Source organism: Aplidium turbinatum, chromosome 14, assembly GCF_918807975.1.
Source record: "Aplidium turbinatum chromosome 14, kaAplTurb1.1, whole genome shotgun sequence".
NCBI lineage: Eukaryota > Metazoa > Chordata > Ascidiacea > Aplousobranchia > Polyclinidae > Aplidium > Aplidium turbinatum.
Genome location: NC_137485.1, coordinates 20,668,389 through 20,740,477, shown reverse-complemented (window position 1 = coordinate 20,740,477; position 72,089 = coordinate 20,668,389). Strand labels below are relative to the sequence as shown.

At 38.1% G+C, this 72,089-nt stretch overlaps 1 protein-coding gene across 2 annotated transcripts; it reads left to right on the top strand.

The window, feature by feature from the left end:
• Positions 1-34,595: 34,595 nt before the first annotated feature.
• On the top strand, positions 34,596-59,954 carry LOC145783248 (uncharacterized). Of its 2 annotated transcripts, none has more exons than XM_082595067.1 (17): positions 34,596-34,762; positions 36,477-36,563; positions 37,091-37,183; positions 38,182-38,277; positions 39,576-39,692; positions 42,857-42,955; positions 44,142-44,258; positions 45,790-45,912; positions 46,705-46,821; positions 48,118-48,222; positions 49,007-49,078; positions 49,864-50,048; positions 52,175-52,283; positions 53,556-53,709; positions 55,121-55,258; positions 55,477-55,609; positions 59,497-59,954. In XM_082595067.1, the coding sequence occupies exons 1-17, from the start codon at positions 34,630-34,632 to the stop codon at positions 59,662-59,664; spliced, it is 2,046 nt and encodes a 681-aa protein (XP_082451193.1). In that variant the 5' UTR covers positions 34,596-34,629; the 3' UTR covers positions 59,665-59,954. The 2 variants fall into 2 exon arrangements, with proteins under 2 accessions (XP_082451193.1, XP_082451192.1); XM_082595066.1 differs by having other exon boundaries at positions 38,179-38,277.
• The last annotated feature ends 12,135 nt before the right edge of the window (positions 59,955-72,089 follow it).

Sequence of the window (72,089 nt, the reverse complement as noted above, 5' to 3'; positions counted from 1 at the left end):
TATATTTCTTTGAAATGATAGTTTTGAGCATCTAAATTGCCAAAGTGTAATCACTGAATCTCAATCATTGCAAAACTTCTAATATTACGTGAAAAAATAAAAATCTTTCTTAATACTAGTGTTGCCAGACGCTTTTCAGATTTCTAGCATCATTGACGAAAGCTAATCCATTTATTTGTGTAACAGTACCGCAAAAGTAGCTTAAAATCACATAAAATATACATAAAATTGTATTTATTAACTGCTACACAAACTATCAACTTATACGGTAGGCTACTAGCGATTTTGGTTACTAACAGATCAACCTCCAGTCAAATTTGAAGCTGCACGTTTGCATGGTCTGTGTATGGCCTGTATGATATTTTTGAAATTAAAGGCGAGTATTAAAGAATGCAGAAAATTCGTGAAGCATGAGTATATTCAAGGCTATAAAATAAGCTTCTATCTGCATTCTATTTGTACATTCTGGGATAGTTATTTTGTGTTGTGCGATTGGTTTTATTGCTACTTAATTGTCAAATGTCAACATTTTTGCGTGTCAAGACTCTCATAACCATTAATGGTTTATCGAAAACAATAAAAACTTTGACGCTTGTTTTATTGCTTGTTTGTTTAAGGAAAATAATTATGTAGAATGTTTTATTATTGTCAAGAAGCTTTTGAACAGATGTCGTAAATTTAACAACCAATGTAACAAAAAATTTTATAAACTCATTAACTGCCGAAAGTAGGAGGTTGGGACCATTTTCAATGAAGGGCCAAATAAAAAAAGTGAAGTTGTCATCGCCTTCAGCATATCATCAAATATCTTGGCATCACACATTGTCATAGCCAGAGTTTTATTCGTAATCTCAATAATAATGATCGATTTATCTTCCAATGTGAATTCACGCTGATATCGAACGAAAGAAGTCTTTTCTTAGTTTTCTTTTTCTTTCAAGTGTTCTAAAACTGATTGATACACCACAGACACATTCTTTCGCAGCTGAGTTGCATATTGATTCGTTCCCACTTACTGCTCTGAGTGGTAAGCTGAGAGCACACAAAAAGATGGCCCGCTGTTTGGGGCTTGGTAGCAAAAATAAAAGTAACTAGGCCTGTTGCAGCCGGTGTCCGACAAATTGTTCGTAAGCAATTGTTCGTAAAACGATTGTTCGTAAAATTAATTCTTCGTAAAACAATTCTTCCTAAAGCATTTTTTCGTGCATGCAGTTAAAATTTGATGCATGCGAAGAAATGCTTTACAAAGAATTGTTTTACGAATTTCATTTTAAGAAAAACAGTTTACGAACAATTGTTTTACGAACAATTGCTTACGAATAATTGCTTTACGAACAATTGCTTACGAACAATTTGCCTATAACCATGCTTAAGCAATGCCATAAACAACTCGAAAATGACCCATCCTATACTGAAATTAAGGTTCACCTCAAGTGTCACTTTTCCAGAAGCAAACGCCTCTTGTGCAAAGTGGAAAACGTTAAATTGACTCCGAACCTGTGTTGGCCGTGCCAAATCTCTAATGGTAAAGTGAGGCTACAACGGTTATAGGCAAATTGTTCGTTCTGGGGAAGAGACACTTGAGGTGAACCTTAATTTCAGTATAGGATGGGTCATTTTCGAGTTGTTTATGGCATTGCTTAAGCAATGCTTAAGCATTGCTTCTTTTTTGTTGATGTTAGTGGCTGAAGTTCTTTTCTTAGTGATACCACTACAGTGCCACTACCACAAATTGCTATACTTTCTCACCGAAACTTTTTCCCACTGTTGTTAAAGTTAATTTGTGTTCATCAAGTAGATGATTTCAACAGTGATTTCTGAGCTTCAGCAAAGTAAAGCAATCAAGTAGAAAAAATGATTCGTTTAGTTGAACTTTATAAAATAGTTAGATAAAATCGAGTGTGTCCTTCCAAATGTAACGAAAGTACACAAAAATTATCACAGATTCTTTACTATTGGTTTTCAGTGGTTGGCAGTAGCGGGCTACGTTTGTAGTAGTAGCCGTTGCTGCGCTACATTTTTGTTGGAGTATCGGTTGCAGTAGCAGAGCTTCTTTTCTCCAATGTAGCGGTAGCGGAAAAGCGCTACATTTCTTTCAGTTTGTTACAGACGGTTGTTCGCCTGGTCAAACGTCATGTAGAAACCGTTCGGGTCTACTGAATACTACGTCATGGAAATTCCTAAAACATGAGCCAAAATTGCACCATCGTCCGTAAGACTCGTGTCAGACCGGTTTAAACCTGTTTGGACATGTTGTTGTGTCGCGCTACTGCTGGCGTGCCTTTGAGTTATCACAAATTTTTCTGATTCATTCTTGAAGTTGTTTGTTGGAAGTCGGTCGCACATTTAACTGGTTTATTTGGTGCTTGCTAGCTGGACAAACTCTCCGTCTTTTATCCAAGTAATTTGTATTGTAGTGACAGTTTTGAGGTGTAGGCATTGCATCTCCATTTCGATAGCCTCGGGCTAATTTTACAGAAATACACTGTTTGAAAAGAAGTTCAAGTGTGTGTTTCTTCGGTCATTATATACAGACGAACGGATTCGGGAACTTTATGTTAAAATTTTCCCACGAAGAGATTATGGTTTACCGCTGTGACCATAAAAAATAAAAGACGAGTTCTTGTTAGCTGGTAGGCCAAGAAGCACTAGAAGCACATAAAGAAAAATAAAAGACGAGTTCTTGTCAGTTGGTAGGTCAAGAAGAAATTAAAGCAAGAAAAACAAACGACGATTTTTGTTAGCTGGTAGGCCAAGAAGCACTTGAAGGCATAAAAATAAACGACGTGTTTGTTGTCAGCTAGTGCAGAAGAACTAATTAGAAGTACAAGAAATAATAAAAGAAGATTTGTTGGTTGGTAGTCTACACTCTTACAGAAGCAAAGAAAAGTAAAGACATTTCTTCTCAGTTTGGTACAGAAGAAAAATAACTTTGACATTCATTGGCAAGAAAGAAGATTAAAAGACAATCCATCTGTGCTTGTAGATTCAAGTGGAAGAATCCAAGAAAGTTTGTGGACTTTAGGACTTCATGCTCGTACAGCTACGGTATCGTGCATTTAAATTCTTTTTTGTATTTTTACTGTCTTTGCAGTTAAGTTTTTTATAACTACTGTAATAATTTTGTGTGTTTGTGTAACTTCATTTTTTTTAATTGTTAAATTTAGCCCCAACATTTAATATGTCTACACTCGGTGGCGACAAGGACTCGACCGCCGTAGACTCGACTGAGTTTAAGCCTGATGATGTTCTTTGCGGTCGGGCAGGCCATTCTGGGGAGGGACCCATTAACGATGAGGCTAAGTCAGTTCGAGAGGCCCGGCATCTTAGACGGGATATTTTGACTCAAATTGGGAAACTTTCTGTGGCCCTAGGTTCTTTGAGTGATAAGCAGGAACTGTTAATTTTTAGATCTAACTTATCTACTTTAGAAGAGGAATTACGGCATTTCCATGCTCTTTTGACTAAAATCTTTAACTCTGCAATCTTGGCAGAACTTCGTGATAGGGTAGATCCCGAATTTAACTCTTTAAAACATAACTTCGAACAAAAAGAAAGTGAGTTCTCAGATAGGTTGGATGCTGACATACATCCTGAGGATAGCGCCTCAAACGTAAGCACTAGGATGTCTGAGAGCTCGTCACGGATAGTTACACAAATTAACCTACAGTTAAAACGGGAGGAGCTCCAGATACAAGCTGAGGCCGAAGCAAGAGCTGCTGAGGCCATCGCGAGAGCTGAGGCCATACGAGCTGAGGCTGCTGCGAGAGCTGCAGAGGCCGCCGCGAGAGCTGAGGCCGAAGCGAGAGCAGCTGAGGCCGCCGCGAAAGCCGAAGCGAGAGCTGCTGAGTTCGCACTCAAAGACGCTCAGTTGAGGGCTGAACAACGAAAAGAGGTAGTTTTAGCTGAATATCGATCAGAGGCGGGCTCCCGGCGTAGCTCTAAGAAGGGCTCTTCTAGGCATTCCAGAAATGAACATCAATCGCAGTTTAATTTACATAACCTTTTCCACACGCCCGTTCAACCTGTGAGTGGACCAGGGCAATCCACACGTTTTCCAGCTGTTTCAGGAGGTCTTGGGGCCGTGGCTAAGGGTCTTCCGAATGCTGTAGAGCCAAGGTCTGCGAATTACAACCGAACTCCTCCCCCAGAGCGTACAGGTCACGGGGCCGCCATTAGTAGTAATGCTTTGCCCCCTTTACAGTTTTCTGCGCCGCTAGGTTTTGATCGCCCAGCTACACGTAATTTGGGTGGTTGTGAGAGGCGTATCGCGTCTCCTGATTTTAACGTGTGTGAGGATCGTGATCGGGCTGTGCATGTGACTGAGCCCACTCAGCCCCTTAAGGGATATAGCTTGTCTTCTCCCGCTAAATCGAGTTCTCAACAGCAGGATTGCTTTTTTGAATACCAAAATAGTAGGACGTTTTTCGATAAGGCGGCCTTGATTGGTTACGATGGTAATAATATGCCATTTATCTTCTTTAAAAATCGTGTTACGGCCTTAATGGCAGCTTCGCCCTTTAAGGGGACTTGTTTGACTTTGTTACAAGCAGCTTGTGTTAGAACAGCTGCGCAAACGATTGCTAATTTGGTTTCTGACACCCCTGGCTTGTCAGAGGAAGACAGGATAGAAATGTCGTTAGCTCGCTTGTCCCAGCGTTTTGGGGTTCGTGGAGGTCTTTTTGCAGAACCAGAAATTAGAAAGTATCGCTATGGTAGCAAATTGACTTCGACCTCTTCCAGTGATCTGAAAGAGTTTAAAGATGAATTATCGCAGTGTTTGCTTTATGCGCAAGCTTATGGTCAGCGTGATAAATTAAAAGGACGTTTTGTTTTGGATTTGGCTAAGCGACTCCCGTTTGACGCTAAGCAGCGTTATCTTGACTTTTTAGGTGATCAGTATGGTGGCACTGATGAGCCTACTTTTCAGAGTTTGTTTGAATTTGTAGTACGGGAGGAAACGCGTAAGTCGACTGATTTTAGCATTATGCTAATGGGCGATTCTGGTGAGTCGCAGCAATTTAAAAAGTTTGGCAAAGGAAAATTGCCTTCATGTCCGGTTAGGCAGACGTCCGTAAAACCCCATGATGATGTGATGTCAGGGAGTTCGCAGTACTCGACTGTTGTTGGCGCACCGCGCGGTGGTGAAGCCAGACGTAAAAACCTACCGGCATGTATTTGTTGTTCGTCACGTGGTCAAGTTGAATATCATTTTTTGTCTAATTGTAAAGAATTTTTGCGCTTGACACCTAAAGATCGGAGAGATGTCATTGTGAAAGCTGGCAAATGCTTGAATTGTTTGCGCCAGCATATGGTTAGGGATTGCGTTCATGCAAATAACTGTCGTAAGTGTGGGCCTAACAACGATAGGAAACACTATTTTCTTCTGCATGATTTTTATGTGACGTCACGTGATTCTCTGGATTTGGTTGGGAAAGATGATGCTCGTGCCAGAGTTCCTGTGCGTAATGTTAAGATTGGAAATGTTAAAGCAGCCTTTAACCGCGTTACTGCTGCTCGTGTTTTGAATCCAATGACTGGCAAATCGAAGTTGGTGTATTGTCAGCATGATCCTGGTTCGCAGTTGACGTTTGTTTCGAGTGATTTGGTGTGTGAACTTGATCTTAAACCGTACGATAAAGCGTCGTTTAAAATGGATACCCTGGCTGGTCAGAAAGCTACTTGTGCTGACCTTGTCAAACTCAACATCCAGTCGTTAGAGACAGATGAACTGTTTTGTGATATAACCTCGGTGGTTAACCCAGCTTGGGCTGATGATGTTAAAACTTTACCGCATAAACAAGATTTAAATGGTTTCCGTCATTTTCATGACGTGAATATGTTTCATTTGAATGATTGTAGTACTGTAGATGTACTGATTGGCAACGACAACGCTTATTTGATGTGTGCAAAAAAAGAGCGTGTTGGTGAAAATCGTAGTGAACCACATGCTTTGCTCACTCCTCTCGGTTGGTTGGCTTGTGGTGGTAAGTCACCCTTAGATGAAAGCGCTGCTAAAGTGTGCAGAGTGCAGACGTCTTCAGAGTCGGATGTCATCTCTGGCTTTCAGCGTAAAATTGAGTCTCGTGATATGGAAATAGCAGACCTGAATAAAGTCATTCAGGATTTGACTTTGCAAAATGAAACCTGTGAATTGTCTCGCAATGATAATTTGGCTAGAGAACTTGTCGAACCGAATATTGAGTTGAAAGATGGTCGATTTGAGATACCTGTTCCGTTGAAGGAAAATATTGATCTACCTAACAATTTTGTGTTGGCGTCAGATAGAGCTGCTGCTTTAAGAAAGAAAGCTTTAAAACAACCTGAACTTCGTGATTTCCTTACTGACACCATGAAAGATCTTAAATCAAATGGCTATATTGAGCGTACTGGTGAAGCAGGAAATGTCAAGGGATTTGAATGGTATTTACCATACTTTGTTACGTCACAATTAAAAAAGCGCATTGTTTACGATGGCAAGTCTGAATTTCGAGGAACTTGTGTTAATGATGTAATGTTTTCGGGTCCTGACTTGTTAAACCCTCTGGTAGATGTCTTGGCTAGATTTCGGCTTGGTAGATTTGGTCTCATGGCTGATGTGACTAAATGCTTCTTTCAAATAAAGTTGCCTGAGTCGCAAAGGGATTTGTTTCGTATATTGTGGTTTGAAGATGATGACCTTGAAAATGGTAGGATGGTACCATTTCGTTTTTGTGTACACCCTTGGGGAATAAAGAGTAGCCCATATATCGCTTGCTTGGCTATAAAGAAAATGATCGAGCAGAATCCCAGCAGTGCTGGTGAATTGACTCTCTGCAATATTGCAAATAATATGTACATGGATGATTTTATATTTTCGGCTGATAGCTTAGAGGAAGCTCAGCAAATCACTCATGAATCAATTGCGTTGTTTGATAGCCATGGGTTTAAACTTGGTAAGTGGAGTGCTAACAAGGAGGCTATGATTGTCTTGTCAAATTTGGATAATGAGATGCTTTCACCTTTGATTCGTGACATTGACTTTCAGACTGAAAATATGACTTTGCCATCAGCGAAGACATTGGGTTGTGTGTGGCAAACCGAGTCTGACGAGATGCGTATCGCATGTTCCTTAAAGCCCTTAGCTAAACACACGCGCCGAAGTATGCTCAGTCAGCTTGGACAAAATTTTGATCCGCTAGGCTTTGGAGCGCCATTTTTTCTAAAAGCACGCCTTATACTTCAGCAATTGGCGATAGACAAGTTTGATTGGGACACCGAGGTCCCTGATAGCTTTGTTAAAGAGTGGGAGTTGTGGCTTCGCTCTTTGGACCTGCTTAAGGATTTTTCGTTACCGAGATGGTATTTTGCAAACTCTGGTGTGTGCAGTCCGGATGATATTGTTTCATATCAATTGCATGGGTTTAGTGATGCTTCGAATCAAGCTTTCTCTTCTGTTGTTTACTTACGTAGACTGGTTAACGGAGTTCCGAGTGTGTCTTTCGTTCTGGGTAAATCTACCATTGTTGTAAAAAATCAGTTTTCTTGGCCGATAGCTAGGAAAGAGCTTGTTGCCGCTTTGAATACAGCAAGACTCGTGAAGCAGGCCTACGAGGCATTGAAGATGCCCGACTGCCTTAAGTATTTTTGGTGTGATTCTCGTACTGTGTTGCAGTGGGTTAAAAACCCTGATTTACGTTTGAATAAGTTTATTACGCGTCGAGTTGAGCATATTTTATTGTTGTCTGGAGCCCAGGATTGGCGTTTTTGCCCTACCGATATGAACCCAGCTGATGTTGGCACAAGGCCAAATCTTATTACAAAGAAAGAATTTCGAGAGTTGTGGTTAAATGGTTCTAGTCTTCTCTACCAGTGTGAGGAAATTCCATCTGTAGAAAATGCCACTCCAGTACCTGTCCATAGCCTATATCTTCGTGACGAAGAGGAGTCGCTTGACGTTGGACAGGGTGGTCTTCACAGATTGATCGAGGCCGCACCTTCTTTGTATGTTATGAAAAAGAGAATCGCTTATTTGGTTGCTTTTGTTGAATTTTTGTGCTGTAAAACGAGAAAGCGTAGCTTTGTGAAGCCAAAACTGGATGCATCTTATCTTAACAGTGCTTCAGAGTTGGCTGTGAAGTTTGTTCAGAAGAGCGTGTATGGCGATGTGGTACATTTAATGACCAAACGATCGCCGGATGCCCTTGAGGAAGTGATAAAGCGAGGTAGTGTTGGCGCTTCGCAACGTGAGAAGGAACGGTTGAAAGAATTACGTTCACTTAAAAAGTACAGACCTTGTGTAGATGACGCTGGTGTAATCCGCATTGAAGGGCGCTTAAGTAATTCTCCCGAGATCTCTCTTGAAGCAAAGCATCCGATTGTTTTGCCTTCGAAGCACCCCTTCACTAGGCTTGTTGTACTGTCGCATCATAATGGAAATGCGCACTGTGGAGTACAGCACACTTTGTTGTCTACGCGACAGAAGTTTTGGATCGCTAATGGTAATGCCTCCGTGAAGAGGTATCTTAATGACTGTGGTGTATGCGCGATTGAGAAAGCTCGACCTATAAGGCAGCTCATGTCTGATTTACCTTTGTCTCGCACAACTGCGCATAGGAAACCCTTTTTTGATTGCGGCTTAGACTATCTTGGACCTTTAACTTTCGTTGAAGGTAGAAGTCACAAAAAAGCTTGGGGACTCTTGTTCACATGTATGGCATCTCGCGCTATTCATGTTGAGCTGGTTACGTCATTGTCGCTGAGTGATTTTTTACTTGCCTTTACAAGGTTTACAGATTTACGTGGGCAGGTTAATGCTATCTATTCCGACAATGGAAGTACCTTTCAGGCAGCATCTAAGAAGTTACCCGAGTTGATAGGATCAGCTGAATTTCACAACGCCCTGAGACAGAGAGAGATAAACTGGGAATTTATACCTCCGTATGCTCCGGCGCAAGGTGGCGCCTGGGAGGCAATGGTTAAACAATTTAAAATCGCATTTTTTCACATTTTGGACTCTTCAAGTCGTAAGCCCAATTTTATTGAACTGCTTACGTACACCAGTAGTGCCGTTCGGATCGTGAACGAACGCCCTTTGGTACCTTTGAGTGACGACCCTAGGGATTTTACTGTCATCACCCCTGCCTCACTTTTGACCCCATACTTAGACCCATACTGTGCTGTTGGGCAACCACATGATCGTGACCAATTAAGAAGGGATTATCGGTTCAATTTGTCACTTTCTCATCAGTTTTGGAGTAAATGGATCGAATTTTACTTGCCAGGTCTTCAGGGCCGGAAAAAATGGCTAAAAATGGCCGAGAATTTGGAGCCTGGTCAACTTGTAGTGGTAGGTTCTCTCCAGGACATTGGTAAACGTGGGAAGTATCAACTTGGGAGGGTGCATGAGGTAGTTCCACAAATTAGGAAAGGGAAGCCTGTGGTTCGTAGAGCTAAAGTTGCCGTCTGCAACTATGATGAGAGTACGGGGAAAGTGAAAGTAGACTGTGTGTTGAGGGATATTTCGTGCCTCGCCCCCGTAAAGAACACCTAAGTGTTAGGGTTTGAGCCTGGTTTTGTCTGCGGTGGCCGACACTTGTCTGAGCCCAGAACAGTCGGTTATTATCGCAACCATGGTATATAGCGTCATTTTTTGCGTGTACCTACTACCAATGGTACCAATTTCATGTATCGTCGTGTTTATTCTTATTGCTGTTCATTCTTTGCATGCCCTTTGTATTTGCGTATTAACTTAAACGTGAGTGATTCAAACAATTTGTGTATCATGTGTTTTTATTCATTGGCTCACAATTGTCGTCAATTCTTTTTTAGTTATGCCATGTCAGACTGTCATAACTAGGGGCCGCTATGTTACAGACGGTTGTTCGCCTGGTCAAACGTCATGTAGAAACCGTTCGGGTCTACTGAATATTACGTCATGGAAATTCCTAAAACATGAGCCAAAATTGCACCATCGTCCGTAAGACTCGTGTCAGACCGGTTTAAACCTGTTTGGACATGTTGTTGTGTCGCGCTACTGCTGGCGTGCCTTTGAGTTATCACAAATTTTTCTGATTCATTCTTGAAGTTGTTTGTTGGAAGTCGGTCGCACATTTAACTGGTTTATTTGGTGCTTGCTAGCTGGACAAACTCTCCGTCTTTTATCCAAGTAATTTGTATTGTAGTGACAGTTTTGAGGTGTAGGCATTGCATCTCCATTTCGATAGCCTCGGGCTAATTTTACAGAAATACACTGTTTGAAAAGAAGTTCAAGTGTGTGTTTCTTCGGTCATTATATACAGACGAACGGATTCGGGAACTTTATGTTAAAATTTTCCCACGAAGAGATTATGGTTTACCGCTGTGACCACAGTTGCACTCTCTCTACCCGCCACTTTTCACTTTAAAATGAATAAAATAACTCGATTGGCGATTTTTATTAAACAATGCATGAAAAAATCAAAGCAGTAATTATTCGACTATTGCGGGAAACATCAAGCCACGTTGATACCGACAAGAGTGACACAAACACCAGTTACTACTCCGATGATGAATGTTTTGGTGTGTTGGTGCCATCGCATGAAACGTTTGTACGGAAATAAACTTGAGGAGGTCTTTTTCAGGTAGAAGCAAGTCCTTGATCTTTCCTAGTGCCGATTTAAAACGTCTGTTCATTAAGTATAACACCATGCACCATTCCAGCCAGTGATGTGGTAGAGAGACTTTTCTTTATAGAAAAAGACGTGCTGAAGCCGAAGCGGGCAGGACTCAGCCACTCGTATTTTCAAAATAATGCTCGTGTTTGTGAAAGAGAGGTAACAATAACCTTGAACGTGTTTTCTATAACGACGTTAAAATGACAGTGTAAACGAATGATATCCTTTGTTTTCAAGGTAATTTTGACTTCACAAAGTGTTTGATGTGTCAGTTTAAGACAAATGTACCGATGGAAGTAGCAGTAGCGCGCGCACTTTAGCACGAGTAGCGGTAGCGGGCAACGCGCTACTTTTATCGATTGGTAGCGGCAGCGCGCACTACTTCAGCTCAAGTAGCGGTTAGCGGCGCCACTTCTAAAGTAGCAGATGCCCGCTTTTGTTGGTTTTATTTAGTTTAAATGGTAAAATTTTTGTCTGGGTATTGGTGCATTACAATTTGTAAAACAATACGAACATAATGGCGATACATTATGAAGTTATTCATGACTACAGACTTTTATAAGGCACAGAAACTTAAGTGCTTGGTACAGGGGTTCTTAAACTGTGGGGCGCACCCCTTAGGGAAGGGTGAAAAATTTCTTAAGAAGGCGTAGAAGGGAGACGGTTGATGAACTAACATCCCACTGTATTGCACAAGTCGTGACCAGAAATATTGGTAACACTTTATCTTGTGTCACGATTATTGACTAGTGATGTGACCTATAGTTTTGGTAGACTCTTTAACATAGGACAGTTTTCCGTGCGAATCAGCTGATTTCAGTCATGTGACTCAGCACGTGATATTCCGATCTTCTCCGATCTTCTCGATCCGATCTTCTCCAAAGATTTTTGATACAAAAAAAATTAAGTGAATGTATCGCCACAGCAGCGTGGCCTAATGGGTTAGGGTTAGGGCAAGGGAATAGCCATTTCGATTGCGTGGGTTCGATTCCCACCCTCTGCTAATGTTCGTTTTTCTTCTGAAACTGAACTGAGTGCAAGAAGGATCTTAAAGACTGCAATCAATTGAGTTTATTAGGTTACAATCATAATGGCGTGAGTCACATGACTGCAAACAGCTGATTCATGAGGAAACCTGTCCTACGTTAAAGTGCCTACCTATAGTTTTGGCTAGTTTCCAGGGTTTCCAGTGCCTATTCTTGCCGTTGTTCGGTAGTATATTGTTCAAAAACAATAGTACTGTTGTTTGCGACGTTATTTTTTGCCAATTCAAAACCTCGACTATGTAAGAAGGTTAGATTACTAAAAAAACTCATATATCAACCATGGTTTCAATTTTGGTTAACTTTTGAAAATATCAGTACAAAACTGAAAATGTGATGCAATGCCTTTCAACCATTTCTGGGCTAGTTACCATTGTTTGGCTCATAGTCTAATGGAGGAAAAGTGACCATCTACTCTGATTAATCAGTTAAACATGACTTATATCAGTCGAAACAGCTCTAGACTCAAAGGGTCCTTTTGACGCAATGCCTTCAATTTACCACTTCGCGTCAGAAACAGTGCCTCCCTCAGTCATTTGAACAGCAAATCGTTTGACTATTAAGAGGCACAGCCTAGTACAAAATATTGCATTGTTTCTTTCGTCCAAGTTGCACTTGTTGGATTGTAAAACAAACAACAATGTTTTTTTATAAATGTTGCAAATTTTAGGGTAAAATTAAAATCAGATATTAGTTCCTTAGGTTCATTATAAGCTAACTTGACCTTTTCGCACGCCACAAAATGTTGGATCCTTGTCCTCGTTTGGCCCACGGGCCACGAATTGCGCACGCCTGCCTAAAATATATGGATGGACTTATTATTGATTAGCAGGAGAAGAGTCGTGAATTTTTACAATATGTCGTAAACGTGCAGTAATAGTAGACTATATCAAACCGCAAATTGAACATTTTTTCTACTTGTTTTGTGTCAAACTGGTTTAAAAGTACAAAAGTAATTGTAGTCTTCAAATTTAATTGTTTGTTAAAGCTTTCATATAAAGTTGAGGCTTCCTTAACAAGTTCTGGATAAACACATTTAATAGTGTTGAATAATATAGACAAGATTATAAAAACGTTTTAATCTGAGCAATAAGTGATTGTTCATGAAAAACGCTCAACAAATCGTAAACGCTTAAAAACAGTAAATAAAACAACGCAAGAGTGGCAATAAAAGTACTCCTCTGTGGATTGCTGCTTACAACATGTTTGATTCTTGAAGGATACATCATCCATTGTGATTGTCCATCTAAAAGTGACTGAGCCACGCCAGTACGGCTATGATATGATCTGACACTACTCCACTCTGACAAGTGCCGGCATGGGGCATACTTACAGATGGCATGGCCCGAATCGCTGAATGCCCATGTCACACCTACTTTGAAGTGAATCAGCAATAACACACAAACACTATGTTGAAGGTCTCCGTGCTAAGATCAGCACGCAACAACCTTCTGAGGTGCCTGGCCCGAATGCTTTGAGGTGCGAGAATACTCCCACACCATGTATAAGTGTCCTTGCATTTGTTTACAAAACTTTCGAATATTCTTTCCCGCTAGATGCCGCAGCTTGCACACAAATAAAATTGACACTGCCCTCAACCGTGCGCGGACATTATGCCGAAGGACATTTTGCCGAATGGACAAATTGCCGAAAGGACTAATTGCCGAATGGACTAATTGCCGAAAGGATTAATTGCCGAATGGACTAATTGTCGTAAGGACTATTTTCCGAATGGACAAATTGCCAAAACAATTTGGAAAAAAATTACTTTGAAGTGACACAAAGTCTCGTTACTATGCAACCAGTGCCTTGGAAATAGAATTACTTTGCTACTATTGTTTGCCTAAAAATTACATTGAAGCGATACCAAGTCTCGTTACTATGCAAGCAGTGTCTTTCGACCAACGAGTCTCCATCACACACCCGCGATACGTCGACTGACAGTAAAGTTGATAAAGGAACAATCGCACAACGAACTAATCCAAGAGCAGTTATCAGCTGGCGTTCAATTGGCGCCACCAAATAAAAAATACAGATAGACTAAAACACATTGTGGAGAATATCAATACATATAACACTTGTGTCGGATACTTACGCGCTGTCGCACATAATTGTGGGTGAAATCTGCTTGTGAATGATATTTATGTGTTATTAGATTATGACAATACATAATATCCCTTTCAATCATGAATTATTTTTTTTCACTTTTTTTATTATTTTTTGTGTAATTCTGGGTAAATTGAGTACACTGAACATGATTAACCACATTTTGTATTCCAAAAATTTTTACTTTGGCAGAAATTGCTTGTATCATATATGATACAATATGACTACATGGGTGCAAAATGACAAAATTGTGTCTTACAACAAAACACAGGATATGTAAGAAGTGATAACATTTTAGCTTACATTTATAGCTTAGAAAGCTTACATTGCATTTACTACCAAACTGCAAGACATTATAACTTGTTTTTTTTGCATTTTGCAACCCCCCTGCAGGCAGCTCTCCCCCAAAATTTTACCAAGCATTGGCTAAAAAGCCTTTGGCTTACCCAAAAAAAGAAGCAAATAGCAGAAAATGATCCTAACAAACATGTTACATACACACATTAGATATACAATGAATGGAAGTGATGAAAACAGTTTCTATTTTAGCTCAAACATGCATTTTATGCAAAATTTTGATGTGCAACAAGTATCTTTCATTTTATTTTCCACAACCATAGAGTCATTCTGTATCATATTTGATACACATGTCAAAAAGTACCAATAATTTATGAGAATCTAGTCCAATACCTGCTAAATAACATGGTACGAAGTCTCTAATGCCCCCACTACAAATCGAAACATTTCAAGCTGTACAGATGGAAATACAGGGCTAAGTTGACATGCACATAGCCTAAGTCAACAACCTTGTACTTTGACCACCAGTAATTCTTGCCAAGCAGGAAATCACTCGTCACACTTGATTGAATTTCATTTCCACACTCATTCAGGCATGATACCAAGTTAGTTGACAAATAAAAAATAATAAGGGGCTGCAGAACAAGACTTTGAAAAATGTATCATATATGATACAAGATGAATGAAAGGGATATATAGTACTTTTGTATAACTTCTGCAATTTGTCCAATCGGCATTTAGTCCTTTCGGCAATTAGTCCTTTCGGCAAAATGTCTTTCGGCAAAATGGGTTTCGGCAAAATGTCTTTCGGCAAAATGGGTTTCGGCAAAATGTCCTGGTACCCCTTCAACACCACCATAAAGATGATCACCGATTGCCTGCTTCCAACCCCGACTAACTTTCTGCCAGCTCTACCTCAGAAGGAATGGGTGAAGCTCAATCGCTACTGGGGTGGGCTGTTTTAATTGTAACGTTCCAATGGGGCCTCGCCTACATGCTATCCTGTATATGTGGCTCAGACTTCCAGACCACACACAACATTATTGATCCATGTCCGATATACCGACCATCGGACCTTACAACACTCGATAAATGCACAATCCACTGGCTGCCTGACTACTCTGTTTAGATCAAACAACATGACCTATGGCGGTTTCAACCCAAGAAGAATTGTTACGTTAAAGTGAGCTCTTTTTGCATACTTTAAGTAAAACGTATGCTAGACAAAACTAACATTTTACCGCACTTTATTTGTGTGGTCATATTCATTATAGTTTTGCGTCGACAACTACCCAGAACTCTGAGATGAGGGAAACTTTTTCAAGCAATCAATTCCTGCATGATTTAGATTTTTTATCCACCACGTGTTCATTAACCTACTGATGTCGAATGCTGCATTTCGCCCAGATGGGCTCAGTCATCCGCCCCGATAGATCAGTTGGTTAGCGCGTGACTTCTGGAACAAAGAAACTTCAAGATCAAGCGGCGCTGGTTCGATTCTCGGGGTGTGCGTTTGAGCAACGCACGTTAAGGACTGCTCTCCATTCAGCGGCATCTAATGGATGGAATAGTTCCCCGGCAACAAGACTTCAACAATCGGAAACTTCACTCTGTCAATCTCGGTGACCGGGTCGCAACTTTCCAAAAGGTACCATTAAAAAATCCCCTTTGAGAAACAAAAGAAAAACGCACATCATAGTTAAATTAAGTCATCCATTTTTCATCGGCTGACTTGACGCAGAGGGATAGGGCGGTGATAGACTAGTCATTTCATTGACGTGGGTTTGATTCCCACTACTGCTATTGCTCTTTTTTCTTCTGTAATTACCAAACAAACTTCAAAGGGGATTTTTTAATGGTACCTTTTGGAAAGTTGCGACCGGGCCTGCGTCAGTGATTTAAAGCCTCTACAAGTATGCGAAACTGCCAGGATTAAGCTCTACAAGAAGCTTTCCCAGTCCGAGGATAAAGGTTCAATCAATCATTTATTGAGATAAAACGCAAGACTTCTATAAATTTACGATTTTTGGAGCAGTGCAAGTGACATCAAAGGCCACGTGCAAAAATTGTAAAATAGATATAGTCTGAGATTAATCGATTAGCTGAAAGAAAAAGTCACTAGTTTCAACAGTGAGCCATCAAAGTTTCCGATACGTGACATCGACACTTATCAGTGACATCAGACTAAATCGACTTTCGTAGCATTAAAATCCTTTTTTTATTATTTATTTGTATCAGACAAGAAGATTCATATTCAAATCACACAAAAAAAGAAAAATACAAAAACAAAAGACATAGGCTACTGTAGTATACACGCAGCTTCGGCACAAAAGTAATTGAAATAGAATTACCAGCTTATTTTGTTTAAACAGCCAACCAGTAAGATTTAACGTTAGCAAGCGATGGCCGATGACTGTTGATATCTTTGTGCCATGGCAGCTATCAAGGCTAAATAGCAACATGCATATTCTTATTGTAATGACGACAGTTAGTCCGCTCCGTTATCTCAGCGGTTACGCGCCGGCTCAAGATCACGCGGCGCTTGTTTGGCTCTCGAGGTGTGCGCTTGAGTAACGCATTTCAGGACTGCTCTCCATTCAGCGGCACCTAATGAATGGAATAATCATCCCGCAACAACACTTCAACAATCAGAAAACTTCACTCTGCAAATCTCGGTAACCGGCCCTGTGTCAAGAGCCTCAAGTATGCGAAACTACCAGGAATAAACCTATCAAGGCTTAAATTGTCAGTCCGAGGATAAAGATTCAAAACCGACCAACCACAGTAGTTCAATTTACGATAGTAGTCAGACCTCACCAGAGAGGCAACAATAAAGTTAGACGACTTTTCGCATCTTCCAACAAAAGAAAAAACATGTGTCTGTTGTAATTCATCAAATGTCATTATGTTACACAAGACTTGATGTTCACGCACACCATATTGTTTGAGTAAATTGTGAATAATATGAGTTATTGAAGTCGGCTGCATAGCCGAGTGGTGAGAGCCCTGGAACGGCAATCGAAAGGGCGCCGGTTCGACACCGCTCAAGAGCATGCGGCTGTGTCTCTGGCAGGACACTTGAAGGCACGCCTGAAAGTGGACACGAAGATTGCTTCCTTGCCTTCCCGTCCACTTAATCTAAATCTTCAACCACAGAGTGTAAGCCTGGATACGACAAACAAACAAAATAAAGTTATTGAAGGCAACACGCAAGCGATTGATTTCAACCTTTTGTAGCTTGTACTTTGAACCATCGAATATTCAAGAGGTTATGTCAAGAAATGGGAACGGAACATGAAGTTCTCCTCTATCATACAGGAGTTCGCTGGCTGTCAAAGGGACAAGTTTTGAAGCGCTTATTTGAACTTTGAATGGAAGTTTCTTTTTTTCTATGAGACAAAAATATTGAACTCTCAAAGCAGTTGAACAATGAAGAGTTTATTCAAGGGTTAGCTTGCTTGGCAGATGTTTTTACTCATATGAATGAGGTAAATCGTTCTATTCAATGCCCTGCCGATACAACTCTGGACGCTTCTGAAAAACTTAAAGCTTTTCAGGACAAGTTATCTCTGTGGAAAAGGAGATTGGAGACTAACAACTATATTCTAATTTCTCAACATTGAAAGAATTGATGCTTCAAAATTGAACTGCAGTTTGTAATACTCTACCATCTTCCCTGACAGACATATGCAGACATTTGGAAGCATTGCGAAACTCTTTCAGAGGTTACTGCTTAGCCGCAGAGGATATTAAAAATACAGCATGGATACGTTACCCTTTCCTCGTTGAACTGGAATCTATCAGTGATGAGGACCTTGCAAAAGATGAGTTTATTGAACTAAGGGCAATGGCATCAGAATGTCCTTCAATTCGAAAAGCATTGGCGATTTTAGGAGTTCGTTGACACAAGCATTGTAAAGAGAGCCATGGCTGCTTTAATCCCTTTTGCGACTACATATTTATGTGAGTCAGGATTTTCATCCTTGGTAACTATCAAAACAAAGAGTCGAAACCGGTTGGATGCAAAGGATGACATGCGTGTTGCCCTATCAAAGACGAAGCCACAATGTTCTTGTTGAAAACAAACAACAGCATCCTTCATATTAATGAAATTAAATCGAAGATATTAAAAAACAATCTGCATTCGCTATTTCTTAAATTTAATAAAACATAAATTTTGTTACCAATTCATTTTAATTTTATTGCGTTATGTCCAATTCATGCTGATCAAAACATTTTCTTGGACTAGGCCACAAAGGGGGTCCACGCTAACCATTTTTTTTTAAGGGGTCCGCGTTAAAAAAAAGTTTAAGAACCCCTGGGTTAGTGGCTGAAGTTCTTTTTTAAAGTGATACCACAACAGTGCCACTACCACAAATTGCTATACTTTCTCACCGAAACTTATTCCCACTGTTGTTAAAGTTAATTGGTGTTTATCAAGTAGATGATTTCAACAGTGATTTCTGAGCTTCAGCAAAGTAAAACAATCAAGTAGAAAAAATAATTCGTTTAGTTGAATTTTATAAAATAGTTAGATAAAATCGAGTGTGTCCTTCCAAATGTAACGAAAGTACACAAAAATTATCACAGATTCTTTACTATTGGTTTTCAGTGGTTGGCAGTAGCGGGCTACGTTTGTAGTAGTAGCCGTTGCTGCGCTACATTTTTGTTGGAGTATCGGTTGCAGTAGCAGAGCTTCTTTTCTCCAATGTAGCGGTAGCGGAAAAGCGCTACATTTCTTTCAGTTGCACTCTCTCTACCCGCCACTTTTCACTTTAAAACGAATAAAATAACTCGCTTGGAGATTTTTGTGAAACAATGCATGAAAAAAATCAAAGCAGTAATTATTCGACTATTGCGGGAAACATCAAGCCATGTTGATACCGACAAGAGTGACACAAACACCAGTTACTAATCCGATGATGATTTTTTTGGTGTGTTGGTGCCATCGGCTGACACATGGGTAGGCTACGGAAAGAAAATTGAGGAGGCCTTTTTCAGGTCGAAGCAAGTCCTTGATCTTTCCTAGTGCCGATTTAAAACGTCTGTCCATTAAGTATAACACCATGCACCATTCCACCCAATGCTGCGATGGAGAGACTTTTCTTCATAGAAAAATACATGCTGAAGCCGAAGCGGGCAGGACTCAGCCACTCGTATTTTCAAATGCTCGTGTTTGTGAAAGAGAGGTAACAATAACCTTGAACGTGTTTTCTATAACGACGTTAAAATGACAGTGTAAACGAATGATATCCTTTGTTTTCAAGGTAATTTTGACTTCACAAAGTGTTTGATGTGTCAGTTTAAGACAAATGTACCGATAGAAGTAGCAGTAGCGCGCGCACTTTAGCACGAGTAGCGGTAGCGGGCAACGCGCTACTTTTATCGATTGGTCGCGACAGCGTGCACTACTTTAGCTCGAGTAGCGGTAGCGGTTAGCGGCGCCACTTCTAAAGTAGCAGATGCCCGCCTTTGTTGGTTTTATTTAGCTTAAATGGTAAAATTTTTGTCTGGGTATTGGTGCATTACAATTTGTAAAACAATACGAACATTATGAAGTTATTCATGACTACAGACTTTTATAAGGCACAGAAACTTAAGTGCTTGAAACAGAGGTTCTTAAACTGTGGAGTGCACCCCTTAGGGAAGGGTGAAGAATTTTTAAAGAGGACGTGAAGGGAGAAGGGTGCTGAACTAACATCCCACTGTATTGCACCACAAGTCGTGACCAGAAATGTTGGTAACACTTTATCTTGTGTCACGATTATTGACTAGTGATGTGACTTAAAGTTTTGGCTAGTTTTGGTACGAAACTGAAAATTTGATGCAATGCCTTTCAACCATTTCAGGGCTAGTTACCATTGTTTGGCGCATAGTCTAATGGAGAAAAAGTGACTATCTACTCTGATTAATTAGTTAAAGATGACTTATAGGGGAAGGCGGGGCAAAACGGACATGCCAACTTTAAAATGCTCTATTTCAACAAATAAATCAGATCTCACAAATCTACCGCCTTGGTTGATTAGATGTATTACATAAGAACACCTGTTCACATATAAAACCTGACATCTTTGCTTTTCTTTGTTTATTTACAAAAAATGATTTTCATTATCATTGTCCGTTTTGCCCCAGGCCTCGGGCAAAGCGGATATAGTATGACCGTTTTGCCCCATATTACGTTTAGGTATTTAGTTTTCAAAATAAAGTGCTTCCCTTGTTGCTATGAATATGGTATATTGATGATACAAGATAATTTCAAGATGGTTTTGAAGCAGTTTTTTATATAATGTATTATGAAAATAGCAAGCTAATTGTCTGATGAATGCATTTGTCTGTTAACAGCTCTCACAAAATAACTCATTTCACAAAAAATTGATCTACAGAGAAATAAAATTAATTCAAGTTGCACTGCACAAGTAGCATGACATATCAATGTATTGATAGAAAATACAAGAAAAAACACAGCTGACTGGTATCAGTAGCTATGTCCTTTTTGCCCCAATTGTCCATTGACCGTTTTGCCTCAAACCGGTGACCATAAAAAATCCATAATTATAAGAAGAAGTAGAATTTTAGAAAAATAAGTTTTTGCTACATAGCAACACATTGTTCACTTATTTTCAATACTTAAAAAATAATTTAAATTTTCGAAAAGACACCGAAATACCACCACATCCCATTAGACTAGATTTTATAACAGTGAGCTACCAAAATTATTTCACTCTCCTTTCTTGTAAAGTGTGGAAGCAGTGTTTCCAATTTTTTGTGTGAAATCGTTATTTGCAATGTTTTTGGCCGTAGCATTTTTATAAAAAGAAAAATCCGTTTTATCCCGCTTTTCCCCAGCCGAAACAGCTCCAGATTCAAACGGTTCCTTTAAGGCAGGGGTCACCAAACTACGGCCCGCGAACTGATTTCATCCGGCTCGCCACGTGCTTCGGAAATAACAGCTGCACTGCAACTGTTAAGGAAAAAAGTTACCAAACTTTTTGCAAAGGACTGACGTTGCTTTTGAGCTACACGCAACCTGCTAATGACATTTCCATATTGTTTCTTCTTAAGACATCACAAACTTTGTTGTTCAAAACACCAATGTTTCATCAGTGCGATATCTCTGTTTAGGCAAATCATACCAGCCAGACTAGACATCAACATCACACGCAAAAGGATTTGGACAGTACCAGAACTAAATAATTAACTTTTTAGGTTGTGTTGTAGTATACTTACATGTTGGTGTTCTGTTTTTATCATTAGGCCACCACAAATGGGGACGATCTAGGCCAAATTTGGAAAGATGTAATGTTTTTTCAAGAGCACGATGCCCTGTAGTGTATCACAGCAGGGCATAACTTTTCCAGCAACCTTTTGATTTTCATCACAAACTTGCTATTCCACCACTGACTTTGTTATTTCTTGTGCTTAATTCAAGTCAACGGAGGTTCTAAATAGTTGTATATCTTTTCGCAATTTGCATCCGGCCCGCAGCTGTTAATCTCGCAACAATCCGGCCCCCAGAGAAAAAAGTTTGGTGACCCCTGCTTTACGGCAATGCCTCATATTCCACTTCTCGTCAGAAATAGTTTGTCTCGTCAGTCAGAATTAGTGTGTTACCCTGACTCCCTCAGTCCCTTAAACAGCAAATCGTTTGACTGATAAGAGGCATAGCCTAGTACCTTACAAAATATTGCATTGTTTCTTTCCTCCAAGTTGCACTTGTTGGATTGTAAAACAAACAACAATGTTTTTTTATAAATGTTGCAAATTTTAGGGTAAAATTAAAATCAGATATTAGTTCCTTAGGTTCTCTATAAGCTAACTTGTCCTTTTCGCACGTCACAAAATGTTGGATCCTAGTCCTCGTTTGGCCCACGGGCCACGAATTGCGTACGCCATGGCCACCTGGTGATGCGTTTTGCAGATTTTGATTACAGTTACTGCTAGTGCTTGGCTGACATTTTTTGAGATGTTTTTACTTTTTGCGGTCTCCAAATGATATAAAAGCTTTTTGTTGCCTTGGGGAAGCAGTAGCCAATGAGAAAAAGTAAGTTAAAAAACGCAAAATCAGACTGTTATTGAAAATTAACAGTCTGACTAAAATCTTCGAAATCGAATTTTCTTTGTTTTTCGACATGTGAGAATCTTAAAACCTATTGTGTCATCTTGGGAAAAGAATAAAGAAAGCGTAAAAATCTAATTTTTAGAAAAATTTATTTAAACGTTCGCCCAAAGTTAGAAAAACCTGGAAATTTCTGCAAAATGTTACAAATCAGGCCGTATCTTTAGGTGGCCATGCGTACGCCTACCTAAAATATATGGATGGACTTATTATTGATTAGCAGGAGAAGAGTCGTGAATTTTTACAATATGTTGTAAACGTGCAGTAATAGTAGGCTATATCAAACCGCAAATTGAACATTTTTTCTACTTGTTTTGTGTCAAACTGGTTTAAAAGTACAAAAGTAATAGTAGTCTTCAAATTTAATTGTTTGTTAAAGCTTTCATAAAAACACATTTAATAGTGTTGAATAATATAGACAAGATTATAAAAACGTTTTAATCTGAGCAATAAGTGATTGTTCATGAAAAACGCTCAACAAATCGTAAACGCTTAAAAACAGTAAATAAAACAACGCAAGAGTGGCAATAAAAGTACTCCTCTGTGGATTGCTGCTTACAACATGTTTGATTCTTGAAGGATACATCATCCATTGTGATTGTCCATCTAAAAGTGACTGAGTCACGCCAGTACGGCTATGATATGATCTGACACTACTCCACTCTGACAAGTGCCGGCATGGGGCATACTTACAGACGGCATGGCCCGAATCGCTGAATTCCCATGTCACACCTACTTTGAAGTGAATCAGCAATAACACACAAACACTATGTTGAAGCTCTCCGTGCTAAGATCAGCACGCAACAACCTTCTGAGATGCCTGGCCTGAATGCTCTGAGGTGCGAGAATACTCTCACACTATGTATAAGTGCCCTTGCATTTGTTTACAAAACTTTCGAATATTCTTTCCCGCTAAGTGCCGCAGCTTGCACACAAATAAAATCGACACTGCCCTCAACCGTGCGCGGACATTTTGCCGAAAGACATTTTGCCGAATGGACATTATGCCGAAGGACATTTTGCCGAATGGACAAATTGCCGAAAGGATTAATTGCCGAATGGACCAATTGCCGAAAGGACTATTTTCCGAATGGACAAGTTGCCAAAACAATTTGGAAAAAAATACTTTGAAGTGACACAAAGTCTCGTTACTATGCAAGCAGTGCCTTGGAAATAGAATTACTTTGCTACTATTGTTTGCCTAAAAATTACATTGAAGCAATACCAAGTCTCGTTACCATGCAAGCAGTGTCTTTCGACCAACGAGTCTCCATCACACACCCGCGATACGTCGATTGACAGTAAAGTTGATAAAGGAACAATCGCACAACGAACTAATCCAAGAGCAGTTATCAGCTGGCGTTCAATTGGCGCCACCAAATAAAAAATACAGATAGACTAAAACACATTGTGGAGAATATCAATACATATAACACTTGTGTCGGATACTTACGCGCTGTCGCACATAATTTGTGAGTGAAATCTGTTTGTGAATGATATTTATGTGTTATTAGATTATGACAATACATATAGTACATTTGTATAACTTCGGCAATTTGTCCAATCGGCATTTAGTCCTTTCGGCAATTAGTCCTTTCGGCAAAATGTCTTTCGGCAAAATGGGTTTCGGCAAAATGTCTTTCGGCAAAATGTCCTGGTACCCCTTCAACATCACCATAAAGATAATTACCGATTGCCTGCTTCCAACCCCGACTAACTTTCTGTCAGTTCTACCTCAGAAGGAATGGGTGAAGCTCTGGGGTGGGCTGTTTTAATTGTAACGTTCCGATGGGGCCTCGCCTACATGCTATCCTGTATATGTGGCTCAGACTTCTAGACCACACACAACATTATTGATCCATGTCCGATATACCGACCATCAGACCTTACAACACTCGATAAACGCACAATCCACTGGCTGCCTGACTACTCTGTTTAGATCAAACAACATGACCTATGGCGACATATCAGTGACATATCACTGTCGACATATCAAGCGACTTATCAGTGACATCAGACTAAATCGACTTTCGTAGCATTAAAATCCTTTTTTTATTATTTATTTGTATCAGACAAGAAGATTCATATTCAAATCACACAAAAAAAGAAAAATACAAAAACAAAAGACATAGGCTACAGTAGTATACACGCAGCTTCGGCACAAAAGTAATTGAAATAGAATTACCAGCTTATTTTGTTTAAACAGCCAACCAGTAAGATTTAACGTTAGCAAGCGATGGCCGATGACTGTTGATATCTTTGTGCCATGGCAGCTATCAAGGCTAAATAGCAACATGCATAGTCTTATTGTAATGACGACAGTTAGTCCGCCCCGTTATCTCAGTGGTTACGCGCCCGGCTTAAGATCACGCGGCGCTTGTTTGGCTCTCGAGGTGTGCGCTTGAGTAATGCATTTCAGGACTGCTCTCCATTCAGCGGCACCTAATAAATGGAATAATTATCCCGTAACAACACTTCAACAATCGGAAAACTTCACTCTGCAAATCTCGGTAACCGGCCCTGTGTCAAGAGCCTCAAGTATGCGAAACTACCAGGAATAACCTATCAAGGCTTTAATTGTCAGTCCGAGGATAAAGATTCAAAACCAACCAACCACAGTAGTTCAATTTACGATAGCAGTCAGACCTCACCAGGGAGGCAATAATAGAGTTAGACGACTTTTCGCATCTTCCAACAAAAGATCAGCAGTGGCCGACTGGTTAGGCGTACACCGATGCATCGCGTTCAGGTCCGCTTTCCCGCAATGCAGGATAAAGATATGAAAAAACAAACAAACAAAAAACATGTGTCTGTTGTAATTCATCAAATGTCATTATGTTACACAAGACTTGATGTTCATGCACACCATATTGTTTCAGTAAATTGTGAATAATGAAATAATTCTGAATATACTATGATGAGTTATTGAAGTCGGCTGCATAGCCGAGTGGTGAGAGCCCTGGAACGGCAATCGAAAGGGCGCCGGTTCGACATCGCTCAAGAGCATGCGGCTGTGTCTCTGGCAGGACACTTAAAGGCACGCCTGAAAGTGGACACGAAGATTGGCTTCCTTGCCTTCCCGTCCACTTAATCTAAATCTTCAACTACCGAGTGTAAGCCTGGATACGACAAACAAACAAAATAAAGTTATTGAAGGCAACACGCAAGCGATGCCTAACGTCTTCTATCGGGAACAGCTCGGCCTTGCCAAAGAAAACATATTATTGACCTTGCTTTGATGAGTCGGGGATAAAATCGTGGCTACTTACAGACGGCATGGCCCGAATAGCGGAATGCCCATGTCACACCATACTTGGAAATGAATCAGCAATTAACACACAAACATTATGTTGAAGCTCTCCATGCTAAATTATCAGCACGCAACAACTTTCTGAGATGCCTGGCCTGAATGCTCTGAGGTGCGAGAATACTCCCACACTATGTATAAGTGCCCTTGCATTTGTTTACAAAAATTTCGAATATGGTTTCCCGCTTGGTGCCGCAGCTTGCACACAAGTAAAATTGACACTGCCCTCAACATCACCATAAAGATGATCACCGGTTGCCTGCTTCCAACCCCGACTAACTTTCTGCCAGTACTACCTCGGATCGCTTAATCGCTACTGGGGTGGGCTGTTTTAATTGTAACGTTCCGATGGGGCCTCGCCTACATGCTGTCCTGTATATGTGGCGCAGACTTTCAGACCACACACAACATTATTGATCAATGTCCAAAATGTCATTACATCATTTACATTGTTTATCACGTTACTTGACGTTTAAAACCATTTTAATATTTGACATAAAGAGTTTGTTTAAAAATATAACTACTGCGAAAGCAGCCTGGTTTGGTTTTGAATCTTTATCCTCGGACTAACAAAGCCTTGAAAGGGTATTCCTGGTAGTTTCGCATACTTGTAGAGGCTCTTGACGCAGGTTACCGAGATTGGCAGAATGAAGTTTCCGATTGTTGAAGTGTTGTTGCCTAAGAATTATTCCATCCATTAGGTGTCGCTGAATGGAGAGCAGTCATGAAATGCGTTGCTCAAGCGCAAACCCGAGAGCCGAACCAGCGACGCGTGATCTTGAGCCGGGGGCGTAACCACTGAGTTAACGGTGCGGACTGAAAATTTGCCCCCTCCTAATAACTTTTGACCCCTAAAACTTAACACTTTTTCAACCTGTCACTGAACTCAGGCACCCACTAATGTAAACCATTGGATATTTGATGTAGGCTATCTGCATGTATGTGTAGACAGGCCCGGATTCAGGGGGGGGGGGGGGGGCAGAGAGTGCAGGGGCCCCGGGCCCTTAAAAGTTTCTGCAAAATGCTGTGCAGTGCTGGATTAATGCTACTGTAGACACGTAGAGGTGGTTTTTGCCCGGGGGCCCCCCGATCTAAAAGTGCCCGGGCCCCCCATCAGTTAAATCCGGCCCTGTATGTATGCACACCACTACACAAGCGGCTGCCCTTAAATATTGAAAAGTGCACGTATAGACATGACAAGAGCAGGGTTTTTTAAGGTTTGGTTTGGGTGACCGCTAAGTAGTTTTAAGAGACCGCAAGTGTTTCATTTAAATACTAAAAAATAGCCATCACTACGGTACATACAATTAACGCAACATAAAATGAATTATTCGACAAGGCACAGCTTAAATGATTGTGACAGCGACCAAACAGCCTGCCCAACACGCCGCCAAACAAGTTTGCTGCACAATTAAACAAAGTGTGCTTGTTGGCTTCTGCTTGTTATGTTTCCACACGTAAAAACTGATCATTATGCGCCATAAATCAGAAATAACATTGACGAGTATCGAAGGTGCACTTCTTTTGTGAATAACTCTTTGATTCAGCTGTTGGCTGTACCTCCACTTATTCTTTTTTCCGGACGTGAACTATTCATCGTATGCTATATTCGTATTATCGACAAGACATAGCGAGAAACAACCATTACTTTTCTACTGTAGTTGCAAGTCCAAATTTTGGAAAACCGCTGGAGAAACTTGGGTGACCGTTTCGGTACCCCAAAACACCATAAAAAACACTATACAAGAGTAGTAACATAATGTATTTAACCCTTGAGGACCCCTGGGAGATATGTGTCCTATGCACTCAGCCAATTACCCCGCAGTTAACTTTTAAAAAATTTCCACTGCTGATACCCTAACTTAATTATTATTGGATGTCTATCCCTCACATAAAAAATATTTTTTTAATTTTTTTGCGTAGTTGTTTTTCATATGACATGAAGTGTAAACAAACAAATTTTACCTGAATTTTGTTTTCGGAAAATTAATGGTCATCAAAGGGTTAATTTAAGTAGGCCTATCGTATAGAAAAAGAATCGGCAAATATTCCCTGTTAGGATTTCTTGTACAAATATATCCGACAGTTTCATAATTTGTGGCTCAAAAGTGTATTCTGCTGTATTAGATTTAATTAAATTGATGAAATAACATTGTGAGACTAAATGAGTGGTTTCAACCTTTTTAGGCTTAAAGCGCTCTGCAGAACACAAAAATATTTTGTGGCACCCGTGGCAGACTAACGATCTTTCACCTCTAATGCAGCAGGTTGTTGGAACTAATCTTAAAAGTTTTCACCAAAGACTTTAAAAATTGGTATTTATAGCTTTTCTGATTAACTTTTAGCTTTAACGCAGTGTGGAGAAAAGCACGCAAGTTTGCTTGTTGTGCGTGCCTTGGGAAAGGCAATTAAGAATAACACCTTCAGATATCAACACAATAATAGTAACTCTTAACTTTTAAATACAGAGAGACTGTTCAGTGTTCACCATGCATTGATTATAATATGACTTGTGTTCTTCTGGTGACCATACAGGTTACCACCTCAAGTTAAGAATGATACCCAGCTTTTATTTACGACGTTTCGTCAATCAGCACGACTAACTTTATCAAGAGGTCTGAAATAGGTAAACATTATCTGTTCAGCAGCAAATGGCACTACACAAAAGCATATTGACGAAAAAAATTTACAATTGTACTGCAGTGGACGAATCTTGAACTAGGCGAACGACAAATTGAGTCAAAATACATTTCACTTTTTCATAGAACATGACCACGGCCATGCGCCGGATTACGAGTTTATCGAGAAAAAATAAAATGCGTGACATCTTAATTAATAAAAAATCCGGTTTTAGTTGAGAGTCGACGTCACCGGTTGTGCTGGTCTGTGCCTGCACGTCCAACCAGATTGTTCTGCTTAAAATTTAAATTGCTGCCTTTAGCATCATAAACACTACGCGTTATCTTCAGGCTGAAAATTTTCCGAAATTGAAACGTAGCGGCATGTTCCATAAGTAGAACAAGACTTGTTCAATGCATACAGTATAATGTGGTTTGGTGTATAATGTGTACGTACATACCTCTCTTACGTGCTTTAAACTTGCACATTGTTGTGGCAAAATGACCTGCAATAAACAACTTGAAAAAAACCCTGATAAGTATGATATGAAAATGAATTGCTTGATTGTTTGCACCCGCCGTGATACCCACAATCCAGATGCCGCAACAGTAAAGCTAAAAATGTCACCAAAATACATACCGACCGGGGAATCAGAGTGGTATCCAAATTTTAAATTCTTACATTTACAAGGCCTGAATTTATTAAAAGCGCCTGCATCAACCTTTCATAATTTTTCTCTAAGCTGACAGTAAAAATATAAGTTGAGTATATTCTTAAAAGTTAGAAACTACAGTACCGCTAAGATTTCAGATTTTTGCATGTTCATGAAAGAATCACATATTGCTTTGTGTTGGTGTCTTTTGTATAAAGAAAAAGTCTGTTGGTTAATTTTGTAACATGATCTAACTTTTGCTTCACTTTCGTATCCAAACCTCTTAAAATGCTAATGCCGATCATAAATACATATTTGCTGCCGAGTAGTTTTGTGCAAAATGAAAATTTTCTTCAAAAGAAAATTCATCGCAAAAAAAATTAGTTTGAAATGAAGCAAAAAATTCAAAATAATCTCGAAATTGCCTGAGTAGTTGGTAAAAGCTTCCTACACGATTCTTTTACGTTTCAAGGTCCTAACAAGAATTTCGGTAAATAGATTTCAGTTCATGAATTTGTTCCATGTAAGCTTCCTCAGCAATTTTCTGACATGTTTATTTTCTGAACTTTCTAGCGACGTCGACAAGTCATTGTGGTAAAAGACGCTTGCAATCAATTTCGGGATTATTTTAATTAAGTGAAAAACTTTTAAATATATTTCTAAGAAAATCAGATCGGCTCAAAAACTAACGATATAACGCAACGAAAAGTTAACAAAATGATGACCTTTCTACTGAAACTGTTGCACTCATACATAAGCCGAGTCCAAATTTAATAAAATGTAAAAAATTACACAATTAAAAACAAGAATTGCAGGAAGCCCTTCAGTTGTTTTCTCTGTTGGGTTTTAAAATTGTTGATAACATTTGGATGAAGTGGACGACGCTTCTTTTTATGGTCAGCGCACAAACAAACTTTGGAACAACAACGAATTACCCCAAACTTGAGCTTGATTGCATAGATGAAAAATGTACAACATCCGCAGAACTCGCTTTAGTGTTACAAGCAGCAAACTCGTTACAATACACTACACGGCTACTATGTAGACTACTGTGTAGTGTGTACACGGCTACTATGTACGCTACTGTGTAGTGTGTACACGGCTACTATGTGGGCTACTGTGTAGTGTGTACACGGCTACTATGTAGGCTACCGGTACTGTGTAAGTGTGTAGTGTGTACACGGTTACTATGTAGGTTACTGTGTAGTGTGTACACGGCTACTATGTAGGCTCCTGTACTGTACATGACTGCAATACACTACAACAATTTAGCTACAATAAGATAAAAACAAACTTGTCATTCGGCATGTCCAAACAGACATGTCCGAATGGCACAAAATGTAATCACAGCTTAGCCGCATGTTCACTGGGTTTGTTCCCTTGTGTGCGCGTGATGTCAGCAATCGCGTTTCAAACATTGTATAAGTTTGCAGAAGCCTAGTGTATAACAATTTCTTTATGTCGCAAACAATGCTACTTGCTTTCGTAACTTTGAACAGCTGCTGTTTAGCACCGTTAAAAAGCTCAGCTTGATTTCTACGCTTTTTTAAATAGGGTACAGTAATTATCATATTTGTGAACTATTCTGTTTTGACAATCGATTAATCACGATAATTGTATCAGCTATTTTCATTTGCAAAGCAATAGTCGACAAAAATCGTTGATTTTCGCATTAATTTATCGTCTGCGAAATTTGAAGCAATATAAAAAATACTAGTTTAGTTACCGGAAACAGTCGTGGTTCTAGGACATTATGAGTTATTTATTGCTCGAAATTACATTTTAACATGTGCAGGAATTTTTTTAGAAATGCATTTTGTTGTTTGCTGCTCAAAATCCTGTCACGAACTCAAAATGTTTTGCGATGATCGTCACGTTTTCTAGATGATGGATTACATAATAATTGATTGCTCATAATCTAATTTTTTTTTCAGAAGTTTATGTCAATTTATTGTCTTATAATGCAATTATAATGACAAATTACGAAACTATAAGCAAAATAATGGCGTCGACTCTCTTCAAACATAAATGTAATTGAAGGTAATGTAATTAAATGTAATTGACTTTCATGCAATACCAATGTGGATTTTCATTTTTTCCGGTTCACAAAAAGCATCAAATGTCCACATTTGTTTTCATTGCACAGAAAGTGACATCACAAAAAATTAAAAAGAATCAAGTGCTTTGAACTTTTAACAAAAGGTCAGAATTTGTGATCGCATGTCGGCAATCCCTCATTTAGCAGGAAATTGCAGTGACTGCGATTAACATTTAATGGAAGTCCAGTTTTTCGCGCGGTCATTGCTACTTCCTCTATCAGTTCTCAAATATTGTAAATATAGAAACAAGATTAAAATGGTCGCAATTCTTACAAATGTTAAACATCTGAATATTTACTGTCACCCAAGAGCAGATTAACGCTGAGACTGACGGGTCTGCAGTCCCAGGCCCCACAGAAATACATGCTCACTGATAAAAGCTTACCAAGAGCAACTGACCTGATCCAAGCTAAGTAATAAAAACTATAAGGCTGGGAGCCCAGAAAATCTCGGCATTTTAACAAATTATTCTTTCTTCCTGATCCTCAGAAGCCGATTGTAGCAAGAATTGACAGCCATAAACACCGAGTTTGTTATCGTGAATGTTGCTTTGTTAGTTTATTGCATTTTTGATTAAGTTCATTCACCTCAATTAAGTTATTGTCCATCATCTGTCTATATAGTATTATAAAATTACTCTCTGAAAGTTAAATAAAGATAATATGCTACTGTATATTGGAGGCCTTTTATTGATTTTTTTATATATATTTTTTGTCTGTCAGGCATTCCAAGCCAAATGATAAACGAAGATCATATCAAAGACACAATGTCTACCACAGAAAACAAAGGCTTGAGCAAATTTTCTGGAATAGGTTTTGTGTAAGTTGCAGATATTCATGCACACGAACTGAGTCCATGACAAGACTATAAATAACATTGCGTTCAGAGCAATGAAGCTTATTTTTTTATAATAATAATAATGTTTGTTTTTATATAACATTGTATCCATCGCATATGCGTTGCCTCTCAGCGCTTTAAAAAGCAGACAGTGTCAGTGCAACCGAACAGAGAAGCAACCTAGTAGCATACATTGGTACCAGAATCCATTCCATTGCTGAGTTCTCACCAGAAATAAGATTCGGTACCGCTTAAAGTTTTTGGTAAACCGGACAGGGCATCAAAGCTATATCTATGATTGAGAGATGGACACTTCAACCTAGTGGTTTTCATTTTTTTTTCAAAAAAAAATGTGTAGCCTAATGGACCCTTGCGTTTTTTTCAATAACTTACGGTCCACCATAAAATTAAGGCAAATTGGCACAAAACGGTGCAAAATCATATATTTATTACATGTACTGAGATTGGTGCACCTGCTTGGGTGGTGCCAGTTCTTCTATGTTCTGTTCCTTTTTGCACAAAACAACCCTCATATCATGCATCACATCCAACCTGTTTCAAGCCTTTGTTTTGCGAATAGTGGAGAAAATGTTGTTTCACATTCGCAAGTTGTTGGAAATGGAATCGACACATTTAGTACCATCTTTGCAACGTCAGAATAAAACGCGTCATTTGAACCCAAACGTCACTGCAACACATCTCACAGAATATACGTTTTGCACCCCCATTATTCACCAAATCGATAAACTGGTCTTGAATTGAGTTGTCATCGGAAGACAGATTGCTAGGATTAGTTCTAAACGGGTTGTTGTTGAAACATTATTACTTTTGAAGATCCTGTAGGTTGGAAAAGTACAATACTGCAACGGCAAATTTCATCTTCAAGAATAAAAACGCAAATTCGAGCCGCTATTATGTCAAATGCAGAAAAGGCTGTCCACCGCTCAATCTGCCGTACTGAAAAGAACAAAACATGCGACTGTCTGGCGCAAGAGAAAGGATAGAATTGGCAAGCTTGGATATTGCAACAGCGTTGTTTCGAAGGTGCTTCGCAGACCCCAAACAGATCGCGGACTCCACTTCGAGAACCACTGCTCTAACCACTGAGGCACCGAGCCAGTTTCATATTGAATCAAATTTCTTTTTGATTGAAATCTCTGTTGCTTTTATTGATGCAAGCAATTGTTAGCTCAGTGAAGCCCATCATCAGCATCCCTTTTTACGCACTCAGATACCATTAACATACAGTTGTACTTTTCAAACGTTCATCTTCTTTATCAGACTTGACAGATCACATTGCAGCACTCCAATATTCAGAATTTTGCTTTTCAATTATTTTTCTACATGCATGGTTTGATTCTTACAAATGAATACTGTATTTTGAAAGGTAGACAAATACAAGTAGTGAAATTCATTAAAAAGGATATACAAGTAACCATACACATCGAGTTTGAAAAATTGACACTGTAGCCTACTTCATTTTTCACATCAAGTGTGGTTTGAAAGAAAGTTTCTTTGGTAAATAAAGCTTGGATAATAATAAATTAAAGACAATACACTGAAATAAAAAAATAACTAAAAATAAAACTTCAAAACTGAAAGTTTGTTGCAGAGTAAAGGATTGTTGAGTTATATTTATGCCAACGATTCAGGTACAAAAGAACGTGAGGTCAGAAAATGTTTTTCAAACATAATTGTTGTGATTAATTATTATTTTTGGCAAAAATCAGATTATCGTTTTGAAAACATGAGTCTTGCCCACGTATTAAAATTTTTTTTGCTTCAAGTAAAAACTTTCCAATAACTGAAGAGAAGGGTAACAAAAGTGCCGAGCACGAGCGCAACAGCGTTGCATCTGCAAACGTTCAGATTAATTCGAATTAATCGTCGCCCTGAGCATCTAATTAAGATGTCAGCGCAATTGTGAAACGAATGCAAAATACGTTTTACTGGTTACAAAATTTCCATTTCCAAGAAACTTTGATGATTGTTTCGTGATTTTCTTTGTAATATTTCAGTTGGCATATATAGCCTCCACGTCGAGTGCAGCCGCATCAGTTTACCAGAGCTGTAGCCGGAAAGATCAATTTTATAAATGAAGGATTATATTAAATAAAATACGAGGTCAATTGTAGAAATTTAGATGTTTTATTTTTTTATGAAACACATCGGTGTTTTAGCAACATTCTTGTCATACAATTCAAATCAGCTTATATTTTTTGTGACATAATTTTTTATGTTCGGTTACAATCGTTAATTCGGCCATTTGGAATACGCTCAGCTTGGATAGTAACATTAGACATGTTAAAATATATCTTAGTAGCTTGTTTAAATGAATTGTTCATACCGTCTATATGCCAAAGTTTTCCTGAAATAAAAAAAAAGAATGCTTGGAGGCAGGTTTACAAAAAAGAAAAATTCCTTTGCTTTTTTTTTTGACGTATCCAGGCTTTTATGTTCGGTAGATGGAGGTTTAAACTAAGAGAACGAGATGGCAACCTTCATATCAACCTCCAAGCATGCTGTTAAATATATTGCCAAAGACAAAGCTGTATGTTTGAGCGATGTCGAACTGTCGCACTTTCGAACGTCGGTCCAGAGCTTTCACCACTTGCTATGTAGCCGACTATTAAGTTCACTAGCACAAATTTTTATTTACGTCAAATAAGAAAAGGGTCTGCAAAAACTTTGCGTATTCTGGCCTAGAGTAGAAGTAATAGTTATTTTTTTTTAGAGTATTAACAAGAGATAAAATGATCTGAATGCTGAACGTACGCTCAAGAATCAGAATATCACGTTGATCTTTTAGACTTACGATGACTTGTACATTTCAACGCTTCGGTACATCACAACTACATTAAAAAAAATATTTTCGCTTTAGTTATTTGAAATTAATTTTAGCTGAACTGGCACAGTAGAATGAAGCTGTTTTCAGTTGCTTTTTTTGCATGTTGCTTTTCTTTGATCACTGGACAGCTCTTTGGTGGAGGGAGATTTGATAGGTTCGTCTGTGGTTCGACTGGTTTGGTGATCAAGAACGGAAGATGCCAAGGTAACAAAAGATACATTCTTGTTTTTACGTCGTGACCTTTCCAATAATGTTGTTATCCTTCATTTCATAAGTTTAGTTCTATTACCGTCAACACTTGAAATTCAGCTTCTTTCACTACTATAAAAAGTTAGGTATTCAAACTTGACATGGGGGTATAGTAGCTTGCTTGGGAGCCAACTCGGTCACATGGCACTCAAAACAAATAAAAAACAAAATTTTATTGTAGTTAAAAATATCGTTAAACGATGTCAAGCTAACACAGCAGTATACAGACAGCCTATTTGCTATATGCAGGTCACTGCAGCAGAGCAGGTTTATTGACCAATCAGAAGGTAGGATTTTACTCAGCTAAAATTTTTGCGGGGAAAAGCTTAGTAGTCCATGTTTTTCACAACTTGCAACATTTTAAAGTGAAAATTTTTTAGATTTGTCACAAATCGATCAAATCTAACTTTTTACAGAAGAGGCATTTTTGGGACATGGGGGACATTTAGCTGGATAGATGGGACCTTGTGCTTTGCAGCGATGGTATAATTGTTCTTTTTCATTATTTGCACTTCATTACTCTTTCTGCGTTGTAACATTCTCCTGCGTCTTATATTTTTTCCAAGCGCACAAACAAAACTAATTGCTACGATTTCGAAATGGAAGACGAAGATTTTTTCGTCGAAACCAAACCAAATTTGATGTTAAAAACCTTTTTTTTCGTAAAAAGAATAGCTAATTCATCAAAATCAGATCTCATTGTACAGTACTGTAAAGTCAAGATGGTTATGTTAAAATTAAAGAGAGTAGTCCCAATGAAACGTGAAAACTTTAGCCTATTGTAATTTGTGTAACTATTGTAATGATTGTAATTTGGTTCACAAAACTTTTCCGGCAAAATCTTGCTTTCCGATTGGTCAATAAACCTGATCGGTTGAAACGATCCTTAGATTACAAATTCGGCATCCTGCGCCTCACTTTGTGTTGAACAAAAGCCTATTAAAGTATTTTGTGCTGTATTGAAAGTAGAGCGTTCGGTCTTAAGCCAAGAGATTCTTTGGGTGTAATGAGCTATGGTAGTTGTTTCATGTTGTACACTAGCCTAAGTGGAAAATTAAATGAAACAATCTGGAATACTATATACCATTACCACGTATACTGTATCCAACCTATTGTTGTCTAGATTAGAATGTCAGGATTGGCTATGCTTGTTGAAAAAAAGATAATAGCCGACATGAAAGATTTCAAAAAGTAACAGTTCATCCAAGAACCGTAAAAATGCATATTATAAGCGAAAATTTTTTGTTCCATGCTGCTTGTTTACATTCAAATGCGAGGCTTCGCAAAACAAAAACGAGCTTTTATTGCATTTTGATATGTTCTTGTCTCGTGAATAATAACAATAAAACCAACACATTGATGTTACGATTTGATTTAGCCTAGCACACGAACTTAATTGTGTGCTTATAAAATGTGATAGCTTGGAATTGCTAGTTTTCAAGTGTGGTTTTTCAGGGTATTGTCAAGAATTTCGGGGACAATATAAGCAACGACAAACTTCTACAACTAGTCAAATAAAAAAGCGTAAATAGCAACAATTACATGGCGACAAATGTAATTTGTTATGACACATTAACAGATATGAATCATATGGGAATCAGTCACCACATAAACATCACCATCTGTGTATAAAGTTTTGCACGGTATCTAAAATTTGCTTTATTTTCAGACAAAAATGAATGCGATGAAAAACCTTTTCCTTGCGATGAAGGTGAAATATGCATCAACACAAGAGGAAGCTATCGGTGTATTGAAAGTGAGAAGAAGCTTATTTTTATTAAGTTACTAAGCAGCTTTACAAGAGGAACATTATGTGTTCATCAAGTTAGCTGATTACCTTATCAACAAACTGAAACTATAACATTCCTTCAATAGGTCTAAGTTGATAAAGTGAATGTCATCTGAGTTTTTAATTCTCAATTTATTTTAATTCTCAACTTATAGGTCTAAGTTTAAATAGTGTCTTGATAACTGTTATTGCTAGAGTTGCAAGAAATATGCAATTGAACTTTTGAAGTGATTTGGCTGAAAAGTAACGGCACATCAACGTTTTAGTTGTTACAAGAGCGGCTGACATCTTGTTAATAATTATCAACAATTAATGATTAATAATTAAACAAGGATTTGCGTATGCACAAAAAATGGTTGTAAATGAGTACGAATTAAATATTAAAAAGATTTAACCACCATGTTGGATAGTAAGAGTCAATTCTTCTACATTTCAATCAAAAGTGCTTACATCTATTTCAAGAAACTTTAATAATTAATTTGTATTCTTCACAGCAACAGATCCACGTACTACTGATCCTTGCCAACCTAATCCCTGTCGAAGGAATTATCGTTGCGTAAGAAGAGGAAGTCGGCACGAGTGCCAGGGTGAGTGATTTCTGGAATAACTTGTCAACATTTACATTTGGTTGGTTGGTTGGTTGGGTTTGAATCTTTATCTTCGGACTGACAAAGCCTTGATAGGTTATTTCTGGCAGCTTCGCATAATTGTAGAGGCTTTTGACGCAGGGCCGGTCACCGAAATTGACAGAGTGAAGTTTTTCCTATTGTTGAAGTGTTGTTGCCGGGGAATTATTCCATCCAATAGCTGCGCTGCATTTCATTCAAAGACACGAATAAACTTGCTCAGCTTTTTCTTTCCATTAGCTCCTCTATTAAACACAAAGCAATAATAACTAAACGCTTTAAACTCCCCGAATGTTGCCTTTCGTTGGAAGCTCAAGGTCTTGGCCAAACAGTGGGTTCGTCTGCCACTCTCATCAGTGGAAGAATAAGACGGTAAAGATACGACACGTCATTCTTGTATAACCCATGGCCACCTAAAGATACGGCCTGATTTGTCACATTTTGCAGAAATTTTCAGGTTTTTCTAACTTTGGGCGAACGTTTAAATACATTTTTCTAAAAATTATATTTTTACGCTTTCTTTATTCTTTTCCCCAGATGACACAATAGGTTTTAACATCCTCACATGTTGAAAAACGAAGAAAATTTGATTTCGAAGATTTTAGTCAGACTGTTAATTTTCAATAACAGTCTGATTGTGCGTTTTTCAACTTACTTTTTCTCATTTGCTACTGCTTCCCCAAAGCAACAAAAAAGTTTTATGTCATTAGGAAACCGCAAAAAGTAAAAGCATCTCAGAAAATATCAGTCAAACACTAGCAGTAGCTGTAATCAAAATCTGCAAAATGTGACAAATCAGGCCGCATCTCCAGGTGGCCATGTATAACCCTTTATTGCCTGTGCTACTTTCCTGGCATGTTGTATTCTGGCTGTTTTCTAAGAAAATGTGCAGTGAAAAATATTCTTTAGAATTAACTGTGGTCGTAAGACACTTTAATTATCTATTTTCTTTACAGCAGTAACAACTCCACCTCCAGCTGATCCCTGCCAACCCAATCCCTGCCCAAGAGGAAATTATCGCTGTGTAAGAAGAGGTAGTCGGCACGAGTGCCAGGGTGAGTGATTTCTGGAATAACTTATTAACACTTGGATTGATACAGACAGGAATAAACTTGCTCAGCTTTTTCTTTCCATTAGCTCCTCTATTAAACACAAAGCAATAATAACTAAACGCTTCAAACTCCCGAATGTTGCCTTTCGTTGCAAACTTAAGGTCTTGGGCAAACAGTGGGTTCGTCTTCCACTCTGATCAGTGGAAGAATAAGACGGAAAGGTCCAACACGTCATTCCTGTATAACCCTTTATTGCCTGTGCTACTTTTCTGGCATTTTGAGCATGATCGATTAAGTCTAATACGCTTAGTCACAAGACTTTGGCTTTTTCAAAGACAAAATGTATCACAATAAAGAGTTGGAAATGGTCCACATATGTGGACATTGGTCGCTTGACGCTGCATAAATTTTCCATTGTAAACCTTGATTGGTAATGCTTTTATTTACGTATAATTGCTGTAAAAGAGAAACAACTTGAAAGTTATGTCAATATCTAAAGCGTTTATCTTTGTGAACACAGCTTTGAACACAAACAAACACAATTCCGTCAAACAGAGCTTTTATTCTCCTGAAAGTTGATAAAGTAAACTAAAGAACCTACGACGCACAGAACATTAACTGAGACTTACTCGTGCATCCGGCAGTCACTTTGCAACTTATTGTAGCCTATTCCATCTGCAAAGGCTAGCGTTAAAATAGGGTTCCTAAAGAAACATGTAGTAATAGTAGTAGACCATTTTTACTCCGGTTACGGCCCCGCTACCACGGGTGGCGGATCCATTTCCAAGTGCCGCATTGCCGCAATCACCTTCCCACCCTGCCTTCATATCGATCTGTCTCACACGTCCTCTCTTGTCAAGCCCACCTTGCTGCTTTCCTCTTCAACTAGCCTTTTCTACATTTTCTTGGGTCTTCCTTGTTTCCTACGACCCTCCACCCGCAACTCCAACGCTCTTCTCAAAACACCATCTTTATCTCTCCTCAAAACATGCCCATACCACCTCACACCATTCGCCTTCGCCAACTTATCAACATTCTCATTCAACCCAAGCAAGTTCATAAGTTCTTTGGTATTCCTTTTGTCCATCAACATGTTATGCAGAAAGTGATCTGTGGGAAGGATGCAGTGTTGTTGACAACAAAAATTGTATGCTATTTTGGAGAGGAAAGCATCAATTCATCAATGGTATCACTATGTCCACAATGACATCTTTCAATGATGTTGTGCCTCCGATTTGCTTACATTCACACCGTGAATTTAAAATGAAAATACTTCACAAGCATAAAAAGATTCTTTTCAGACATCGACGAATGCCGACAAAGACCAAGTCCATGCCCAAGAAATTCCCGATGTCGCAACACACCTGGTAGTTTCAACTGCCAATGCAACAGTGGCTATCAAGGACCAAGCTGTACAGGTAGACAGAATAAAGCTAAAAGAAAAATGTTTGGCATAAAAGTTTAGTTTGAAGGTTTTTGACTTTTGGATACTCAACTCATGCTTGGGATAAGCCTTATCTGCTTTAAATAAGGTAGCTCACTTCTCACAGCTGCACGGCGATGTTGCTGCGCATCGCTTCTGTGGTTTGCCCAAGCCATATCGCAAATGATTTAATCCACATCTTTATTTAAGATTTGGCATAGGTTTTTACAAGCGGGTTTCCTTCCTGCCGCCAACCCTTCCCATTTACCCGGTGTAACGGTCCAGGAGTTACTGCGGTCTGAAAGTTACCGTAACTTCTGGACCGCGTATACGCGGTCTGAAAGTTACTGCCAGTCCAGAAGTTACTAAAACAGGGTTTTCAGATTTGACGCTTGCAGCAGATTTGTATCAATGATTTCAACATTGGAAACATGTTGAACTTGAAGAATTATCCACCATTGCATCTTAACAACATGATTTACAGCAGAAACGTAATTGGGAATGAAGCGAAAATAAGATGAAAGTTAAAAGATGAGTTTTGTACCAGAAATTGTTGCTGTTTTGGAATGAAATTTGAATTTGTAACCTAACAATTTACGTAGGCTATCATTTTAACCTGATTTGTTTGTATTATACCATTTGAAGTTGTGTCCGTGCCTTACGTGCGTTGGCAAATAAATTTGCATGGGGAGGTGATTGACTAGATGACCACTTAGCCTATAGTTTTTTGCTGTCATCCTGATTGTGCTATAGCCTAATGCAACCTACGATTCACAATGTAGTATTATGAGTGTTTTATTGACTCATTGTAGGCTATATGGCTCTGTTGAAACAAATACTTTAATTGATCATCGCTCCAAATATTTCAAAGTTTAAATCGGGCTATGCGTGAATCGGTGGCATTTAATAAGCTGTACAGCAACAGGCCTATATCGTGCAAAGTTTGCATTTGAAGGCTGACTTGTTAGCCGCTGGTCTTGAGTTGTAGTTGACGAACATAGTCTTTGACTATATTTTATGTAGGCCTATTTCATGAAAGTTAAAAGCAAAGTTTTCTAGTGAATGAAGCACTGAGCCTATTTTTGGTCTGGTTTTTCATAACTACCGTTTTGAAGAAATATAAAGTAACTCAGGCTACATGTAGGCCAACCGGTAGTCAAAACGCCATCAACCTTCAGTGAGTAGGCTATCACAGTCTCACACGCGGGGAAGGCTTTAGCTTTTACGAAAGTGATGAAAACAATGAATTTCCGTTGGACTCCCATCGAAAACACGTGGCACGAAACTTAAAAGTCTAGAATTATGGTTTCGTGGTGAGAATATTTATCCTTGGGATTCATCTTTCGCACACTTGCAGAGGGTTTAATCTACTGACCAAGTGAAGTTTCAGTCCATTTACAAGTTTTCCCAAAAGAATTTCGAAAAAGCACACCCACTTAGGCTACAATAGCAGTAACTTTTGGACTGCTTCTGCGGCGTTGCAGTCGGGAAGTTACTGTCAGTCCAAAAGTTACCAGCGGTGCCAGGCGTTTTCACAATCGATAGAAAAGCGAAAATTGTTTTAACTAAGTGTAATGAATTCATTGCTCTCAAACTAATGCAAGCTTTTCAGTTAACATTACAAAATACTTATAATTATTAATCTGATTTTTTGAGAGGTTAAAAATTTAATTATTTTTTAAAACAAAATTAAATAAAATTTAAATGAAATATTTGGCAACTCTTGTAACTTTTGGCATGCAGTAACTCTTGGACTGCTACACCGGGCTTGGGACCGGCAACCAGCTGGTGGGTGAAAGTTTACATCCTGCTGGTTTTGTTGGCTCTTTTTTTTCCACAAACATAAGAGTTAAACTGACTGGTAAAGTGGCGGTCGAATACCCTTGTGGCAAGAATACGGCGCAATACTGATGAGCCCAGCCTCTGAGCGTTGCGCGAAAAAAAAGCCCGGCCGCGTTGCCGAAACACGTGTCTATCGCTGTCAATTCTTGCTACAAATCGGGTGCCGAGAAACATATTGTTGATTGGAAGGTCTAAATGGCTAGCGTGGAAGCTACACCTTTATGGTTTGCGAATCGCAACTGCTCGCTGTACTGGTGAGTGCTCAACCATGGTCATGGCTCAACCATGGCCACCTAAAGATACGGCCTGATTTGTCACATTTTGCAGAGATTTCCCGGTTTTTCTAACTTTGGGCGAACGTTTAAATAAATTTTTCTAAAAATTAGATTTTTATGCTTTCTTTTCTCTTTTCCCCAGATGACACAATAAGTTTTAACATCCTCACATGTTGAAAAACAAAGAAAATTTGATTTCGAAGATTTTAGTCAGACTGTTAATTTTTCAATAACAGTCTGATTTAGCGTTTTTCAACTTACTTTTTCTCATTTGTTGCTGCTTCCCCAAGGCAACAAAAAAGTTTTATGTCATTAGGAAACCGCAAAAAGTAAAAACATCTCAAAAAATATCAGTCAAGCACTAGCAGTAGCCGTAATCAAAATCTGCAAAATGTGACAAATCAGGCCGAATCTCCAGGTGGCCATGGCTCAACCTTGTGCTGATAGCCGGAAGAACGCCCCTTTTTCACAATATTCTATAGTTATTGTGAAGAAGGGGGCGTTCTTCCCGGCTATCAGCACAAGGCTGAGCACTCACTAGTACAGCGAGCTGTTGCGATTCGCTAACCATAACGGTGTAGCTTCCACGCTAGCCATTCAGACCATCCATTCAGAACATATTCTATAGTTATCTTACTATAAATCTCTTTTCTGCATTTCAAAGTTGTTCTTGAATGATATGAGATCACATCAACAGCGGTTTTAATTAAACCAACCAAACGCTTTGACTGGCTTCAAAAAACATTTACTTAAGCATTTCTTAATATTTTTTATTTGTTGTACTTTTACTTATTAAAATACACCTTGATTAGATATTGTTCTCCTTGATTTCACAAAAAAAAAGGTTTTTCACAGTGTAGCCTAAATGAAACTGTGATGCATACCATACAAAACCAACAGCGAGATAACCATACGTTTCATGCCATGTGGCATTATGTAACTGTTTTCTAAGAAAAAGTGCAGTGAAAAATATTTCTTAGAATTAACTGTGGCCCTAAGACACTTAAATAATAATCTGTTTAATAAGTTGTTTTCTTCACAGCAATAACAACTCCACGTCCAGCTGATCCCTGCCAACCCAATCCCTGCCCAAAAGGAAATTATCGTTGCGTAAGAAGAGGTAGTCGGCACGATTGCCAGGGTGAGTGATTTCTGGAATAACTTATTAACACTTGGATTGATACAGACAGGAATAAACTTGCTCAGCTTTTTCTTTCCATTAGCTCCTCTGTTAAACACAAAGCAATAATAACTGAACGTCTCAAACTACTCAAATATTGCCTTTCGTTGCAAGCTCAAGGTCTTGGCCAAACAATAGGTTTGTCTTCCACTCTGATCAGTGGAAAAATAAGACGGAAAGGTCCAACACGTCATTCCTGTATAAGGTTTGCGACCTGAGCGGTATTTATTTATTGGGTGGTTTCAATTTCAAAACTAGAATGGAAGGTGCTTCAAAAGTAAAGTTATTCTTTGCTCGAATGCTAATCGATTGAGGTTACATGGTTTCTTTTGTCGGCTTTCGTATGAATCATAGAACATGTAAAGTATATTTCACAGGCTTGTCCATGGGACATTTTTTTCTGTCCCATCCCATCCCATAGCAATTCATGCCTGTCCCGTCCCATCCCATCCCATGGGATTCCCATCAAAATACAATTCAATAAATGTTATTAAATTTATGGAAATTTAAGTCTATTGTGTACTAGATAGGACTAAATGTACAAAAAGAGATACAAAACGACAAAATTTATTGACTTTGTTAACTTTAAAGTTCAGAAAAGTTGTCTATCTATGACAATTCATTATCATTGGCACTCATATTCCGAGTCACTGTGCTCATTCAGCAAATTTTCAATTTCTTGCTCTTCCACTTCAACTGCTTCTGATAGTGATGATTTAGTTAGTTCGGATAGTTTCTCAACCATTTTCTTGTTACAAGCAAATCTGCTATACACAGAGTTTATAACAACAGCAGGTAACATCCGCTTTCGTAACTTACTCAACAACAATCCTGCTGCACTAAATAGCTTACACCAGGCACCTTACACCAGGCCACATGGCTTTCGGACTTGAGTGTTGTATGATTGTGAAGTAAACTATGAAAGCAATTCAAGCATAACATATCGTATTAATTTTAAAGTTTTGCAAGAAGAATTTCTGACAATCTGTCTAAAATATTTTTAAATAAAAATGCCTAGCTACTGTCCCATGGGAAATGCAATTCGTGCTGTCCCATCTTATCCCATCCAATGGGACATTTCCCATGGGATTCCCGTGGGAATCCCATTCCCATGGACAAGCCTGATATTTCATCCTTTTGATTTCAGACATCGACGAATGCCGACAAAGACCAAGCCCATGCCCAAGAAATTCCCGATGTCGCAACACACCTGGTAGCTTCAACTGCCAATGCAACACTGGCTACCAAGGACCAACCTGTACAGGTATGCAGAATAAAACCAAACCAACAACGAGTTGATTTAAAGTTTAGTTTTGAAATAAAAAAATTGCTAAAAAAGTCATAAAGCGTTTTGTGAGCAATGGATTTACGCATGGCACCAAGCACCGCAGGTGAGAAGATTAAGCTTTCAAAGCAGACTATTCGACCTTCTTTATTAGCCAGAGCAGGATATTCAGTTTGATTGACTTTATTAGGCTGCTCGTCAAGCCAAATCTTTTGTATAACTAAACGTCTCAAACTCCCCAAATGTTGCCTTTCGTTGCAAGCTCAAGGTCTTGGCCAAACAATGGGTTCGTCTGCCACTCTCATCAGTGGAAAAATAAGACGGAAAGGTCCAACACGTCATTCCTGTATAAGGTTTGCGACCTGAGCGGTATTTATTTATTTATTGTTTTATTAACACTTGGATTGATACAGACACGAATAAACTTGCTCAGATTTTCTTTCCATTAGCTCCTCTGTTAATCACAAAGCAATAATAACTAAACGCTTCAAACTCCCCAAATGTTGTCTTTCGTTGCAAGCTCAAGGTCTTGGCCAAACAGTGGGTTCGTCTTACACTCTGATCAGTGGAAAAATAAGACGAAAGGTCCGAAACGCCACTCCCCAAATTGGTTTGCGAAGTGAAACTCAGCACCTTCAACAAAAAAGCCACACTTTTTTACGTTAAGCGAATTTCTAGTTTGCTTCTTTATTTTAGAATTGGTATCAATATGATTAATAAAAACCAAAAAAAAGAACTGCAAAAATTTTATTTGAGAGAAAGATATCTTCATCAACAAGTTCCAAATGCGAGTTTTCTTCCACAAGTAGCTTCCTGTTAATAACCATCATCACCTTTATCAAAAAAATAATTAAGAAAATTGTTTCACTGTTGAGAATAAAAACATTTGAAGTGATTTGATTGCAAAGTTTCAACTTTAGGCAAGAATTTCATTAATCTTTCCAACAACTGTCACTTGACTTCGGTTACTTATCATTTCATAACAACTTGAGTTCTATTGCATTTTTTCACTCATAATAGCTTGTTGATTAGTTCTTGTGACGTCAGCCGGAATTCAATTTGAAACTATACCGCATCAGAGATTGCTTATATTTATAGCACTGATGATGATGACAGTTTATAGTTTTCGAAACGTTTGTTTGCTGAACATGAGTTTAGTTACCAACTGCTTTGTTAATTGCAAAGATCAAATCGATTTGCATTCACCTAATGCACACGCGAGGGGCTGTAAATCAGCAGACTACAAGTCATCAAAAAGATTACCAAATAATTTCTATTTTCGGCATAGGGATACCTTTACACTCACATCTTCCACATTTCATTCAAGATTATTTAAATCCATCCCTAGGTACTTTAATTATCTGTTTTCTTCACAGCAACAACATCTCCAGCTGATTCCTGCCAACCTAATCCTTGTCAAGAGGGAAATTATTGTTGTCTAAACTAAACGTTTCTAATAACTCGAAAGCCTTGACAGGATTTCGTCTTCACCATATATTTGAAATTTCAGATATCAACGAGTGTCTCAGCAATCCGTGCAGAAGAAATGAAAGATGTCTAAACACTCAGGGTAGCTTCAGGTGCACAAGACAAACAACTTGCAGGACTGGTTACAGTGGACGTCCATGCAAAGGTCAGTTCAAAATTTCACTTATATACATAAGCCCAAGGCTGAAATGTTTTATATATAAACACGTTTAGCCTGCTATAGGCCAGGGGGAGCTATGACCTAGCGTGGATTTTTACATGTACATTGTTGCGCGACAGAATGCCAAAATAACCATTCACTTCGCTCTACGAAAGAGCGGAAAGCCTGTGAAAGTTTAAAAGGGATTTTCATGACGACTTAGGGAGGATAGGATGTTGGTATAGAATTTTTAAAAATGCGTAAATTTAGTCAGGTCGAATAAAAATATTTTTTTAGTTTGATATTTTCATTTTCTGGCTTATATAAGTCAGTGGTTCTTAACCTTTCATCCCTGTCTGACCAGTAAAAAATAAAAATCCTTTTGCGGACCAGCAATGATGGCATCGAAGGCACGGATATTTAGCAAAGGTGCGCTAGGAATATATAAAAGAAAACTTACTCAAAACTATGCTCAGATATTCTGTGTAGCCTACACAAGTACTTTATAAATAGTGTTCTGAAATAAAATCTACTTTGAAGTTGCTTGTATAAACTACTTTTGAGATTGAAATTCAAAGTGCTGGTTTGTATGCAATAGCGGATTCAAACTAAAAGAAATAGTGGAGAGCATTGAGATTTAAATGACCCCAAAATTCTTAACAAAATATACAGTGTAAACTTCAAGATACAAAAGAAGACACATTTTTACCTTGTTTTGGTCGCTTTTTGTGTATTTTGTGCTCCAATATTTTCCTATGAAGTATAAAACATACAAGGTATTCATCCTTTTGATTTCAGACATCGACGAATGCCGACAAAAACCAAGTCCCTGCCCACAAAATTCCCGATGTCGCAACACACCGGGTAGCTTCAACTGCCAATGCAACACTGGCTACGAAGGACCAGCCTGTACAGGTAGACAGAATAAAGCCAAACCAAAAAAATGTTTGACGTTTTTAACTTTTGGAAACTCAACGCATGCATGGTGTAAAGCGTCAAGATGGCAACGATTAAAAATTCTTATTATATGTTTCCGGTAGGCTACTAGACCTTCGGCACTCACCAGAAGGACCGAAAAAAAGGGAAAGGATTTTTAAATCAAGCTCATTTCTAGTTTCCTTTATTTTTTTAAACTAGTAGCCTAATGATAAATTACAGTAATACTTGACTTGCATCAAAGAGCGGCTTAGTTTCATGCCACCTTCTCAAACTAGTCTTAACCAATGCTTCATGAGGCACCATCAAGCGTTGCTCAAAACATTCTTGATACTTTCGTGACACATTCTTGGTCCCTTGTCATCTCAGCCTCAATTAGCCTACTCAATATTAATATTTATTCCCACCAAAGAAGTCTGCATGCTTTTTTTGGTTTATGTGCAATAACTTTATGAAAACCACTCTTTTGCTTTGATTGACTGCAGACTTGTAGTTTTCAAAGTTTCCACGTAACACTCATCGCTACAGCGATAAAGACTTAGATATCATGCTGAAAAAGCTGAATATCAACATATAGGTTGTGATTGGGTTTTGTTTTGCACGAGTCCAAGTTGGATTTCTTCAGTTTCGCTTCGTGTTTCGTGAGATTTTTTCAAAGCACAGTGTGTGCACAAAAATGTTACATCTTACATGACAATGGTTTAAAGTTCATAAAAATAAATGTTTTATAATATCCCTGATTGTCTATGATGCCTAAACACCGATGTCTTGTTTGCTAGCCGGGTTTCACACTTGCAAGGAAAAATATCCATAAAGTTTGCCTATATGAAAGCGATAATAAATACAAAAAGTATAAAGCAACCAAACATGGATTCATATGCGGAATCGCTACTTTGAGTCAGTCACAGGATGTTTTATAACATTAGTATTGATTGTTATTTCATATCATCATTATTCATCAGTGTCACATTATCGCTGTCAAATTCTAGTTCATGTTGCGCCAGCATGTCCGCCATGGAGACGAGAACCTAGTTTTTTGGTAATTTGACTTTGCTTGCTATGATAATCAAGTCATGTCAACCTTTTACACTCGCACGAACAGTTGAGCAATAATATATGTAGATTTCAATATAAAATTTATGAGCTCATGAAGCCTACTAAATTAAGTTAAGATAACAATACAGTAGTGTACTGTGGTTACAGTAGCAATGAAAATTAAACCGAGATAGGTTGGTCTTAATATTTCATTTGGTTAAACTGATGTATTTATTTCAGCGGTTGAAGAAGATTCAATGATGTGCAATGGCAGACCAAGAAAATGGGGAAAGTGCTCCACATCTTACCCCGAAATACGATATACAAATGACAGTTGTACACAAAGTAAACCTATTGTCTTCATTTTTGATACAGCATGAATTAAATTGATAAGTACTGGATGACTGAACATCGATATTGCCGCTATCAGCGAAGCTTGCTTCCCTGATGAAGGCAGCCTTATAGAACATGGTGCTGGTTATACGTTTTCCCAAGTACTGCCAATCTGCCATATATACATAGACATAGCATTTATTACATAAAAACACATTACCTATTGCTAGGCTATTGTTTTGACAATAAGTAGACCTAAGTTGACTTTTCTGCTGGATTTTGAATACACAGAACCACCTTCATATAGTTTATTGGTGCTTCTTTTTGCTGTAGTCGTAGGCTACTGTATGAAGCGTCAAGTTTGGTTGGTTGGTTTTTGAATCTTTATCCTTGGACTAACGAAGCCTTGATTGGTTATTCCTGGTAGTTTCGCATACTTGTATGTAGAGGCTTTTGACCCAGGGCAGGTTACCGAGATTGGCTGAGTGAAGTTTCCCGATTGTTGAAGTGTTGTTGTCGGGAAATTATTCCATTCACTAGGTGCCGCTGAATGGAGAGCAGTCCTGAAATGCATTGCTCAAGCGTACACCCCGAGAGTCGAACCAGCGCCGCACCGAACCAGCGAAGTCAAAATAATGTAAAGGACGCATCGGCGATTACCTGATATTGGCAAACATCCTCATAGAACAGAATCTCGAATAAGAAATAAGTTTGTTCCATGTTACCATGTAGGCCTACGATTCTAATATGTTTTAGATTATCGTAAATTTAAGTAAGAAAATGTTTTTTTTTACAGTTATGGAGGAATGTTCGCCTGGAAAGGCATTAGCTCAACAATTTATGGAAAATGTTCTTATGCCAGCGCAAGGTAACTATAAACGAACAACCTCTCCTCACCGAACCTAGATCGTGGCATTGACTATCATTGATTCTCTTAGCATGAAAGCTTGTAGAGTGGCCTATTCCGAAAGTTTACAATAGGTCTTACATTTTTCCCGCAACATATTCAGTGCATGCGATAGTGGAAAAGTGTCAACAAAACGTACAGAGAATGCAAAGGTAACCCGTACTTACAGTCTGAAACTGTAAGCAGCATAACAACCTGGTAAAAAAAATGTACTTTTAAAAGTTTTAAAATTAACTTAGCCTACTTGCAGAATATATCGATTTAACTGCTATAGTTACTTTATGTCTCCTCATCTGTATAATGATGCTTTGTGCGTATATTCAACGCTAGATATATTTAACATACCTTTCGGAAAAAGAAAAATTTAAGTCCAAGTCTTGGAGCTTTGCATTTGGAAGACTTGTATTTTCCTTACCAAAATAACAACATATTTTGTATGATTTAAAACAGCAGACTTGAAAAATCACTATAATAATTATTGATGCGGGAGTTTGATCTGTAGGCTACTCACAAGAAACACAGACATTTGTTTAGTATGGATTAACAGAAGCCTTGGTGTCATCATTACAAAGGTTTAATTTCGTGAAGCTTCGAAAGGTGACGCTATAGCCTTAAAAGCTTAAGGTTCCTGTCGGGTAGTTTAAACCTTAGGCTACTTTGCTGGATAGGCTAACAAGCTTTATTGTCTGTTTTAAAGCTGTGCAGTTCAGTTAACTTAAGTTTCTTTTTGTTTCTGACCATCACAGAAAAACCTCAACTAAGTCGATTGGGTCCAAGGCGGGGGGCAGCGAGACTAGAATTTAAAAATGTCATGCCTGGTCCCCGTCGCTGCACTCTCATGACAGAAAGAGATCGAAATGGAAATATCAGAAAAGCCAAGTGCGAAGTTCCAAACAGTGTTTCTTCACTACCGAGACGTGGAAAGCGCCAAGTCAGTTTTTTTTTGGATCTATGAATTTTATTTATACACTATAGTGTACTTGTGGTATAGCTTCATCTTTATATTTGGACACGCCATATGGCTACATTGTGCTGGGTTTACTGCTATCGTAGTTAGAACACTCTTTCACTGTAGCAAGGTGGATGAAAATGACTTGTGACTTCTTTGTGGTAACAATATACGTTTAAATTATGGTACGTTAGTCATAGCAAGTTATACAGCATAACATTCTTAGCACCGATAAAATCTCCTTTTAAAACGTTTACGAAGCGAAGTTGCTAAGAGTAACAGAAAATAATAATTAGAATGAAAAATCAGCTAATGAGCGGCAATTTTTCTGCGACCTTGTATAGCATACTCTGTACAGTGCTGACCAACGCAATCTGCGGTGGATGCAGCGTTGTATAAACTATAAAACACACTTTATTATTTTTAATATTATCACCTACAGCACTGTAAGAACAGTGAGTAACCGTTAAACTTGAACAAACTTAATTCTAAAGAACATTAACTGCAGTGAGGGACTTCGTTTCTAATTTTTAGATCCCATCAGTGCGGTGACGACCAGTAGGTCTAATACAGGGGTGTCCAAAGTCCGGCCCGCGATACGTGTTTGTATGGCCCACGTCTGTTGTTGCACAATGTGTTAGTTTTCGCACGCATACACACAGAAATATACAAATTTAATTTGCAGTTTTAAAAAAATTATTTAAGATAGTATTTGGTGGTCCTAAATAATGGTTAAAATAAAACAATGCTTTAAAAATGGTCGGAAATAAAAACTGCTGAACTTCTCACAGAACAAAGCCAGGCGAGAAAAAGAGTCATTGTTGCGTTATAATTGCAAAATCAACTATTGTTGCTGGAAAGTATTGTAACAAGTGAAACAGTCGAGCATTTAGTCATTTTCTTGCCAGCAAATTCAGCGACAGTTTTCGAGATTTTTTATTCACTTCTTTCTGCTTGAACTCTGATGGGACTCCAGCTCGCCTACAGCTAATTGAGCTTCTCTGCGACGCCGAAGCCGACAGTAACATTTTTCTCCGTTGCTTTTTACAAGCAGATGGATAAAGTAAATTTCCAGAAATGCGAAAGTTTTGCGAAAAAATGTTGAGCTTGTTCGGTTTGACTTATTTGTGTGAGCAGACGTTATGAACTTTAACTGCCGAAGATCAAAGCTGAGCGATTCTCACTACGTCATATTTTACGCTTATCCACCATTAACATAGAAACCAATAAGCCAGTTTCATCTTTCACATTAACACTGCTGTGCTTTACAAAGTTTCTGGATGTGCTAATTTATGATAAAAAAACAGATAACTTATACACTGTATATTCCAGCCTAACTCAGACAGCAAATCAGCCGTTTTATACGTTGATTCAACGTTTGCAGACACAACATTATGTAAATAACGACTGATTTACTGTCTGGGAACTTATCGTATCTTGTAATAACCTGCATATTGCTTTGTTGTATGAAAATGACATAATACAGCTTCGGTAGAGAGTTTGTCTTGTTGAACCATAGGCACACGAAGCCGAGCAACGTTATCAAGTTTAACATATTTAAAGATTATTATATTTACAAAAAACACAAAACTACGCAACAATTGAATATCGAACGTTTTCGACATCACAAGATTAATTAATTGAAGATGAATTTAATTTATAATTTATCATTAGGACAAGATGTCCTCCTGAAGAGGACATCTTGTGATGTCGAAAACGTTCGATATTCAATTGTTGCGTAGTTTTGTGTTTTTTGTAAATATAATCATCTTTAAATATGTTAAACTTGATAACGTTGCTCGGCTTCGTATGCCTATGGTTCAAATGACATAAGTAACACAATATCCCTATAAATGCACTTTTCTTTACGCAAAACAAAACTGTCATAGGCTGTTGGCTCGCGGCACTTCCACATTATCAAATCTGGCCGCCTGGGGAAAAGTTTGGACACCCCTAGCCTAATATGTTTACCAATATTACAACACCGCTTAGCAAAACCACACCAAGATCAAACTAAAATGGTTTCATTAAGTTAGTGTTTCAATTAAGCGAGGTCTAATTAAAAGAGAGCATCATGGATATAACAATCGCTTTGTATTGCTGATCAGGTTATTCAACAAACCAAACGTGACTTACTGATCATGCTGGACGAGAGCGGAAGCATCGACTACGACAACTTCGAAAAAGTTAAAGATATCGCTGCTGCAATTGTAGAATGTAAGTCTGTCTTGAACAACCATTCACTTTCCACCAGCAATGTCGCATAATTTTAAATTTTGAAAAGTTGTGTTGAAAAGTTTGTAAAACATTAGTGTTTGGCAAGCTCTTTAACCAAATGTTTTTGTGGCATCTCGATCGAGGTTTTCTAGAAAAGGTAAACTCGGAGACAGTAATTCTGCATTTGATAGATTATGGCTCATTGGTTGTAGGAATCCTTGTTCTCGCACTGAAAAAATCTCTTTGAAGAACTTAATCCTGGCAGTTGTGTATTCTTAAGGTCTTAAAGTTATTATTTTATGTTACTGTATATCCTCAACATAGTAGGTTAACATCTTTATTGAGAAACTGTTGTAGGCCGCACAAACCCAAGAACACTTGATCAGCGAGATAAATTGTTTTCACTACAAACTACAGAATGGCGTAAAACCTACAATAGATTAATTTATGAAAAAAGGCTGAGCTTGTTTGTACTAAAAGTAGCCTACGATTGAAGACCTCAATAGAAAAACTATTTAAATCACATATTGTGGAAATTGAATTACCATCAAAAAGGTGTTGTATAATGGTCAATGTATATTTCCGAGAAAAATGTGATGTAAAAAACAACTTAGTCTCATAACTTTTGAAGAGAAGTAATTTTGCAATACAATAAAGCAACAATAATTGAATAGGATGGAACAGCATTATTCAAAACATATATGACACACCAACAAAATAACGACAAAATAAATTAAAATATTTTCCGCAAGAACTCTTTGCCTTAATCATGAAATACCCAATAAGTTAATTTCATTGCAATACACGCTGGTGATTGCATAGAAGTGCAATACACGCTGGTGATTGCATAGAAGTGCAATACACGCTGGTGATTGCATAGAAGTGCAATACACGCTGGTGATTGCATAGAAGTGCAATACACGCTGATGATTGCATAGAAGTGCAATACACGCTGGTGATTGCATAGAAGATTTGACAGGATTGAAAACTTTTATGCTTTTTTTTAAAAGTTATGTTTTGTGACTTGTTGTTCTTTAGCTCAGGTCTTCAATTGCTATAATTACTAAGATGAGTATTTCCCAAGCGAGAGAGTATAAATTTTTTCAGGCGGGTGGCTAAGCATTTCAACTTTCTGTTTATTCTGAAATTTATACCGTCAAATAGAGTCATACCTTGAAGTAGGCTACTCGTTTATTTTTCAGAATCTTAATGTTTTCACAAGATTTTGATCATTTTACTTTTGGTCTAATAGAGTAACAATTTATTTTTCAGTGTTGTGTGATCAAATAAGTCTGCACCCCAGACGAACTCGCGTAGCGATCACCACCTTTGATCGACGCGTGACTTTGCCAGTCCGATTGCTCGAAGGCAACGACAAAGATAGGAACGCAGCAAAACTGGCTCGTTTTATCAGAAAGAATATCAAGTAAGCAACATTTTGTTTTTGATAGCCTATAAAATGCTATTATAAAACAAGCCAACATGAAAGGATGGGTAATAACAGCTGCAAGATTATTTTACAAGAAAATATCAGTAAATGACGAAACTCAAAGGAATGTGCTCTAGTTGAGTGAGCAATGTGTCTACTTCAGAATAAATAATGTATTATTTTCTCAGTGTCTATTTTCTGATATGCACATAAAAGTTATCTATCCTTTTGTATCCACTGCTAAAAACACGCGTGCCCTTTGCCGAAGGTTAGGTTGATGAAATCCGATGGACTGAGCAAGTTAAGCAAATTTTTTTGCAAAAACAACAAAAATTGTAGGCTATGGTTTTTTTTTGTGGGGTAGGCTACTATCCTGGTTCGACTCCCGGCTCCAGCTGGTTGTTGAAAACACCACTCATCTCTACCTAGTGTGTAATAAATTGGGTGGGCATAATTTCTGCAGGAAAGGCGGCCGAGGGAAAGGAACTGGCCACCCTACTCTCATTAGTGCCGAAGGCTTAGTATAATGAGAAGCTTATCTTCTCATACCCAACGCTTAAATCAAGTATAGGACCACCTTTACCTTTTACGTTACTAAATGCCTCCCCTGGATTTGCTACTGCTAGCAAATATAAATTATGGAGTTCCCAATTTATTTTTGTAAAATAGTGTCAAGGTTTTTAAAAGTGCGTGCTCATTTTTAAATTATTGCACTTGTTTTAAAAAATATTCTTCATGTTATTTCCATGGCAGCTAAAAATGATTCTAACGATCATGAACAATGACTCACAAAAGAACTTAAGACCTTTGGCGCATTAATAGGCTATCATTGACCAATACTGTGCTTGTTTGTTTTATTTGTTTTCGTCATTGTTTTTAGTGTCGTCAAGTTATAGCCTATCTATTTGGTGAGTCGTGCAAGGCCTATGGTGCGTTGCGCTTGAAATGGCTTTGCCCGTGGTAGGATTTCTTTGTGGGGTTTTCTTTGCCTGCCTTGCTCTTCTTGCTATGAGCTAAACGCATCAAGACGTGTTCCCCTTAAGACCATCAGCACTCTTGATAACGCACCATGGCCGATCTTCATAGCAACTGTCCATACAAATCTTAAATATATCAGCTAAAGCTATGTGGGCTAATAAAGCTATAGCCTAAATTTATTTGTTTTTTTTTGTTTATTAACATTTTCTTTTTTTTATTTTCTTATATCTTAAATTTTTCTGAAGGTGTTGCGACCGTGCCAAATTTTTTTTTCAACTCAATAACTTACTTCGGTCACAAGCACGTTTTTAACGTTCGCGTTTTGTCGCTTCTACCTTTTTCTCGACCTTTGCTATGTTGACGTGTATTGTTTTGATATGATGGTCAGAAATAAAAACAACTGAACTGAACTGAACTGCTTCTGCTGTAGCTTTAACTACACCTCTGCTCATCGAACTTGCTTAATCGACGCCCTCGAGCACGCTTACTTTACTGCTCTGGATAGTACTACTGGAGGAAGAAGAGGTGATCCAAGGGTGGAACAAGACATAATTCTCATCTCTGACGGGTAAACGAGGTTTTTGAGCTTATCAAACGAATTTTTTAATACTGATCTTTAAGATGAAAACAAGTAAGGCATTTGTAACAAATTGATAAAGTACTAAACGATGCCAAACTCTTGTAACCTCAATTATTTTTGTACATAATTTTCCTTTGATTAATTGATGTGCCTACCTTTTTTGGTTTTCAATACTTTACTCTATCCTAAACTGTGTTTGTTTACAGATGCGAGAACTGCTTACCCCAAAGCTTGGTTCCCCAGGTTATCAATCACGTCACAAACTTTTTCATACAAGAAGGCATTCATGTTTACGTGATCGGAATTAGTGTTAACCGAAGTTGTCAACAAACTCTTGCTGTAAGTATAGCAGTGCCATTAGTCTATTTAACCCTAACACATTGAAATCGAAGGTTGTGGTCTCGCTTAAACCTTCACCTTTTATCTAGTAGCAGTTAGATTCGTGTTTGCTACTGACTTTGCTTATATGGGTTGCGTAATCGATGAAGCGCATGAAATCCCTTAAAATTTATAAGTTTTAAGTATTTCGAATAAGTCGATATTACAGATTTTTTAAACTAATTACGATTCCTTATCAGTTTTCAAAACTCGAGTTGCAAGAGAAAAAACCGAAACCCAACCAACACGTCCAGTCACTGAGCCTGACTGAGGAATGCAACAGGCTATCGGTGGCTTGTGGCCGGTGGCATGGTTTAGTTAGATAAGCGGCCGATTTTATGAACAAAGAACCCAGACAGTCACTTTATCTGATCCAGATCATTACCAGATCGGGTACGGATCTGACCAGATCTGGGCCACATGAAGTGACTGTCTGGGAAATGGCAAGACAAAGTAAAAGTGGTAGCCTACAACCATTGCGGTGTGCACATAAGCAATGTACTTTAGGCTAAAGACAGCTGTCACTTTTAGTGGCATCTTTTCAGATGAAATAATTCACATGCAACCACAAGAAGCGGTATACTAACTCGATCTCGCTGACCGGACGCGAAGCTGCCAGGATTAAGCCTACAAAAGAAGCTTTCTAAGTCCGAGATAAAGAGAGAGATAAATATAGATGTGAAATAAAGATAGAGTTTCGGTAGAGAGTTTGTCTTGTCGTATCGACCAAATGCATACGAAGCCGAGTAACGCAACCAGATTATTTTATCCGCATCTAAACAACATACAGTGGTTAAAGATTAAACTTATCAAAAGGAAAAAAAATAGCACAGTGCTTGTACACACACTAAGTCTGTTTGCGTTACTCGGTATCGTATACTTATAGTAGAACAAGATATTCACAACCAATAAATTCTACATTTAAAACTGTAGGCTGTCATTGTTAATACAATCATGGTCGTACAAGCCAGGGGGTGGCCGCCCCCCATGTTGTTAAAAACCCCACCATATTCGGGAAAAATGTATAAATATTTGGGCAAACCATGCTACATAAAAAGCTATAAACTACTAAACTGCTTTCTTGATTCTTGTATGAAGCTGTTCAAACAACCATGTTCATTTGACCCCGACAAAATATAAAATTGATTGAATCAGATCAGTCTTTCTATGAAACTGTTTATTCAGGCACTTAGGCATTAGGCATTAGGCACTTAGGCATTTAGGCATTTAGGCAAATCAACATGTTCATTTAGGCACTCATTTTCTTAAGGTCAATACAAATAGCTATTTTGATATGTATATTTTGGGCAATTTCAATAAAATCATACCGATTTGGTAGATTTGTGAATTTTTTTTCTTCGGCCCCCCCCCCAGGTATTTTAGTCCTATATACGCTATGAATGCAGATATTTTAATTGATGGTTACAATTTTCAAAGCGATATGTTCAGGCTTCATTAGCCCATGACGTAGTTTTCACAATTAGCACTTACCTCTAGAGATGTAAAAGAACGTTTTTTTTGTTTTAAAAAAAAACGAGCTCGTTTTTTTTTGTTTTTTATCGTTTTTTTATTTTTTATTTGTTTTTTTTTGTTTTTTTGTTTTTTTTACCTATTTTGACATTAAATGTCACAATATGCAGCAATTAGGGTAAACTCATTGCAATAGCCTCTCTTTCAACAAAGAAACAGTCTCATAACTCGTATAACTTATTTCAAATCAGACTATATGTCTGGTATAGGCATATTTTTTCATTGCAATTTCGTACATCCCAAGTCTCAACACACGAGCCATAAAGATTTCTCATTGTCTCAAATAGTAGTAACAGTGTCCTATGGTTGGCACATCTCAAGTATTGTCTGTAATTTGGTCGAGCCAGTTGTTAAATTCAGTACCACACTCGTGTACAGTTTCGAAGCCACCTGGGATTTTGGTTAATGGGCATGTTAGGACCAGGTGGTCAGTGTCCTGTTTCTCTACTTAACAAAGGCATTTTTGACCAGCACTCCACACCTTTTCCAGTACAACGTCAAGAGGTTGTTCCAGTTGATGTGCATTTGGTGCAAACTTAATGAAAATCACACAAGCGGTTCTCGAGCTATAAGTGAAATAACCTTAGCCACTAGGTGGCTTCATAGATAAGGAGCAATAGAAAAATGGCAATATCTCAAGAACCGCTCAACATATTTGGATAATTTTTAGCTCTACCCCATGTTTTCTGGAGTGGGCTATCTGTTTATAAACATTAAAACAAGTTTTGGCAACTACTTTTTGAGATAAAAAGAAATTAACCTCTTGTCGTTACGCCCCAATAAAACCATGATGCGTAACTTTAAAAAAAAAAATTTTAATTGGGTAGAGGAAAGATTGATGAAAAGTTTGGCAAAAGCAGTGCAGTGCTAAAGTCCCAACTTTTAGCCCAAATCACATTTAAATGTAGTGATAGATGGAAACATTTTGATGTTTTTTTTTTCCCTGAAGTGGTTCAATACTCCTTTGTGATGTCATAGTCATGTTTGTTTTCCCTTAATCACACCATTGTGCTGTCATAGATATTTTTAAAAGAAGTATGGTTGCACTTAATCCATCCAATTTGAACTGCTGTAGTTTGCAGGACTTTGAGACTTTAGCACTTTTCTGTTTTTGCCAAACTTTTCATCAATCTTTCCTCTACCCAATAAAAAAACAAAAAAAAATTAAAGTTACGCATCATGGTTTTAAATAAGTTTTCATCTTTGATGTTTGTTTTGTATCTTTATCCTGCATTGCGGGAATATGGGTAAAACTTTATTCTTGTCAGGAAAAGTATTATGAAGCATTTATTCACTATGTGAACACTGAGCATTGCTGAAAAACTCCACTTTAAAGGAAAAATTTCTTCATTCATGGTTGGTAGTTACTAGCAATAGTCAACATGGGTGGTGGGCATTTGAGAGGAACATTAACCTAAACCTTTTCTGACAAATGCACTTACTTTTGACAGCTAAAAATATCAGTGATAAGATCTCTTGCATTATGTTACAAATGATCTGCAGGAAGCATCAATGACAAAGTGACATCAATGACATCAATAACATCAGTGACATCAATAACATCAATGACATCAATGACATCAATGACATCAATGACAAAGACCTTACAACACACGAAAAGAATACTTCTGTTTCAACATTTATAAAGCATATACATCGTTGTTAAGCTATCAGTTAAAAAACATGTTTAAACAATCTATTGGCAATAGCTTGCATTAGTAAATTACCACAAACAAGGTAATGTGTGTTCTGAATACTGCCATCTTGTTTTTGCCAAAATTTTGTCAACCCATTGTGTGTGTACAAGAATAACCAGTACCAGTATACTAACATCGTAGGCTAACTTTCATAAAAGGAAAAAGAAATTAACTCATCTACATTATGTCATGTATCAAATTGCATTAATTCAATGTTTGTCAGGTCTACTGTCACAAACACGCCTGAGAATGAAGAAGAAAGCGAAACAACGTAGCACGTAGGACTATGCAAAAAACATATGCTGCCAAGTGCCAAGCACTTAGGAATTTCAGCACACCAATAAAACCAATTTTACTAGTTTAATGTTTTTCAAGTGCACTATAATGAAACTAAGCTGCAAATTGTAAAAAGTTTGTAACTTTTCCAGAAAAATATGAAACAAAACAAAAAAAACAAAAAAAAACAAAAAACGCGTGTTTTTTTGGCCCAAGTTTTTTTTGAAAAAAAAACACGTTTTTTAAAAAAAAAAAACGGTTCGTTTTTTTTGCATTTACATCTCTACCTGTGTCCCATAAGTACGATGACTAAGTGTGTAAATCTGCAACTGCTTACTATTTCAGCTTCTCGCTCAAGGAGGACGATGCTTTCATTTCTTCTACTTAGATCGATGGGATTATGAAGTGGATGACTTTCTTTTTGAACTAAAAAATCCTCCTGACGATATTTGTTTGAACGTCTTCGAAAGCCCCTTCGGAGAATGCTTGGATCCTATCAGTAACAGAAAATAAACTCTAACGTGTTGAACATTTACATTAGAAAAACACGTAATCTGCTTTTGTGATTTTGTTTTCGAATTACTTTGTGCACGTTTTGTTTTAATGATATGATACTTTTGACTGATGAGTTATGACTATTTGACTATCGTGCGGCATCTTGATGGAAAAGTACCTGCTGTAGAAAATAGTTTTGTCTGTTCATTTGCTTAGCTTTCACTAAAGTTTTGCACTTTCGAAGATGAGAAGTATTTTCTTGAATATTAAATAAAATGAACCTTTGAAATTATTGTTATACATCTCACACTGAAAATAAGCACTAGAGTGATAGAAATAAAAATGCGAGACAATAAATAGGCTACATCAGTGGCTCTCAACATTTTTGTCTTGGTGGACCTCATTTGGTGCACTTAAAACGGCCGCAGACCCCTAACAAAAATTTTATCTGAAATTTTAGTCTGTAGGTTATATTGCGATTTCACAAGTTTCGTTTCGACAAACTTGGAAAAATTTGCTAACTCGCGACGCACAATCGATGACATTGATGAAGTAATAAGCTATGTGTTGGCACGCAGGCACATGATCAAAAGTCAGTAGGCCTAACCTATAATATATAAGTTAACTGCAGACAGGACGTCAATGTTTCGACCTTAAGCTCTCTTTTTATCATTTCGCGCAATGCTCAGAGTTTAATATAGATACCAAAGGCTAAACCAGGCAGTTTGTTTTGTTTGTTTGTCATATCTTTATCCTGCATTGCGGGAAAGCGGACTTGAGCGCTATGCATCGGTGTAGGCTACGCCTTCCGACGTACACCTGACCCACGCTGCAGCCGACGGCAATGTCTGCTTCCGGTTGTCTACTCTACTTACTCTCATCTTCGGAGTACTCTCAAACGTCGGAGTAAAAGCAGATTGTCACTTTATACATCTTGTGATAGTTCAGCTTAATTTGCACCAGTAGAACGCATCATGTTATGAGTCGTCTTTCTCGTTGGTTCATTTCTCCCAAACCATAATGTCCTGTTATTGGGAATTCATGCTAGTTTCCAACTTTCGCATTCCAGTCTCCCATTATGAAAGTAATTTCATTTATTTTGGTATATGATAAAAGATTGTTTATATTGCCATAGAACTTTTCAAATTCTTTATCGGCATGATCTTGTGTTGGTTCATACACCTGTATTACATTTATGCTGAAAGGGGTTCCTTGCAGTTTCATCATTATAATTCTGTTGGACACAGGCCAATATCCAATTATTGCAGATGCTACACATTTCTTCATTAAATTACCCACTCCATACACGTGTTGACATCCACTTGAATAACTTATCACAAAACCATCATCTACTATTTACCATCATCGTTCCAGCATTTTTCACTAATTCCCACAATGTCAATACCATTGCTTTCATCACCTTGTTACTTTGAGAATCTTTCTTCTACTATTCAGACATCTTCCATCAGGCTCATGCCGTCCACATGGCTTTAGGCATGTAACATCATCATAGCTGTCTATAGCCTACCGGGAAATGAAGATGATCCTTCCCTGCAGCAATTAGAGGATTTCTATGCAGGGGTCACGGATCGATCCTTATACCTCACGTTATTATTTTTGACGCTCATCTTAAACTATAGAGAAAATACTCGATGAGGCTCCAATCTCTTTCAAGGTGACTGGCCATTACTCAGTTTGTCAAGAGCATCTCCTATAGCGAGTCACATCGCTTTGCTGTCATGCCCTTAGACTTAGAGTCATCGACCAGACTAATCGGTTTATTTGCCTCTCCATGCACGGCAGAGGGTGCAGCTTCCCCGGGCCCCCCTTTTGAAGGCCCCCTCCGAGGTGGAAAAATGTGATTGTGTTATTTCTTCCTTCCAGCCTTTAAAGTTTCTTGTCATATATTAGACCAGCGTAGTCCAACTACAGGCCCGCGGCCGCATGCTGCCCGCGAGCTTTCACAGTATTGATTTAATTTGTATTTATGTTACAGAAAGTAATTTCAATTAGAACAAGTATAGCATTTGGATAAAAAGTGTCAAAAATTTAATTCAAAGTTGTAGACAGCAAGGCCTATAGCCTACTGTTTCAACCTATCAGGTCTTGTCAGTACAACTGGGTTTCTTAACCCTTTAATGGGCGGTAGTCACGTGACATATGTTTTGAAAAAATGTTTATAATGCTGAGCTTAGTTACATACCAAAATATCAAAACCATGCCAAAACTTCTTATTTTCACTTTGGTTCATGTCGAAAACGCCCGGGAATATTCTTACCGCTGCCTATAGCTAAATGGTAATATTTTTCCCACTGCCTTGTGTGCGGTTTGTGCTAAAGCTCATTTTCAAGGAAAACACAAGCTAAATCAAAGAAAAACAAAAAGATCATCAACTCATTTCAATAACACATTTTGGTTTATTTTTCATGAAATTTAGCAAAGCTATAGGTACAATGCAAAGTGGTACTTTGCATTGCATTGGTTATGCACTGCATTGGTTACAGGTTGTCAGTATTACAGTATTGGTTACAGGTTACAGTAAGTACTATGCATTGGTTACAATGCAAAGAAAAACAAAAAGATCATCAACTCATTTTAATAACACATAACTTTGGTTTATTTTTCATGAAATTTAGCAAAGCAAGGTACAATGCAAAGTGGTACTTTGCAAGTGCTGCAAGAAATTTTGCTTCGCTTGTCATGCTCAGCTGTTGAGCATAGTTTGCATCTCCTGTAAGATTCCAGCTCAGCAGGAAGGTGGCAGCCAACATTAGAAAAACGGATTTCTGGTGATACTCCAATTGCTTTGCCATTGACACTGTAGTTTTTGTTCATATAGTACGCAGAGGAAAACCCTTTTTTCTTCCTTGAACTAAAGTTTTCTATGAGATGCTCTGCCACATGTTTGTTGAAGTCAATGTGTTTCATTGCGGCACCATGGTTTGCATTGAAAATGCTATAAAGCACATATGAGTTCACTAAAGCAGCATCTAACAGATAATAAAATAGCCTGAACCAGTACTTTTTTGATCTTCTTGAGACACTGTAGGACTCCTTCAGTTGATCAAAACGATCCACTCCTCTCATGTATGCAGTGTAGTCTATGACTGCTTTTGGACATGGGACACTGGCCTTGTTCCCATCTTTCTCAGTTCTGCTTACAGTTTGCAGTAAATTGGGATTATGGGCTGTTGTGAGCATTGCCACAGGCCGATTGTCTTGCCACAATACTGCACCAACATTTTCTTTAGTGAAGCCTTTATGCTCACCCCTTTTCATTTTTTGCTTTTTCTTCATTTCAGCAGGTAAATCTTTCCTGTTGGTTCGCACTGTGCCTACAGAAAAGAGATTCTTCTCTTGCAGAAACTTCATCAGGTCATGAGAAGTAAAAAAATTGTCAAATACAACAAGTAGTGGTACGTCATAATCACCACACTTGATGCCCTGACAAAGAGTTTTCACTACTCTTGAGCCAAGATTATCACCTGCAAATTGTTCGGCTTGTGTCGATTTTCCTGTATATATTTCAAACTGTGACATATACCCAGTGACAGGATCAGCACGAACCCAAACCTTGTAGCCACGTTTAATTGGCTTTTTGGGCATATACTGCTTCATTGAGGATCGCCCCTTGAATAATACCATGGACTCATCTATGGATTGGCAGTTAGAATGTTTGTATTCTTCTTGAAATTTTGTATTCAACTGCTCAATGAGAGGGCGAACCTTTTGAAGTTTATCATAGCCAACCTGTCCATGTGGTACAGCAGTTTGATTGTCACTGACATGAAAAGCTTCAAGCAATTTCTTGAACCTTTTGCATGTCATGACATTTTTCACTGTGCCAGTTGCATAGAAAGGATCAGAAGACCAATACAAGTCTACTTGTTTCAGGCCAATAATGCCCATAACAACTAAAACTCCCAGAAATGCTTTGATCTCCTCGACAGTAGTTTGAGTCCAATTTTTTATTTGTTTCTGCTGAGCATATTTATTGGTTTCATCTGTAATAAACTGCAAAAGATTGATGTCAAAAAAACGTTGAAAAAATTCTCCTGGAAGAGCACAATTGCGAAATGAATGGCAAACTTCAGGTGCAGTTGGTTCATCAAAACTCGGTAGAGATGAAAAATAAGATGAAACTTCTGTACTCCAGTTTGGTAGGTCATTATTCACAACTATATCAATGTTACTATCATCATCACTTTCGTCAGCAGTATCAGCAGCAGGAAGTGCTGATAAAGCATTATGAAGATCATTGGCAGCCCTGTCTGCAGTACGACGAGTCCTCTTAGGAAGTTGGACAATATTATTTGCAGTTTGCTTTCTTTTTGCTGTTTTTTTTTACTGCCTTGTTGTCATTGTGGATGAGTAGCTGCAAGATGGACCATTTTGTGAGGATGTGGTACCGGTAGCTGCAGCAGATCGGGTTACCACTGGGCCTTGAAAAGTTATGGTATCATTGTAATCTTCATCAGAATCACCTTCATTTTCTGAATCACTTGCATGATCTGGAACATCACCATCATCGTCTTGAAAAAGTTGTTCAAGCGTTTCAGCAATGTTCATCGGTCTGGGTCTTGACATTGTGGTATACACACTTAGTCTACTGCTTTGAAGCTTATCACCACGTAATACAAATATATTCCTGAAATAATATACAGTACGATAGTAATAAGGCAAGATTAGGCTGAATGTGTGTGGTACAGGATACTGGTGCCATAGCTTATTCCAGTAGGCAGAGTCATTCAGATAATTCAAAGTGGCTATTTTTACCCACTTGTTGCCATGGTCACAATCAGGTGTTGCCAGAGTTAGGATTAAAGTTAGGAAGGGTTAAGGTAAGGGTTAGAAATAAGGTTAGAGTTTAGATCTTTGCCCAGGACTAAACAAATTTCCAAAACACAAGTTTTTGTTTTCAACATTTTTAAACTTTTCTCAAATTAGGGCAGAATTCCTCTGGCAATTTATCTGGCAATGCTATTGTGGCAATATTTCCACTATGTAGTGTAAATACAACCACAGCCAAGATAATTTGAGCCCTGTATTAATGAGATCTTCGGCCCTAAATCAAGACACTTCTAAGAAGGATATGCTTAATCCCAAAAAATATGTGGTAGTTTCTTCAAGTTTACGGGCCCCTAAAATCATGGAGGGCCCTGGTCTAAAATTAGCCCATGGACCCCCTGTCAACAGCACTGCCATCCAGTACAATAATATATTCTTAAATCCAACAAAAAATACTTTTTTTTATTACTATCAAAATAGCATCATTGGTTGTCAACATCTATTTCTAAAATTTTGTCAACCTAACAGGCAGTGGGAATATATTTCCCAGGGTAGTGAGGTTATAACACTGCTAAACATTGCAAACTAACATGACTCTGTTAGAAAAACTGCTGTTCTGTAACCTTGTGACATATATTCTCATCAAAAACACCCAAAAATATTTGTTTTAAAGTTTTCTCTCTGCTCAGAATCAACCTGTTAAATATAACAATGAAAATTTCAAAAACACCTCTTTCATCAACTAAATGTTTCCTGCTTCTGTCAACTGCATGATAAAATTGACTTCGGAAACCGAAAAACAGTTTCTCACACATTCACATTGGTGGCGCTCACGATTTATCTGGAAATATATTTCCCAACGCTTGCAAAGCGCAATAAAAGTACATGGGAATATATTTCCCACGGCTTTATAAAGGGTTAGGCTGATAGGCTTATGTACCTAGTGTTCCGCACGTTTATCTTGTAAATTTGAGAATAGATTTAAAGGTTTTGACAGATTAAAACCTAATTTCCATTTGTATAACAATCCTATGGATGTTAATGTGGAAACACAGCTACCAGAACTTCAGCTCGAACTTTGCGAGCTTCAGTGCAACCAATTGTTTGTTTGTTTGTTTATTTTTATCCTGCATTGCGGGAAAGCGGACTTGAGCGCTATGCATCGGTGTACGCCTTCCGACGTACACCTGACCCACGCTGCAGCCGACTGCAATGTCTGTTTAGGAAAAAATTTTGCATTAAAAATGCACACAATGTTTGGAAGCACATACATGTGTGAGAGTACATTTTCTAGAATGAAGCAAGTCAAGTCTAAAAACAGAAATCGAACGATAGACGAAACACTGGAAGATAGTCTCCGACTTGCTACCACTAACATTGAAATTGATGTAGAAACGATAGCATCAAAAAAACCTCGACCACAGGCATCTCACTGATAGAGATTTGCAATAAATTTCTATTTGCTATTGTTTAACAATTTCGATTACGCACTCACTATCATTTTATTGGAAATGGCCCGCAAGTTGTCACGTTTTTGTAAAGTGGCCGTACGTCAAAAGTAGTTGGACCACGCTGTATAGACAATAGATCAGAAAAAAAAATTCTTGCAGCAAAGACTTCCTGACTCGTAGAGACTTGAGTGGAAAAACCGCTGTTCCGGCATCAATGGGCCACCTCTTTACCAGTGGCGCCGGCAGGGGGAGGGCAGGCGGGGCAGCTGCCCCCCCAATGTTTTGGGCATCACCTTTTTAATTTTTTTTTTATTATTACATATTAATATATATTTTTTTAATATTTGGATCTCAACCTGAAGTCAAGTCAAGTTTGTAAGGGGGGGGGAGGGGGGGGGGGGTTAGGGCTAGAAAGCTCTCTCTTCTATTTTAACTTTTTCTTTGTGCTGCAGTTATTATTATGATTTTGTGATTCTAGTCGCAGCCCAGCAGATTGGTTCTTGCTTAGGTTGGCTATTTCACTTTTAGTTGTGTAATATATCATCTTTTATCTCATGCGGTTGTAATTCTTTAGCTCAGTTTAATTTGTTTGCTGCATAAGCATAAGGGTCATTTGCTTCCACAGTGTAACATCACTTTTGTGAAAATAAAAGTTGTGTGAGCGAAATCAAAACTTTCCTATCTGGAAATTAGGTTGTCTGTTGGGTTACAGAAAAACATTTACATTCTCCCTTTGTCTGCAGCGTCCGGAAAAAACAAGTCTATTAACTATCTTAGATTCTGACAGTTTTCAGACTCAAAAGGAGTCTATGCCGCTTTTTGTCATACAGTGGAGCCCATATTTCTGAAATTGTGTTATATTTAACTTTTAACGCATCGAAAATAGCCTGTGTTGTCGGATTCTTTCCAGTTGATTAATTATTGCGAGATTACATTTGTGTATACATTGGCATAGCACAGTTTGACGTTGATTCTAATTTCTATGCTAAATGGGTTCACTTGTTTGTAAACGTAGCCTATTTCTTTGTGTCAATTTCTTGAAAATTTGTTGTATTGTGAAATATTCAGCATAAACGTTAACGAACGCCTTTTTATGCATCTGTAACGTTTTTACATTCAGCATCAGGAATAGCCTTTTTCCTAATCCATCGCTTCAAATAGAAGAACTTCGCATTATTTCTCAAATTCACCAATAATAGCTCAGCTAAGCGAACATTCCTTTGGGTCACGTAGTAATGGATAGAATTGTTTAGCAGTTTAGAAATAGATTACTGCATTTGTTAACTGAGCTATTGAAATGAACTCTTGATCGTAATTTAAGAAAGGTCATGTTAGATTTTCTGGAGTATTTGTTAATTATGATTCTATTTGAATAAGTCGTGATATAATGCTTAGGCGTATCACCTTGTAAATGAATTCTGGAAAAAGGTTTGTCAAATGTCAACAAATGAGAATTTTGTTAAATCGTACAATCAGTGTTCTTTATTTAGAGCAGTGATTCAGTAAATCTTACTATTTACCAACTAAAATTCTACAATGGACTTAAAAGATTATAAATTTGATCCTGCCTTCCCTTTGCCAAAATGCCGTGAAGCATGTAATTATGTTATTAGTAGAGGACGAATTAAAACTGTCAAGGCCAACTATCCGAAAGTTAAAGGTAGAAAATTTCGCTCACAATGGTTTGATGACTATCTCTGGCTGGAGTGTTCAGAAACTAAGGATGCCGCATTTTGCTTTCCTTGTCGAGTGTTCAACAGCTTGGTATGTTATAGTCCTGTTAAGTGTTAATATTATTTAAAGTTTATTAAACTGCAATTATGCTCCACCGGTGTTAAATGATTATTTGTTCTTAATATTTTTTCTTCCTATCCACGAGGATTTCATGCACAATTGTATAAATTGTAAGACCTGCATCCCCGTGAAGAAGATTGTACATTTTTTACATCGATTCAACGCCCTACAACGTTGAATCGATGTAAAAAGCAGCAGAATTAGCTGGCTGGGGTTTGTGTTTTAATTGATTATTTTTACTATAAGTGAAGCTTGTTTTCACGTCTAATAAACGAAGAAACATGTTGACTTTAACTGTAGCCTATTGTTCCGTCATACTGCATTTTTGGCATCTTAATAAGAAATATAAGAATTGTTCGCTAACTTTGTGTTTTAAACTTATCATTTGATATTGTGCATTCTCCTGATGAAATCTTCGTGGAAAGGAAAAAGAAATATTAAGAATAAAAAATAATTTGCAGAGCATTTATTGCAATTAAACTATGCCTGGTGGCCGTCACAGTAAATTTGTTCTATTAACTTTTGTTGGCCTTAATGCTCGCAATGTCATAAGGCTACGGCTACGCAATACGCATATTGTGGCCGCCTCTGTGTTTGATATATCTTGACATCTGTATTTTGTAAGCATGGAAAAACGTTTTCACAGCGTTTCAGTGCAGTATTTGATAATTTTTCTATCAACTGACAGACCACTCCAAATCATGAGGCATATTTAACTAACAGACTGTTGGATAATCAGAAAGTGCAGCTACGCAGAATTTCGCTAGCAATGGCAGTTGCAAGTCCCATACGGAATCAAACTGTGATTTATTTTTTTCAACAGATCAGACATGTCAAAAATGTAGGACTTTTGGTAGTCTATATTACAGTAGACTATAGCAGTAGAAAACAAGAGAAATTAAATATCATAATATATCACTGTCTTGCACCAGTGGCGTAGCCAAGGGAGGGGGGTTGGGGGTTTCAACCTTTCAAATTGAATTTACAGATGTTAATATATTGTAAAGCTTTGGTAGAGAGTTTGCTTTATACTGTTTGCTTTGCTTTATATCGCGTAGTTTAATATATTGTTTGCAAGAAAAGCTTTAGCCTATGATGTAATTTCACTTGTTCGAAATTCGCTTGTTCGATATAGATTAACGTCTAAAAAGCTATTCGTTATACAAAACTTGAATATATCAGAAATAAAGTAACTTCATTCTCTCAAAGCTTTTTGTTTGACACTCATCAAGATGTATGACGTCTATGACGTTACATTTTCTAAACTTTGGGTTGACTTTAAAGCATAAAAGTTAGTGACTTACCGGAATAAGATCGTTTTTTGGATCAACCAAGGAGAAAATTGATAAATAATAAAACTGTAATAATCTCGCAAAAAAAAAGCAAATCAACCTATGTCTCTAAAACAAAGTTTGCCTAATTTTAAACGAAACTGCATTAAAAGAGCGAGTTTTGCTAATACTAAACATTCAGATATCTCAGCCTGGAATTAGCAACAACAAAACATAGAGACTTAGCTTTATTTTCGAAAAATGCCGAAGAAAACATGATCTTATCCTTTTGCTATGCCACCGGACAGCACCATTTTACAGGAATATTCATACCCACAATTTTGTTGAAAATGCTCTCAGAATGCACCAAACTGAAAGTAATTTTTCAAAATTTTCTGGGGGAGGCCCCCCAGACCCCCCGTCGCTAAGTGTCGCCTTCGGCGAACACGCCATCGGGCTTCGCCCGCCGGCCGTCAACACCCCCTTTTCAAAATTCCTGATTACGCTACTGTCTTGCACTGTCAAAATTTTGCCCCCCCATTGTTGAAGGTCTGGCGGCGCCACTGCTCTTTACATATGAAACGGCATTAGTCCAGTCGCTGAACTAAAAAAAATGGTCAAACCCGGAAAAAAATAATACCAAGCTGAAACTTTGTCAGGAGGTTCGATTGGTGATGTGGAGCCACCAAAAAAAAAGCCCCATGATTCCCCTTTGGGAATAGTGAGTTTTGGCCATTTTTCCATAATGGCCGCAGCCCCCATAAGCCAAAAAGTCGAAATCGTCTAAAATTGATGTTTTATACCTCATTCGAAAGATAATTTCATACTGAATCACTTTTACAAAAGAACTATGGTCAAAAAATGCACACATTTGAAGTTATTAGCCATTAAATGCGGACTATAAGGCAGAATCCACCATTAGGCTTTAGCCTGGTGCAGTGCCGGTCTTTGGGGTGTGCGAACCGTGCGATCGCACAGGGCCCGCAAATTAGGGGGCCCGCAATTTACTCAGAAAATGCGGTAATATTTGTCATGTCCAATGGAAAAAATTCAATTCGATTCCCAAGCAAGTACCGGTATCCTTGAAGTCAGTTACGGCTTTAGGGTGAGGCAAGTGCTGAAATTGTCGCGTCGGGCCACCTTTGCATGCTTTTAGGCCCCCCACGACATTTCACCATGTGCCAAATAGTTAACATGGCAGTGTGACAACAGAATTTCGTTTTGTGACAATTGCATTTAAATAGAATACATGTTAGTTTCTATACAAAACCATTGTTATTATGCCATATATATGATATGTAGTTTTAAAACTAATCATTTAGTGGGCCCGGATTTTTAAAACACCATGTATCAAATCACTTAATATTCTATGAATTCAGGAAACTTAACTCTTGTGAAAATTTAAATGCATGTTACTTCCAGTATTAAACTATCATTATGCCCTATGCATGTAATTTTTAAAATCTAATATTGAAGGGCCCAGGTTTTTTCAAAACGCCATGTAGGCTACCAAATGTTTAACATTGCTCACGTGACAACAGAAACCAAAATTTTCAATCTTGTGGCAACTGTGTTTAGATACATGTTACTTCCAGTACAGTACGGTACTAAAATGTCATTGTTATGCCATGGGTTGAAAAATAACATTTAAGGGGCCCGGATCTTTTCAAATTGTTTCAAGTTGATTACTCTGTAGTACCCAACCTAAACAATTTTTAAATCTTAATATAGGCTACTTGTTATTGTATTTAGATATGTATAATACAGTTTGTGCAGTAGGCTACATTGTACACTTATTCATTGCTTGGATTTTTTTCACTGAATAGTAATATAATCCTGTGATTGATTGATGATATATGAAGACACTGCTCTGGTTGCAACAATTGGGAGATGTTACCCGAATTGCTGTCTCATAAGCAAGAAGAAGAAGATTGATGATATACCAATGTCATTTTTGTACCAGCAAAGGTTGTTGAACTCAATAATAGAGTACCATTAGTGATTTATCCATTAGCTATACCTAATCATTGTAAAAGTGGAGCAAAGAAAAAAAGGATTTAAAAAAAGAGTTGTTGAGCAATTATAATATACAAAGCATTCTTCAATTTCTAAGTTTTTAAAATATACTAGTTGCAGTAAATGCAGTAATGACACCAGTGAATCTACTTCTTTGACAACATCTTAAATGATGTCACTACTGGTGGTAACAGATTAATTCCACTAAATTCTGAGGTCAGCTTTGCCTTATTCAAACTCCAGCTGCTTGCAATGATGTTAGATCAATAGCAGAAATGCTCGATTTCCTCTAAATGTGATGTGCTGGCTAATTTTTACCCAAATGACCTAAACGCCAAGTCTTTGCTCGAAGAGCTAGTGTGCGTACAAAATGTCTATTTAGTTAAATTTGGTGTTGATGATAAGAAATCCCAGATAAATATTTTCTCAAACGGCCCTGGCCATAGCATTTTTGCATGTATTTTACATCATTCACTATATAGCCCTAATGAACTACATGGCATGCTTAGTGTGCGCTATAGTCGGCAGCAGTGGCCGAGTGGTTAGCGCTTTGGGCTCACAGTCGAGAGCCTGCGTGTTCGACTCCAGCCACCCGCACCTGCTGTTGTTTCTCTGGGCAAGAAACTTTACGATAATTGCCTCTACCCAGTGATCGATTTCGAGTAATGGGTAGTTCCAAATTAAAGTCATAAGCAGAGTAGACAACCGGAAACAGACATTGTCGTCGGCTGCAGCGTGGGTCAGGTGTACGTCGGAAGGCGTACACCGATGCATAGCGCTCAAGTCCGCTTTCCCGCAATGCAGGATAAAGATAAACAAACAAACAAACAATACCATAACCTTAAAATTGTTTTACAACATGTCTTTACTCTGAGCTACTAGATGTGGCATGCAAATAGCAAGTGCAGTGGTTTTCATTTTTTTATTATGTTATATAATATATGATACTTCATATTTAACTTATAAATTGAGATATACATCTCAATGTGCTTTTTTCCTTGGATTGAATAGCTGTATTTATTTTTCAATATGTTTGTTTGTATAACATGAGGTATTTCACCGCAAAGTATTAAGATGCATGATTGCATGGTTTACGTACTTGATGCACGATGTCTTCAATAAT

Bases quoted from the DNA above. Each gene is read 5' to 3' on its own strand.
- LOC145783248 (XM_082595066.1), top strand. From the start codon at position 34,630: ATGAAGCTGTTTTCAGTTGCTTTTTTTGCATGTTGCTTTTCTTTGATC. The intron at 46,822-48,117 runs GTAGACAGAATA...TATTTATTTCAG, and splicing joins CGAAGGACCAGCCTGTACAG to CGGTTGAAGAAGATTCAATG. The intron at 55,259-55,476 runs GTAAACGAGGTT...GTTTGTTTACAG, and splicing joins ATAATTCTCATCTCTGACGG to ATGCGAGAACTGCTTACCCC.